The sequence below is a fragment of the Castor canadensis genome, chromosome 4, assembly GCF_047511655.1.
Source record: "Castor canadensis chromosome 4, mCasCan1.hap1v2, whole genome shotgun sequence".
Classification (NCBI taxonomy): Eukaryota; Metazoa; Chordata; class Mammalia; order Rodentia; family Castoridae; genus Castor; species Castor canadensis.
Window position 1 is genome coordinate 100,593,939 of NC_133389.1, and position 72,089 is coordinate 100,666,027.

Sequence of the window (72,089 nt, forward strand, 5' to 3'; positions counted from 1 at the left end):
CCTTCACAACACTTGTCACTGGTGGTAATTGTAATCATGTTTCTGTGGTTATAGACTTAATATCTCTTTCTCTACTAGAAATACTTATGTTACTTGAAGGCAAGGGACAGTGACATTTTAAAATTCCCAGCCCATAGCAGTTACTTTGAAAAATTTACTGAATGAATGAAGAGTCAATTTAATATGTAGTATCTTCTGTTGAGAGAGCAATCACCTTAAAGAAGGACACAGATTACGTCAAAATAGATTAAAACTCCCAAATGTCCAAACCTCTGAGCAATTAAGAGGATAAAAGATGATATTATGCAGTTAAGTGATAAAATGAGTCTTACAGAGTAAGACTGGCGGAGGAACACAGAAGGGATAATCTGGAGCTTCTATAACCAAGTAAGTCTACATTGAGTGGTAAGGCTTCCACACACATAGATTTAGTCATTTCAAAGAACAGGTATACATTTTCTATTACTGCATAGGGAAAGCCTTAATTATAATAATTATTTATTTTTCTACAGCGGGATTTTTTTTTTTTGCTGTTGTAAAAGGCCTTGTAAATATGTTATTATTTAAAATTCCTTTTTTTCATCTTGACATAGTCATATGTTTCTCTGCTTTTTGTACCACTGGTTTGAGTGACATCAAGAAATGCTGCTTTTGCTCTAGAGAGACTGTCCCAAATCGGAGGCTTCAGAAGGAATGGTGTTCATGGCACCAAAGTGACACTCCCCCAACCCCCAGCAGCAGACGAAATATTTCAAAGGGGACATCTGCCACCACCACTGAGATTTTATGGAGTACCCACACATGTAGACTCAGTAAAGTGGGCATGACAGCTGAAAAATATTAAAAGCGTGTGTGTTTTAAAAAACAACTTATGGTTAGGAATTAAGAAATGACTTTTAAATAAGAACAGAATTTTTTTTTTGCAACTGTGTATTTTTTTCTTTTTTTTCCTTAAGACCCCACACTTGCAAAATCTTTTAGGTCATGTGTTTGCTTTAGGAAACATTTGGCAAGTAATAGGTGCCATGGGAATATATCCACTCCATCTGGAATCAGCAGATCTTCCTGGTTTCGCTGTACCTGAATTACCACCAGTCCCTATGGCTCACAAATGTTTTTGTTTTCTTTCCTCAATAAATTTTGGATGCAACAATTAAGTGGAAAGAGCTATACTAAAGTAAGTTCCTCCTTAAATTTTGTAAGGCAAATCTTGAGTAAGAAAGTAAATGCATATTTGCCAATTTGATGTTTACAAAAATGAAGCCTATATACATTATAATTACTTCTTTTCTTGATACAGCATTTCTTTTCATAAAATGAGGTCCAGTGAATACATGTTATTGCTGACCTACTTCCCCCTGATCCATGCTCCAGAAGAAAACTTTTTAAAGGCATTTAATTTTATTTAGATGATCATAAGTTGTGGGTCATGTTGTCCTAACTTTTGTGTTTCTCTTAAAAATTGAACAGATATTGAAAATGGAAAAATAATTTGGTTATCTGATTCATTTGCTGTCAGAGAAAGCTTGCTGTCTTGCTATCTTCTTTGTGATTTTCTAGTTTTGTCATCAGTTGAGGACAGTTATTTCACTTCACGAAGAGCTTTCTGGATTTCTGTTAATTATTTTGTTTTGCTTGGTTTTACTTTTTATTTTATTTTATTAAGGGGAGATGATGTAGAAAATCAGGCTTATAATCTCACAAATACTGCATCACTTGTTTGATATTTGGATCTTTTTCTTTTTTGTTTTGGCAAGAAATACTGTGGGAATAAGTGTTTCTGCCAAGTATCAGCTATTTAAATATTTAATTACCTCACAAAATAAAAAATGAAGACAGAAAGAAAATAGCTTCTCTAAGACAATTGGACAAAGACAAATTCCTGATCTATCTTGAAGACTGAGTTCTTGCTCTTTCCTCAGAAAAATATTAGAATTTCTAAAAAAATCCCATTTTAAAGACTCTGGAGATATTCATACTATTCAATTAATTCATATGATGACCATGGAAGGAAGTTATTGAAGCAAATAAAATTTTGGTGTCAATAAAGGATTTTTTCCTATGAAAACAAAAAGTCAAATAAAATAACATGAAGTACTAATCAACATTAACAGGAGAAAGAAAACATAGGCACATACAGATAAATGTTTTTCTTTGATACACCACCATTTTCTGTTGCACATATATTTCCAATTAAAAAGATTCGAGGGGCCAATAGCCACAAGAGTTTGGTGTGTGACCAAAAGTCAAGAACCTTGATAGAATATACTAATATTTTTGTATAATTGCTACAAAATGCATCTTTCTTTGTGGCAGAGAGCTTGTAAAATGGAAGATTTTGACAATTAAACTTAGTAGAAATGTATGCACAGCCAAGTAGGTCAAATTTTACTTCTGAAAATATAGTGTCTGATTTATTGGATATGAAACAGTCGGCCACCTTTAATAAAACACATTCTAGTTTCACATTTATTTAGCCCATCACTACCTATAACACAGCAGCCTCTATATATTTACCAACAGACTTATCAAAACGTGACTTAAAAAAGAAAAGACAAAATGAATATATTTTACAAAACGAATCCTATTAGAAAAGTGTCTAAGATAGTGGGGCATTTGATTACTTTGCTTATTTTGGATTCATTTCAAGCTTCCTAATTATTTATAGTTTTAGAATATGCTGTTTTTTAACCCATATCAGCCATCTGACATATCCTTGACATGAGTTTAATAGGAAGCATATTGTAAAGATCCAATATATTATTATTTAATTGTATTTTGATTTCTCAATGACAGATGGACTCTCCTTTTTACGCCAGCCTATTGCTCTATGCCTGATCTTAAATTTTTGTGTTAAAATGAAGTGAATTTCTTCATTTCAGTACAGAACAATTAGGTTTCTGAAAGACATAAGACTCCCAGAAGCTGGAGGTATTCAAAACTCTTAAGAATAGAGTTCTGTGTGTCCTTGGATGGAGCTTGAATGTTAGTAGCTTATATGCTGTACATACATCAAATGTAAGGTTCTAATTCTAGTGAGTGGAAAGATCATAATTTTAGACATTATTACTTATAACTGCTCTCAATGCATCATCATTTATACTTTTGTATAAAATTAGTCTAAAGAAGAAACAATAAATGATTATATTAAAGAACTTGCTATCCTGTGACTTTAGTTGATACTTGCAGAAGATAACTTTCTTAATGATTATTTTTAGAACGATCCTCTAAGACCTAGCTATTATCTAATTCTATTTTAAACTTGTCCATATACCAAGAATCAGGGGAAACCTCCAATAAGTTTATGTCTCTAAAGACTTAAATGACACAGAATTTTGTTATAGAAATTATATATATACATACCAGTGCTTCCAATTATATTCATAAGACACATTTTAATGACATACTAATTTATTTATATATCTTTCAAAACTGCTTATTCTCTGGTATAATGAATCAGAAGTTCCACAAAATAATCAATTTCCAAGAGATTTTCTTTCTACAAGATAAGATTTTAGTAACTCCTACATTCTCTTTGTCTGGAATGTTTTGTCCTAGTCACACATACCTACACATACTTGGCATCCTAATAAATTCCTATATTTTAAATTTATATTTCATTTTTTCCTTTGACTAATAAATTTGGTCAAGACATTCAAATTGTGGGCTAAGAATATGGGGCTGTTAGTTGACTTGTGCTGCTTAAGTCTATCTGTAGCTTAGGGAAAAGAGATCTTCTGCTGGTCCAGCTTAGCTTCATGATTTTGGTTGACTGCATCAGAGGAATAAAGAACATATATTTGCTTATTCCTATCTGAATGCACATATATATTTCCTCAGAGAGCCCAGGTGGAGATTGGAACTAAGAAATTGTGACTAGAGGCAGGGCAATATTCAGATATTCATGACCCTAGATTTCTAATAAGTTAGCATTTTGATTTTACTTTACACATTACTAACTTCATGCAAGTTCATTTCAGGAGATTTATGTAACTTCATGTTGGGCTTTAATCTATTGAAATTTTTCTTTAACTCTAGCTGTGGCATTTTGTGGTTGCAAAGCCATCTAGGACTGTTGTACTGGTGAGGATTTTCACTTTCCTATATTAAATGTGGAGAGGAACCTGGTTATATGAAATATATTTCTTGTCACTTGGACTTTGACATTTCTAGTATGTTATTTAGTTAAGCCTAAAAGGTTTTATTTATTTATTTTTAAAATATTTTGTATGTAGTTTAAATCACTTGCAAAAGAAAAAAAAAGTAAGTCTGGAATCTCATTTCTTTTTTCTCCGGGGAATATCCATGTTCTAAATTGACATCAACACATGATAGAAATTGGTCACTCCCTGATATAGTCTTTCAGGAATTTTTGCTATTTTAAGGTCTATTATTATTTCCAGCAGTTGCTACTTCATCATTCAGCAAAATACAGTCATCCAGAACTGCCTGACATATCAGAAGTTCTGTTGTTGGCCTTAACTCCCCAGTAGCCAGCCCTGCCAGTTAACACAGATGTGATAGGGGCAAGAGCTTGTGGGCTTTGAGTCTAAGAGAAAATGAAGTTCAATCTGTTTCCGTCCCTGTCTACTATTCCTGGAAATCTAGGTTTGTTTGGTAACCCTGAACAGCCTTATCCGAGTGAAGTCAAACAGGTTAGAGACTATATCCTGCCTCTGACAGACCAACTGCATCTTAAATGATCATTTGCGCAAAATTGGAGGAGGATAATGAAGAAAATGAAGGAAAACACAGAAAAGGGATGCACATTGGCATCAAACACACAGGAAATAGGTTTTATTTTTTAAAAAAATCAGACAATACAGAAAGAGTAAAATATGAGACTTCAGGAATGAATAAATAGGGAGGAGTTAGGAAAAAAGTGTGATCTATTGTAAGCTTCTTTTCAAACTTCTAATGATTGAGTGCTTAACAGAATTGCTTCAGTTTTACATGAGAGTAATCAGTGTGGGATGATTACTCCTAATTTGGTTCATAATAAATTTTATATACATCTAGTTGCTAAATTAATGATATTCCTAGGACACAATACAGATAGCTTGATGTTATAGTCTTCCTACAAATTCCTTTGTTTTATTTTTAAGGTTTTTGAATTTTCAAGGGTTCAAAGCATGGCTAACTGAAGATTCATTAACTTAACCACTAATGAGTTTCTAAATAAAGGTTTGTATGAATGTAGCCTTACATACATAAAAGTTTAGCCAATTTCAGAGAATAAATCAGTGGAGCATGGCAGGAAGGAGCATGTGAGGACTCTGCAGCTGCAAGGGGTTTTAAAAACACATTTGAAAAGAAGACATTTTAAACCAGAATTTATTGTATTATCAGTTTACAGTAGGTAGTAGGGATGGATTCTGAGCAAACAAGCATCTTGTTTGCTTAGATGACTAAGTTGTCATTTTTAATTAGCTTTATGCTTTTCTTAAAGGCTAATTGCTTTTTTCTGAAAAATCAAGATTACTTGATTGCTAGTGACAATTGGGCTATGGTTACATATTTATTTTAAAAATTCTCCAAGCTACTTAATTGGATGCAACTATATTTTCTTTGGATTTTTTAAAACAATATAAAGTACATAGTTTTAAAAATAGGAAAACATATTTACTAATAATGCCAGTAAAATAAAATGTCTTGTTTTTGGCAAGAGGATCACTGTTAACATGTTTAGCAAAACATAAACCAACATTTGTAGTCCTCTTGGTTTTAAAGTATATTCTACCTCCATTTTATTGTAACTATCAGAACTTTGAGGAGAAATGCACTATCATAGCCAAATACCTATGCTGTGTGTAAGAATATTTTTACTTATATTCTTATTTGTAGGTATGTCAGGGTTTGTCCTTTCGCTCACATTTTTAATCATGCTGTGTTCACATTTTCTTCTTGTGACTTACTGTATACAGTGCTTAGGTGGAGGGATAACATTGGGGTGAAGTCCTTGGCTGTGGAACAGAAATTTTCTTTCTGAAGAGAGAACAGGTCCATTGATTAAACAGTGAAGAGAAAGATCAATTAAGCACTTTTCATCAAAAATATTCTTAATTGAATTCTGTGGGACTACTTTCAGGGTGCAAATGTTTTAATTATTTATTACGTGTTAGACATTGTTCACTATAATGAACAAAGCTCCTATCTATAAGGGGCTTATAATTCTAAAAGGAGAAGACATAAATAAGATGAGTAAGTAAATAAAGTGGAATATTAGAAGGCAGTGATTTTTATGGGGAAAATTTCAAACAGGGAGAGTAGGCTGGAGGTGGAAGTTTGAGAACTGTAATTTTAAATATGGAGGCTAGAGATGGTTACAATGCATAGGTGATCGTTGAACAGAATTAAAGGAAATGACCCATAGTGATGCAAAAGGATAATAGTGCAGATAAAGATAATTGTATGTGCAAAAGCCCAGGGCTGGTGTGCATTGTGTATTTATGAAAAGGTAGGACACTGTAGTTTGAGAGCAGTGAACAAAGGAACAAACACCAGAAAATGGGAATAGTGATAAAGTTAGGTGAATCATAGACAGCTTTATAGATTTATAGATGGATTTTGAGTTTCTTTTCAGGAGATGGGTGGGAAGGAGAGTGCTGAAAAGGGTTGCCAGGATCTTACATAGGACTTGAGAAAAGCAACCTACTAAATAGTGAATAGATGGGCTAGGACACAGCCATAGACTGGGGGATCATTTATGAGGCTAGTGCAATAGTACAGGCACAACAAAAGAGTTTCATTGTGTCTTCAATGTTCTCCAGTCATCAGCTCAGAACTTTAGTTCACTACCATCACAGAGGATGATATCATCAAACATTCAGAAGTTCCCAGAAGCTCTAACAGGGCTCCATTCTTATAGTCCTATCATAGCTATGGCCACAGGGAGAGCCTCCCACCCAAACCTGTAATACTCTGGTAAATTTGTAATTATGTAGCATCTTCACAGGTTCTTTCCAGCAAGCAATTAGTAGAAGCCAGATGTGTGATGAGCCAGAATGCTGTCTGGAGGTTGTCCTGAGAAATTAAAGACACAGATTTAGAGTCCACGCCTGCAGGTCTTCCTACTGTTCACTTCTTCTGCTTGGAAGTCGACTGCTTAAGAAAAGCTTCAGCTTCCAAAATCCTCTTTTGTTGATGAAGTAGAGGAACACTGTGTCCAGAAAATGGTTTAATAACCTCATCCCAGTGCACAGAGCACTGGGGAATGGCATCTTCTTATTAAAGGTCACCAAACCCCACCTGGTATTTAACACAATGTATTTGCAGTATAGCAGTCTTGAAGAAATCACTTCAAGTTATTTACAAAAATAAAGACTCAGAAAATAATACAACAGGTAGGAGCATTTGAAGCATGTGCAACAAATATGTAACCTTGCTCTGTTCTCCTGATAAGTCAAGAACTATGAGCTTTCACTGTAAGTAGGATTGGATATATCAGGCATTAAAAGAAAGATGAAAAAAAAAGAATAGTTTGATTAAGCTGACAAGTACTCAAGGAAAGGATGCAAAAGTTGGGATTTAAATTATTTATGAGAATAATTCAAAACAATAGTCCTGCAGAGCTCTAAATACAGCTTAGACTTAAAAGCATTTTGTTTTGCTGTTGTGCTTTGTCTTAGTTTTTTTTTCCCCTTTGGCTGCTTATGGGTTGAGTGAAATTTTACAATTAGTGAAATATGTGTAATTAAAACATCCTTTTTTAAGATTAAAAATCCAATAATTATTAAGGATATTGGTAAAACCTGTCCCATTTTAGGCCTTGGTTTTCTTCAGATTTTAGTTATGTCCATCCAAATCATGATAACTAGATCTTTACTTATAATAATATCTTATTAACAAAAAATTTAAACTAGTACTCATTTACATCATCATTGGGTCTTCCTAATGATATATTTTCTTTTAGAAAATCTACAATGTTCAAAATGGAGTGACTTATGCATCTAGTAGCACAAACAATATGGGCTGGTTTTCTCTTGGTCAGGATCATCTTGCACTGCTTTCTTTTAGTCAGAAGATCAAGAATATTTTGGAAATGAGAGTAATAGATCTAAGAAAGAGCTTGGTCTTTTAGATCAGGAGAGTAAGCATACCTATATAGAGTAGAGTCCTAAGTTGGAATTATACAATAAGCACAGTGTTAGTTCTATGATTCAAATGTCACTGTCCCCACACTAACCAAATTCATATATTAAAATTCTACCTTCCAAGGTGATGCTATTAGGAGGTGATATCTCTGACATGTAATTAAATCATGAAGATTGTACCCTCATGATTGGATTAGTGACCTTATAGAGAAGGCCCTGGAGAACCAGCTGGCCTCTTTCACCTTGTGAGGACTAAGTAAAAATAATACCAGCAATAGGCAGAGAACAGGCCCTCATCAGATGCTGAATTTAGCAATGCTTTGATTTTGAAATTCTAGCCTTTAGAACCATGGGAAACCCCAAATATGTAAAATGCAAAAACATTGTTGGAACTGAGTAGTGGGCAGAGTGGAGGAATTTGGAGGGGCATGCTTGAAAAACCTTTAATGCCATGAACAAACTATTTTTTTAATTGTTGTGCTGGGTGGGGGTACATTGCGGCATTTATAAAAGTTCTTACAATAATATAAAATATATCATATTTGGATTCACCCCCTCCACCATTCTCCTTTATCTCTCCTCCCTCAATTCCTGAAATAGTTTCAACAGGTATCATTTTTCCATTTACGTACATGTGCACACAGAATTTGCACTACATTCACCTTCCCATGACCTTTCCCTACCTCCTGTTCCCCTCCCATTGGTGTCAGCACTCCCCCAGGCAGTATAAAGGTGATTCTGGTGAGGACTCCAAAGTAGAAGAGAGGAATAGCGAAGGCCTCAGTAATACCCAGGCAGTTGTAATCAGATGTTGATAGAAATACGGATGGTAAAGATAATTATGGTGAGGTCTCAGAGAGAAAAAAGGAACATGCTATAAGAATCTGGAGGGAAGGCTATCCTTGCTATAAAGTGACAACTGATTGAAATGTGTTTGTGTCCTAGTGTTTTGTGGAAAGTACAACTTGTGAGCAATCAAAATGGACACTTAGCTAAAGCTATTTTTAAGTGATGTGCTGAAGATGAGGTTTGGTTTCTTTTGATTGCCTATAGTAAAATGTGAGACGAATGACTTAAAGACAAAACTACCAATCAAAAGGGAAGCAAAACTTAGATTTGAAAAAAAATCTCAACCTGTGTATATTGGGAAAAAAATGAGAAAATCAGTTGGGAGAGAGAAAGGTTTGGGGAAGCAATAATTTGATAAGGACATTAGTATAGACCAGCCATCTAAATGGAAGTTGTCACCTATTGTCTTAAGGATTGAAATACGAGAGTTCTCTTTGGTGCTATTCACTATTTCTGGTTCTATCTATCTGTGGATTCTGAGAAATATATTCAGTGCTGACCTTAGAAGATAAAACTTGGATCTAGTGTTCCTCTATTTCCTCTTCTAATAAAATATAATAATAGCTTCTTATTCCATGAATATGAATTGTGATATAAATGATAATGTTTTATTTTTAATCTTTGGACAAAATAAATGACTCAAGAGCAAGAAAGTGTCTATTTTCCTCTTTTTTTTAAAAATAAAATGGATAAATTAATTTCACTTGAAGAAACCCAGATGTCTTCAAAAATAGGTTCTGTCTGCCAAAAGAGTTCTTTAGAAATTCTCCAATGAGTCAAAATTCCAAGGTTCTTTCCCATGTTGGCTTGTGCAGTTCCCTAATATTGCTTTGGGTTAGGTCAGACTGATAAGGCATCTCCCACTAAAATCTTCCTATAATCCTCTCAGCTGTCAGTTGGCTTCCTGCATTCAAGATTTCTTTAAAATCTTATCCTACTAAGTCGTTTTTTCATTTCTTACTGATGTGTGAAGAGACACACATTTGACAATGATGGGAACAATATTTGTATGAATGTTGATTGATTCACATACTAATTGATAATGTCTGTGTGTGGTTGTTTCCTCCAATATGTGGTAAATTAGAGTTAACTAGTCTCCTGTACAGGATATCAGCTATTATACATTTGGGCAATATTTGTTATATTTTGTTTAATTATCTTTTATAGATTTTCAATGGAGCATTTAAAAAATGAATAAAAAGTATGTTCAGTGTGCTGCTTCATAACTGAATGGATGTGTGTAATTTTCTCCTTGGTAAAATTTCCCAGAGACCTTTCTCTAAGTAGTCATTTAAATGATAGTGATCTTTGGATGATGCTGTTAGGATTAGATAATAAGGGTATGACTCATAAACATGTCATTTAAATCTGGGAACAAGTAACTAGAACCCACTCTTTCTAGCCAAAAACCTCTCATTTTTATGGGTTTCCCATCCCCACATGAATGGCATACACCTCCAGTCTTTAAACTGGCAGGTTTTCTTAGAAAAATGACCCATTCTATGATGAAGAGTACCTACATCCCACAAGTAAACTGAGTAGCCTGTTATTACTCTTCCTGTTCAGTACATGAAAAAAAGAAGTATGTGAGAACCAGACACAACCTGTAATTTGGTAGCCAAACAACGGATCTGTGCTGTAGCAGGAAAAATAAAAATATAACTCTACTTTGGTATTCTCAGATGGTCTCCCCAGGAGGAGTGAAATCTTGCTTGATTTTTTCACTTCCAGAACAATTTCTTGTCTGCCACAAGATTCCCACTACAGAAGATTGCACACATGGGGAATTCTGCTTGTTCTCATTCTAAGGACTGAGTTAGGAATGGAAGGTTGTGTTTCTTTGGCCACACATAAAGCCTTTCTCTACTGATACACATATATTTTCTTAAATGAATTTTAGAGCTTAAGTCTTTTAGGCTATATTTTTTCTCTTTAAACAGTCACAATTACCTCTGTATTGGAGAACTCAGAGTTCCTCAAATCCATGATTGACTCCAACTTATTAGCAACAGAAAGAAGAGTTCTTCCTGCTTTAATCTAAAAAAAGATAAAACAATTGATGATGCCCTTTGTTTTATCAATAACACTGACACATGTTGACACTTTTGAATAAGCAAATTACATTTAGAGATGTAATTCACACACACAATACACATATATGCCTACATCTATCTATATATGTATATAAATACATAAATATGTATGAATGTATATGTACATACACACATACATACTTTAGGAATACTTGTTTCCTTTGATCACTACAACAATAGCAACAAAAATTGTGAAGACACTGTTATTATTCTTTAACCGTCACTAGAGATAAGATTTTTGACATAGTTGCAAGAGAAATAGTTTTTAATCCATGGGAGTCCCTAAAGCACAGATCATCCCACGAAAATGCTGGAATCTGAAGCTCAAAGGAGAAACTTGATGTCTTTCCAATGGTCCTGTGTCTACTAAGTGATCCACAGTCTAAGCCGGGACTTGGCTATTAAACCAGTGAGTCCCATTGCTCCAGATTGCTTTGTGTCTAAAGTGTTTAGATTACAAGTATTAGTGGTTCATTACTTCCTTAGTGTTCAATTTTATTGACCTTTTTATTGAGTAGTGTGTGTATAATAAGAGGACCAAATCATTCTAAAAGTGTGCAAATTTATTTGCAACTTTAAATAGAATTGTTCAGTATCATAACAAAATTTTATGTGTGATATACATTCATTAGATAGTATCACATGAAAGATATTAAAATTTTTTCTTGGTGGATGGGAAATCTAAAGAATCATACATTATGGGAAGAAATAAAATATAATTGTGGCAAACCTTTATATTTAAACTACATGTAATAAGATGAGACAAAAGCTAACTTTGTCTGTGCTTTCACTGACCTTAGTATAAACTGCTGGAAAAAACCCTCTGTTTCTAAAGAGCTAAGTTGCCATTGCTTCCCTTCTCACTTCTGGCTAGGAAGGGAGAACACTGAATACAAAGTAAAGACTTCTGTGTTTTAAGACCATGAGGAAGATGAAAGAAGGTGGCAGAGCTGAGCCAATACTTTGAGTTGATTTTATGGTGTGTTTGGAAGAGAGAAGCATTTTTAGGGTCTTAGAGATCTTCCTCAGGCTAGGGAGTAGACCAAGTCCCTTCATTCCCTCCTGTTGCCAATATTCTGGGGCCTGGGAGATGTCCACATAGTTTTTGAGGTGGTTCAGGGTTTCTGGACATTAGTAACTATGGCCATGAGGGTCATAGTGAAAAATACCTGTGTCCAGAAGAGAAAGTCCCTGGTGATCATGACTGAGGTCAACATTTCCCTCCTCCAAATGTTCTGAATAACCCAAGAAGAAATCATAGATAAATCATGAATCCCTTCAAGGAATACAGGAGAAAATGTTGAGATCATCTTTTAATAATTAAGAGAAATTTAAAAAAAAAATCAAGGACTAAATTTCATTTCTATGATGAAAAGCCTAGTTCACTCAGATGGGTTTCCTTTCCCTGTGTTTGTCTATGTTCATATCCTTCAACCAACTTTGTTTGAGGTGAGAAAGATGAGTTGACAAAAAAAACCATGAAAGTTATTTCCTGGCATTTCACCCAGGAATGAGTGATGAATAGAGCCTGGAAACAACTTTAAAAGCCATTTTCTTTGCTCATGTGAGGTCATGGGGTTGCTCCGTGTAACTCTCTGGGCACTAGAATGAATGAAAGTGGCACAAAACACACCCAAGGTCTATCATTGATTTAAGGTGATTGATGGCTGGTCTTGTCTGATTGTGCTATATTGTCAAACCATCCATCATTCCAAACAAACCCTGTACTCCATAGTCTAATATACAGTTACACATGGCCAAAGGGTTTAGGATTTTTCTTTTCTTTTCTTTCCCAGAAAGCAGTTGGTGGTGGGGTGGGGGGGAAAAAGAGAACATGTTGTTTCCTTTTACAAAACTAGAAAATAGTTGTCAGGAAGCAAGTACTCTGATGACACATGCTAAATTCTTGTTAAATTTATGTAGGAGTACATTCATTTCTATTAAATGAACCACATTTTCCACATTTCCACACTTTTTTCAGGATATATCATCCATAAGATTTTTCATATGGTCTAATATATGTCCTACTTAGAAAATCAACCATTCTCAATTCCTAGACTAATCCTTATTTGAAAGAGCATGTCCACTTTTGAAGAATATCTAAAAAGTGATTATTAAAATATTCCCCACCCAAAACATTAAAGACAAGTACAAAGAAAGAAATAAATGTCTTATGGTTTCCTCTTACCTTTTAATCTTTTAAGTTGCAAACTGGTTCTTGAACTCAGAGCCTTGTACTTGCTAGGCGAGTGCTCTAGCAATTGATTTGTGCTCCCAGTCCATTTATTTTTAATGTTTTTTGATAGAGTCTCACCTGTTTTTCTAGGCTGTACTACCAACAGTGATCCTTCTACATTTGCTCCCCCAGTAACTACGATTAACAGCATGCGCTGCCACACCCAGTTTTTTTTTATTTTCTTTTGAGACAGGGTCTTGCTTTTTCCCCTGGTTGGCCTTGAACTGCAATCCTCCTATCTCCACTCTATGAGTAGCTGGAATTATGGTCATGAACCACTGTGTCCTACTCTAGGTCCAATCTTCACTTGTTAAAGGGTACCTCCTCTTTTTTCTTTCATGATGTTTCCTAGGTGTTGATATTTATAACTAGTGGCTGTAATTATATATTTTGCACATTTAATGTGCACTTTTCTGCCTTTTATTCCTCACATAACATTATACCTTGAGTATTTCAATCAAGTTATTGCAAAATCTTCAAATGCAATTCCTAAAGAATTAACCTAGAAGGTAACACACACGCACAGGAAATCAATGTGAGTCAATGCCCTGTATAGCTATCCTTATCTCAACCAGCAAAACCCCTTGTTCCTTCCTATTATTGCTTATACTCTCTCTACAACAAAATTAGAGATAAGGGCAAAATAGTTTCTGCTGGGTATTGGGGGGGGAGAGGGAGGGGGCGGAGTGGGTGGTAAGGGAGGGGGTGGGGGCAGGGGGGAGAAATGAACCAAGCCTTATATGCACATATGAATAATAAAAGAAAAATGAAAAAAAAATGCAATTCCTATGGCATACTGGGAACCTATTAATACTATTAACGTACTCTTTTGCGTTAAGCAGGTTGCTTAGAGGTGTGCCACCGTAGTATTCAGGGTCTTTCTGCACATTCTGAATCACCGTTGCTGCTTATCTTGCCCTAACATGTTGTCTCCTGCTTGCCTTTGAGCTCCAGGGTTGAGTTCAGAATCTGGTTTGCCCTTCTTCCTTGTGGTAACTCCAGTCACAAAAATCTCAGATTCAAATCTGCAACACGTGCCACAGTTTCTGGAACTTGGTCTTTTCATCAGTCATCATTCAGAACCCAGTTTTTAAATCTTATAATAAAGACCAGGTTTTGCTCTTGCCAGATATGGTATCTTTCTATACCCTTTTCTGTATAATTGTCCTTTTAGAGTCTTGGAGAGGTGTTTTATACTCGTTTGACATCAAAGTGTCATTCCCTTAGTTCCTACCTCATTCCTCCCTTCTCTCTGACACTGCACTTTGACCATCTCTTAGCAAGTACCATTATGTTCTGTACCCTTGAAACTAAGCCTGTATTACGAATGCTATGCTGAGTGAGCACACTCTTTTTTCCTAGTTGTTAACTTCAGGTATGCCTTCTACTATCATCAGCTCCTAATGCCTACAGAAATAGATGTATTATGGCTTCAGAAGCTGTAAGCAAATTGAAGAACTGCTCTAGATTTTACTACTTAACATTCTCTTCAAAGCTTTACTCTCAGCTGATTTCTTTGATACCCATATTCTCCCTCTTAGGTGGCTCCTTCAAAGTGACATTTGAACTGGTGCTTTGCATGATTTCTGGGGTTAATATCTTCCAGGAGGTTTCCTCTTGGCTCATTGGCTTAGGCCAGTGGTTTCCAACCAGAAATGAATATGCCTCACTGGGGCATTTGGCAGTGTTCAGAGACATTTTTGATTGTCATGATGGGAGTGCTATTGGCATCTAGTAAGTAGAGACCAGTGATGCTGTTGCATGTTATATAAGTCACAGGTCTGGCATATGTAACAAAGAATTAACTAGTGCAGAAGATAAATACAGCAAGCCTGCCTTATTCATAGATTTCTTGCTCACATTTTTGATAAGCATGGCAAAAAAAATTTAAAAAAATCAAAAGGACCTTCAAAAACAATAGATTTAAATTCCTACACTTGTGCCATGTAGCTCAGTCAATGCAGAGAAGTTCTCACTCAGTTCCATGCTATTGTCAGTCATGTTTAAATCATTGTGTGATCTACTGAGTATTTTCCTGCTTATTAGTTTGTGAAAATAAGCCTCCCCAAGAGCAAATGGTGTCTAAAAAGCAAGGTAGAAGTTATGGTAATCCTCCAAAGCCAAAAAGGGCACATAAAAACCAAACTCTATGCATCTTGAGCATTTTTTTTCTCAATGTTGGTCTCTTTCAAATAATATACCTATAATTACCAAGGATCTAATCCACTGCTGAAGTTGAGAAAAACCGTGCCTTAATTTGTAAACACCACAGTCCATAAACATATGATGAACACCCAACTCTGGCTCCAGGATACTGCATCTCCCCTTTCTCTGTAATTATTTAAGTGACATTCTAAACTTCTCTCTCTACCTTCTAACTCACCCATTAGTGGATAGAAGTACTGCCAAGCATTGAATAATTTATATGGAACATAAACTGCCAGGTCTCACCAAAGATTTTTGAACTATGCATCACTATAAGAAATGCTAAATGAGGCTCTGTGAATAACACACAGCCTCCATGCTCTGGTACTTTCAGGCTAACATGAAAAAATGTGTTCACATATGACTACTTAACATCCATATCAATGCACTTTGACATGAATTTGTCCAAGTAATTAATTTCATGGAATATGGCTATTCCTGGCTTCTTCTCACCTTCCTAATTCCCAGGAATATCTTCGATTTTGGATAGGCATTCTCTTACACACAAAAAAAATTCTGAATTAACATCCAGAAATAATATATAAGATATGCCAAGTCAGTAATTTCATATGAAAGCCAAATACCTGTTGCTGCCAAAATTCTTATCTCTTGATATCCTTCACTTCACCTAATAATTTATATGTTCTAATGAATGGGAAAATGAAACAAGTTGATTCTTTTCTCAGTGCAGTGTACTTTTACTTTCCATAACTATGTTCCTCCCTTTTGCTTTTGGTTTTTCCTTAACTTGTATATGAAGCTGAAATGAGAGGCTTATTTTCTCACTTAGTTCTCAGCTTTCCCTTCAAACTCTTTCCCCTGAAATCCTTTTAATCTGGCCTCCCTCTGGTATTTTTTCAGTAGGAAGTAAAAGGCTAGAAGTTATAAGCTGGTAATACATGAGCTACTGTGGAAGTGAAAAGGAGGGGATTTTGCATCCATTTGAGATTTAAAGCACTTATGATAGAGGTGGCTCTGGGTGGAAGAACTCTGGAAGAAGGTACAGGCATGGGGAAAGGCATCTTTGGGAAAAAGTACAAGACATACTTGAAAATGGAAAGTTATATGTTTTGATTGGAGTGGAGTGGGAGTGAGAAGGATCACTGAGTAGAGAGGCTGGAAATACAGATTTGAGCTAGATTATCATAGGCTTTGAGTTCTAAGGCTAAGAGTTTAGGCTTTATTTTATAGGCAATATGGACCCATTGAGCTGAGTGTGTTGAAATCAAACCTGTATTATACCAAAATTACTTTGGCACCAACTTGAAGGATAAGAGGCAGCATGATTTCATACTCAGAATAAAAAAATCGATGTGCTAGGACTACTATTTATTAGATGAATAAACTAGGATAAGTCACAAACTCTTTCTTCATGAGATTCTTCATCTATAAAATGGGTATGGCAATCCATTTCCTGCAGGGCTTTGACATGGACTGAAGTAGAAAGACTGAAGAGTGTTGCTCAATGAGTAAAAGCTCTGAGGGCTTGGAGAAAAAAAAAGGAAGAGTCTGAATAGGAAAGATAGTGTAAAAATAGTGTCTTTAGATCTTGAAAATAGTGGAAAGGAAGGAATAAAAAATGAATGCTATATTGACAATCGGTGACAAGAGGATGAAGATGTCATTTCAGAGCTAGAAATAGCAGGTAGAGAAGATATTTGTTATGTAACAAAGAATTTTGCCTCTTGGCTAGTTGTTTCTGGAAGCAATATCAATTATAGTGATAACTATGGGTGAAATAATACCTAATTCTCAGATAAACATTCATGCTAGATACTACATTAGGTGTATATATTATCTCTATTTTTAAAACTGAAGAAATTGAGCTTCAGAGAAGTTAAAGAAAATTGCCTAACATCAAAAACTACTAAGTATCTGAATCAGGCATTAATCCCAGTGGCTCTGAGTCCAGAATCAGAAGTTTAATCTCCATGTTATACTAAAAGGGATTAACATTCTAGAAGAATTTTTAGATGGTTCAGCTCTTCTGAAATACTGGTCAGTCCTGACCAATAGAAAATGTAGAAAATGACAAAGGATATAGCATGCTAATGACTTTCTAATGAAACAGATAAATATTTTAGCCAATAAACTAAGGTGGTTAAAAATATTATCTATTTTTATTTTCCTTAAGTCAACTCAAATCTAGTCAAGATTTCATTCTACCAGAATGGAAGGTAATTTTCAAACAGTAAAGATATAATAAATCATATGTCCTAGGTAGAGCCATAATGTTGTGGGGAATCCTCTAGTCATTTCTCATAAATCCCTATTACACATTGCTGATACTCCTTTTGTATCAGTTTACACAGGCACCTTCAGATCTGGCTTCTTGAAGTCTTATTGGTATGAAAAAGGTAGTGATCGTGAGAGTCAAAACTTCATTTCCACTGATATTACTTGCATCCTACCCCTCAAATAATATTCTTGTGCCCGCCCCCACCAGACTATGCTATAGTGCCTGATATATCTAATATCTCCACAGTTCAGAGGAGTTTCTCCCTCTTCTTCCTGGCTGTTGCATTTGAATAAATGTTCTTCCTTCCCCTCCCTCACTAAGACATCATAGATAATCTTCTAATGAATTTTGGCTTTTTCAGTAAGAGAAAAATGCTTCCACTTTTAGAATCTGACTATATTTCTGAACTATAGTTTGAGAATACAATTCAGAGCAGCATATAACAGTCAAAGAGAATGTGTTAGTAATTTAAAGACTTCTCCAAAATATAATCCTAACCCCAGATTGCTTCACCAATGAATTCTACCTAGTATGTAAGGAAGAATTAGTATCAATTCTTCATGAAAAACATCACAAGTAAAGAAAGATACAGAGCAATATTTCTTATATATACAGATGCAAAAATCTTCAAAAAAAACTTAGAAAATCATATCCAGCGACATATAAAAAGAATTATATACATGACAAAGTAAGATCTAAAGAAGGAATATAAGGATAGTTTAACATCTGAAAATCAATTGATGGAGAGCACAGTGTCAATAAAAGACAAAGACTACATGATTGTCTTTAATAAATGCACAAAATGCATTGACATCTAACACTTTTCCATGGCAAAAACAAATGATCATCTAGGAAGAAAAGAGGAATTCGTCAATTTGATAAAGGGCATCTACATAAACCTTAGAACTAGTGTCATAATTAGTGGTAAAAGACTAAATTTTTTCCTTCTAAAATTAGGAACAAGACAAGGATGTTACTCTAGCCACTTATGTGTAACACTTTACAGGCAGATAAGGGCAATTTGTCAGGAGAAAGAAATAAAGGAAATCCTGATTGAGGAAAAAAATAAAAGTATTTATACTTGCACAGCCATCATCTTGTATGCAGAAATCCCAAAAATAAACTAAAAAACTTGAGAGAAAATAAATGAGTGCAGCAAGGGTAAAAAGCATGCAATATACAAAATTAATAGTGTATATTTGTATACACTAGCAAAGGTAATGGTATTATGAAAACAATGCCTTGCAAAAGAATAAAACACTTAGGAATCAATTTAGCAAAAGAAGTACAAGACATATGCCATTAAAACTGTAAAGTCTTGTTGACAATAATGCAAGACTTTAAATTAATGGAAGATATTTGACATGGATTAGGATACTATTCAAAGTGACTTAATGATTCAACACAATCTTACCAAAATCGAAGTTGGTTTTTCTTTGGAATTACACCAGCTGATCCCAAAATTCATATTTGAACTCAAGAGACTCAGCAGTCAAACTAATCTTACAGTTGGGAGCAGCAGTGCACACCAGCATCCCCAGGTACTCAGGAGGTTGAAGCAGGATCACTTGAGCCCTACAGTTGGAGATCATAGTTAATGGTGGAAGACTGAGCAGCATAGCAAGAACACATTTCAAAAAGAAACAAACAAAAATCCTGAAAAAGAGCAAAGTTGAAGGATTCACAACTCTCCATTTACAAACTTGTATAAAACGACCAGAATAAATTTGGTGCTGGCATAAGAACAGGCATAGATAAACGGACTACAACAGTGATTCCAGAAATAAACTTTCAAATTTATAACCGCTTTATAAATAAGGGTGCCAATACAATTCAATGAGAAAAGAACAGTCTTTCCAACAAATGATTCTGGGAGAACTGAAAACCCACATACAAAAGAAATGAGCTGAAATCTGTCTCATATCTTATATAAAATTAACTCAAAATGGTTCAGAGACTTAAATGTAAGTGCTAAAACTATAAAACTCCTAGAAGAAGATATAGGGGTAAATCATCTTTGAATTGGAAAAGTCTTCTTAATGATGACACTGAAAGCACACATGACAACAGAAAAATAAAATTGGACTTAATCAAAATTAACAACTTTGAGCTTCAAAGTATGTCATTAAGAAAGTGAAGTCAATCCAGAGAACAGAATAAAAATGTGTAGATAACATATATGATAAGGGACAGAAATCTGCACTCTATAAAGAGTTTTTCCGACTAAGTAGTAAAAAAAGCAAATTATTCCAAAAAGTCTGGAAAAAATATAAATAGCCCCTACAAAGGAAAATACTATATGTCAATAAGCACAAGAAAAGGTAAATAATTAGCTATCAGGAAAATTGAAATCAAATATTAGATAGCACTTTATTTCTATGAGGATTGTGATAATAAGAAATACAAATAATGACAAGTGTGAACAAGGAAGTGAAAAAAAAACCTCTCACATGCTACTGGTGGGATGGTAAAAAAATGCAGACATTTTGGGAAACAGTTGACATAAGGTTAAGTTGTCATAAGGTTACACATAGAGTTTGTATTTGACCAGCAATTCTATCTCTAGGCATATAACCAAGAGAAATGAAAAGACACATGCGCACAAAAACTTATATATATATATATATATATATATACACACATACACATCTTCATAGAAGACAACAGCATTTGTAAAAATAGCCAAAAAAGTGGAAACAGTTGAAATATATATTAACTACTGAATGCATAACTCAAATGGGGTTTAGTCATGTAATGAAATATTATGTAACCAAAAAAGGAATGAGCTACTTGAAACATGTTGCAGGGGGTATGAATCTCGAAAACATTATGCTAATTAAAAGAAGCTATAAGGAAAGGCCACATATTGCATGATTTCAGAATAGGCATATATAGAGACAGTCAGTAAATTAGTGATTAGGGCAGAGTTGTTTGTGGTTGATGAAAAATTTCTAAAACTGATTATTGTTTTGAGTGCAAAACTCTGTGGATATACTAAAATAATTGAATTGTATACTTTGCAGAGGTGCAGTATATCAAATATATGTCAATACAGTTGTTATGTAAAATAATACTTGAGACAACAAAAATGTCAGCAACATGAGGAAGAATGAGAAAGAAAAAACAAGATAAAGCCAGAATTTGTCTTAAGAGAAATAATACAATATATTATCTGTCTTGTAATAATACTTTTTCCTTACTTTCCTATGGAATCATTGTGGAATGAATGGAATCAAGTGAAATGATTTTATACCAGTTGAACTTTGGAAAGAATATTTTTGCCACTGAAGAGAAAATAACTAACATTTTTCTCTGCACTCGACTACAGTTTCCCATATACATCCCCCACCCTGGCCTCATAGTCAACCACCTGGTCTACTCTCTGAAAAGGACAGACATTAGCTGATTTAAGTCCACATTGAGGTATAAACTATTTTTATCCCAAACTTTTCCTGAAGCTCAAAGGTCCTTGAAAGGTTATTGAGCCAAAGCATTCCAAATAAATTTCTGCAGCTCTGGAGATGGATCCAGCCAAGTTACCAAGTTACCTGAGATTGGAATTTAGAGTCAGGGGGGCAATTTGGTCAGAGAAACTGCCTAAGCCCCAGTGTACGGTTAAGTCATTGTTACTATAAAGTAACAACTGTTTTAAAAAGTGTCTCCTGAACCAGAACCAAAGATAACTATTTTAGGGTATTTAAGAGGATAAATCCTTTTAAGATTTGGGAAGATGTGAAGGATATTGAGAAGTATCAACCTTGGAAGAATATTAAGAAGGAAAAGCTTTTTTCATTAAGAAATTATAAGTAGGAAAATGAAGTGGATTGCTGCAGTTTCAGAGGAGGAAAGAAGAGGACAAAACAAAACCTACAATTAATCTTATAATATATGAGACTGAAGGAAATTAAAGTAAAATGAGTAAGAGTGACTTGAGTTTGTTTTGGAATAGAAAACTTATTTAATGAAGAGGCAATTGCCCAGACTGAAAAGAAATGATTGGGGAGAGCTGAAGAAAAGTTTATAAAGATCAAATTTATTGAGCTCTTAAAATATGATCATGTTGGAGTGAATTTCAGAAGTTGGGATTGTTAAAACTACTACCATATACTTGTCTTCATTTTTATTTTGCCAAACCTCATTCATTTAACAGCACATGGCTTAAACTGTTGCAATAGAATTTGGAGAATCCACAAAACTTCATTAAATGTCATAAAAAAAAAAAACACTGAGTTTAACAAAAATCAGTTTTTCCTGTCTTTCAAATGTTGCTTTCATCTCAAAGAGTACATAAGCCATACATAAACGTTTTAATAAAAGAAAAGCTGATAAATTGAAAACATTCTGGAAATATTGTGATAGCTATCTATAATAAGGATATATTTCCCACTATACACATCCTCCCCAGTGGGCTAGTAAATATAGATAATATGGCTATGTGACTAGAAAATCCCAATAAAATCACGGTTTAAATATCTAATCATAACCCTCAAAAAATGTGAAGCAGCTCTGTTTCTACTTTAACAAAGAAAACACAAGAAGATGAATTTTAGATTTTAGATATTAGTGTTAGAGAAAATATCCAAGTTGGGTGGTAAGAGATGAGAGAGATGGAAAGGCAAGATGAGGAGGCACTAATAAATGAACAATTAAAAGCTTAACCAGAAGCAAACTCCCTACAAATTTTTCCCAGAGAAGGTTAATGGAAAGTGACAGCAGACCTGAAAATGTTAGCTGTCACATTCAAGAGCAGGGGAACACAGTGGTCATAGGCTGCCTAAGAGAATTTGGCAAATGATGTTCTCCAGTCCACATACTTTCTGGAAAGATCAGCTCTTCAGTGTCTTTGGCTGACCTGCATTAGGAAGTCTTGCTGTTCTGTGCAAGGTTTTGTTAACCTAGTTCAGCAGCAGGTCCTGATTGGTCATGGGAGAATCTGGGCTAAATGGTATACATTTCCGATGATGTAAAAGTAAATTAGAGAACAGGGCAAGTTATTACACCAGAGAACGTGGGGCAATGGGGAATAATAAAAATCAGGCTACTCTAATTTCCTTTGAACAACTAAATATATACAGGTCATTATTTTTTGTAATCCGCAGGCCTCCCAGCATAAGTCCTGGTCTTGCATTAAAGCCTCTGAGACAAAAGCAACAAAATGCAGTGTGAAGAGAAATGAAAAAGGCTGTAATGCTATTTAAAGAATGGATTAAGTACAGTTTACAGATGCCGGATTTCTTACTATGTTGAAATGTTAAATTAGAAGACTGAGGTGGAAAACTCACACTGTCTGAAAATGTCAGATGTTTTCCTAGCAAATTTCATTCATATTCTCTGTAGTTTGTTCCTGTGCATCCCTGAGGTGAATGAACCACATTTTAACTTTTCTTTGCCAAAACTGGACCATAATGAGAATCATGGTTTCTTCTTAGGCTATACTTACCATATAAGGAGACTAGTCTTAGCCCTTAATTTCAAGTCTATGACAAAATTGGTCTGTTTTGCTGAGATATACATCATGCCACTTTTACAGTACTGAAGAAGTCTGTTTCTTCATCTTAGGCCAAGTCTTCAATCCCTCCTGATGACTCCTGGGCAACCAGAAAAGTCTGTGTGTAATGCCCTTGATGTCCTCCTCAGTGAACAACTGAGAAGGATGAAGCCTTTGCCTGTGTTTTTGACTGAATTGACTGTTTAGATTCAAATCATCAAATACACTAATAAAACAGAATGAACCTAGGCATCTAGTCAAACTTGCAGAGGGGTAGGAGCCAAGATCTACTTTAAATCAGGGCTCTGGGAGATTGAGAGATTATTATATACCCCGAAACTTAAAAACCTAGCTAAAAGAATTGCTAGGAATACTCTGTCTCATTTTGTGTCTAGACATTTATACCTAAACTAATCATAGCTCAAACAGGTTTTTGCACTATGTACTGTAATATAGTGGTAGGATTTTCTTCCACTGATGTAGGAATTTATTACTGTATTACTAAGTCAGCATATCAGAGTCCTATTGCACATTCATTTGTCCTTATTGTTTCACCCATGGAATGATGTATAATCCACAAAGCCATCCTCATCTAGGAACTCCTGGCTCCCTTGGACCTAGATAAGGACACAGGTTCTGAGGAGTGAGAGCCCTCACTCTTAAAAAAGGCTGGATAGGAGTCACCAAAGTCTCATCTCGTGCTAGCAAATCTGCCTAGAAAGGCTAGATTAAAAATATGGTGATGACAAAGGTTGTGACAAGACCCTAGGATGCTGGAAGTGTGGGTCCAGAAAGTCAGGCTGAAGGGATGGGGAGTTAGCGGAAGACAGAGCGGATAGTGTGTCTAGAAAAATGATAAACTCCAGCAATCGAATATTTGGTTAAACATGAGTGTCTTTTACTATCAAGTATTTAGACCAATATATTAGTGGCCCCATTTTAACTGGGATAGTTCTGACATAGACTATGTGTCTCGATGCAGTCATTAATTGCTGCTCTTTCACTTCTAAAGATACTCTAATGTGTAAAGATACACATATGCAGTAATATCTACTCATTTCATTTTCTTTGCTTGTCTTAAAAAGATGCCACATTAACATAATAATTTTTAAGATTGTCAATTCCCTTGAAACCTTTATTATTTGAATAAGTTTCAACAAAATGATTTGAGATTGTGACGACAGTGACACCGAGTTAGAGAAATAATGGTCCTATTAGTACTAGGTGTGAGACTGAACAAGAAGGAGATGGTATCAAACAGAAAGATGGGACAAGAAAGACAAATTGTGTTATTCACAAGTTTGCTTCAGGCTATCTCTGGAACTACCAAAAGCTGGAACTTCTCATACTTATTTTTTCCTTAAAATTTTGTTTATAATTTAGACTACCTAAAATATTAGGAAATTACATCTTTACCAAATCATCTAATGCATTTATTTTAATGACTTTGATGATCATTAAAAAACTTGGTTTTTGAAAATCACACTTTTATTTTGGTTTACCTAGTATTGACATTTCTAGCAAACTTTTCCAGGTTCTCCTTCTTACCATCTTTGATAATAGTCTGCATATTGTTAATGTCATTTTAGGAAATAAAATTCTTCCTTTTTAGATAATATTTGTATTAAAAAATGATAGAAAAATAGAACATTTCCATTTTATAAAAGTAATTGCCATAGGTTTTATTGTGGGAGGCAGAGAAGATGGTCAACTAAGGCAGGAGACTAATAATTAGTATTTTTAAATTGAGGAGATACCTTTAACAGAACTGCCAGAAACTGTCTCTGAGAAAATAAACATATACACCCCATCCAAAAGGAAAAAAAAAAAGTGAGAACAAGATTTGTTTTCACTTAATTTGCTGTTTGTTTCTAAAATAAATCCACCCCCACATAGGTCACTTGGAATTCATTTTGTCTACATCCTGGACTGCACGTAGGGAAGGAAGAAAAAAAAATCCTGGGATCTGAAAACAGGAATGTGGTAGGGCATGGGAACTGCGATGTCGTGGTGGTCACCAGAGCATATTTTGGCTTTTCTTAAAACAAGCAAGCACCATTGGACCTTTGTAATACTAGCAAATTAGTCCTGCTATCAGGCTACCTATCAGAGGCTGCATGCCTGAGAAAAAGTGTGTGGGTTTGTAGCTGAAGCCTGAGGCATTGGCAGGCTCCTCCATCAGCCCCTGCCTGCTCTCTGACTTCCAGAACTGCTCAGCGACCTCTGCCCCTATCCGGTGTACTGTTACAGTTCATTTCAATAATTAAACAGTTTGGAGATGGCAGGACTTTTGTGTTGTCAAGAGAAAATCAGGGCAGTGGCTTTTTTCTTAATACTGAAATCAGGAGTGTTTGGGTTTAATTATATTAGCTAGTGCCTGTTCATTAATTTTCCCAATCATAGGGAGACATGTTTCCCAGAAAGATTGGCAATGGGTTAAAGTGGTTATTAAGGCAGGGCATTTCAAAGGAAAGGTATCCGCACTCTGACAAAATCAGATGTCTGAAATTTCAATCAAGTGCCCTGGATTCCAGTGGCAGCTTCACTTCACAAAGTAAGACAGCTTCTCTTCCATCTGGAATCCCAGCTCGCTCAGGGAACCGAGCTAAGTCACTGGATGCCAGCTTCAAATATGCTGATTTCCCAGTGTCGGAAAAATAAACTGCTCCCTCTGAACTCCAAGTGATGGCCGACATACCACTTTTGAAATGTCTCTTATATCCTCACTACTGCTCACTGAAGCTTTACCACCTCCCCACTTCAAGGGCGGTGGGGGGGGAGACAATATAATGTACTTAGTGAAACCAGCAAATTTGCCATTTTTGCTTCTTTAGCAAAAATGTTAATACTTCAATTTTTTGTTAGAGATGTCTTGGAAATTTTGCTTATTTTTCCCCTTTGGAGAGCTTAATGTCTACCTTAATGCCCCCTTTCATTATCGGCCTGGCCTTCTTCCTAGCTCTTCCCTGATGACTCTGGCCCTACCCTGGTGAATTTTGTGGTTGTGGCTGGCTCTTGATCATTCAGACATGTTCATGGTTTATAACTATATCAAACTAGATGCTACCATCTCCTAGGTTTCCTCTCTATGCTTTGGCAAAATTTGTCTTAGTCACTAATAGTCATTATCCTGCCTATAATCTATTATCACTTATCTGTTTTGTGAGTCTGAGAAAGACACAAGGCCTGTCTCTACTCACAACGAAAATAGATAAATCATATTATTTCAATGGCATAATATTATTTTTAATATGCATTTCAAATTTCATTATAATTGTACTTATCTATTGGGTAGAGTATGACATTTCAATAATATATGTGCAATGATCCCACTACTTTTTCAGTCCCTTTGCTAATGAATTACCTTGACGTTTTTGTTCTCAACTGGTTATGTTGCTTATACCAAGGTCCTAGGAATGATATGAGTATGATAACCTGATTTTAGATGAAGAGATATATTTCTCTACTGACTGGCTGAACAATCAAATCAATATGACTCTTAAAGTTAGCTATAATTCCTGTGAGTTTGAGAAAGCTACACTACAGAGAATGAAGAAAATGTGTTTTGGAGCTAAGTAAATTAAGGTTATATTCAAATACTACCTAATTTTACCTGTAAGACTTTGGGAATCTTACATATGGTCTTTCACTATTTCCTCATCTGTAGATTTATACATTTTATTTACTTGCTTCTGCTCCTTTGCAAGCTGTTTTTAGATAAAGATTAGAACTCTCTGTGCCCTTAGTATGTTGTTGCAATAATTGTACAAAAAATGTTCCATAAACACTTGAATTAGTGAATGGATGGATGGATAGGTGGATGGGTGAAAGGGTAGAAGAATGGATGAATATATGGTATATGGCACTGGAGATTTTCTTGAACAATCATTTTAAGATCATAAATGGGGTCCCTAACTATGCCTCTCCTTTTTATCAATTCCTTCAGCTTTTTAGATTGTGTTTCCATTCCAAGCTTGGACATGCTCCATGCCTTGTTTTTCTCCCTTTTCCTATCACAGTTTTTTCCTCTGTAAGCCTTCTAAATGACTGTTTATCTAATTTGATCAGTAAGTAAAAGGGGCTTTATGTACTATGACTTTTTAGATAGCTTGTATGTTTTTATCAGAGATTTTTTTTTCTCATTGCTTCATTCCAAGGAAGTGACTAATATGGGAATTTTAGTAAAGCTATTAGGAAAAGTATTTTCTGTAGGAGGCTTTTGAACTTTCTTTAAATCATATCCCATGAACATCTGTCTTCTCTACCTGGGGCTAAAGCTGACCCTGAATAGTACTTTGTTCCAATAAATGGACAGCTAAATAAACTCATTTTGGGTGAAAAGAAAGGGAGTAAATATTGAAAGAGTGAGATGCCACCAGAAGCCCCCTCTACCACATGCTGTGTTACTGTTTAAGGATAGATTTAGCACATGAAGTTTAGCATCCCTCCCCCACCCTCAAGGGAAGTGAAGTCAGAGTGTCAACATGAAATATTCAAGTCTCACATTTTCCAGGTGTACATAAGCCAAATCTCGCAATATTGTTGGCAACTTAACAGAATTGCAAAATAATGGAGAAATTTTCAAGTGAATGATTCTCTGGCTGTCTTAAATATATCTTTTATTCCTACTTGTTCTTTCAAACTTGGTATTTCAACACTGGTGGAAGGTCAAAGAGAAACTCAGACAAGTGTCACATCTTGCTGAGGCAACAGGTATATAATAAAGAGAGCTAAAAATGAAATGGATGAAGCAAGAATTGAATAAAACTCTGAATCTGAGTATTTACACTACTGGAACATTTCTTAACTAGGTTGGGAATATGTCATTATCAGTTTTCCAAATGCCTAGTTAGTGGATATTTATTTCTGCAAGCATTCATAGAGTAGTTTTAAAGGGTCCTCAAACGACAGAGCAGGAAATGTAGAGAGAAGAGGATTCCATTGGAATCCCTTTCTCATTATGAAGAACCCCTACTCACTGTGGATGCTCTGAAAGAAGATTGTAAAGAAGATGTAAAATATACACAGAAAGAGACCCAAGGGTCACATATTATGAAAGAGAAAGAAAGGAAGGGTAAAAGAAAAATACCATAGGAGGTTAAAAAAGAAAAGACAAAAAACCAAATAGTCACAGGAGAGAAATTTAAAAATTCAATTTTATTCTATAATTAAAGAAGAAAGGACAGAAAGAGAAAGTATAACTTGGAGAAAGATGGAACAGTGTGAGAAGTGAGGAACAGAGGGATTTATTTATTATACACCTCTATATTATAGGGAGAGTTCGCCATATTTTATCACACAAACAATCCTCTTATGTAGGTATTTTTGCTCCCCATTTCATTAAAGAAGAAATAGGTCAGTGTGGAGTATAAACAGTTCTGGTCCCATCTAAATATTTTCTGTGCTTTCTGCACTATTTTTTTCTGTACTGTTTGCCTCCCAATAAGGGCCTTTAATTTAGCTTTAACATGCTGCTTAGTTTCCTTGGAAAAAACTCCAGAGGGAGTTTGGTGTGGTGGAGAGGAAGCTGTCCCAAGAGTGATGGATGCCTTAGCTCCAGTATTAACCTTGTCACTAACTAGCTATGTGCTTTTAGCTACTAGTTTAGTTTTCTTTCTTCCTCATATGTGAAACAAGAGGCTGGGGACTTAATGTTATCTTAAGGTAGCTTTTGGCTTCACTGTTCTGTGGCTCAACTGAGTTAAATGAAAGTGAACATAATGGAGAGGGCTGGGTTCTAGAAATAGTATAGAAATACACTCCTGAGCAAGTAAGAGATTTAAGGCCATTAGGAGAAATGCTTAAAATTTACCTTGTGCTAAGTAAATGGAAAAAAATTACATGAGAATATGAACAAATATGAAATCCAGAAGACAGATATTTCAAAACTTTTTGGAAAGCATTTGAAGAGAAAAAAAGAAGGGAGGTTGGTAGGAGAAAGGTTGAGTCAAAGTTCTTCCCCCTTTGGGGAAACAGCTGCATACTGTTGTTCCTTTCCTTGTAACACAATTGTGTGCTAATTTCAGAATATTGAGCTGAATGTAGTATTTTTCTCTTCACTCTGTTTCAAAAAGTACATTATATCCCTGGATAGGTAATATCGTGTTCTTTGTTTTCTAACTTGCTGTAAGTAGTTTAAATATTAATAATCTAGTCTATCTTTTTATTCAATTCTGAGTAGCAAAATTAACACAAGTCATAACCACACTCTGCCTATTCATCAGACCTTAAATCTTTAACACTCTATAAAAATTTCTAAGCATTTTCCTGTATACCCAAACCTGTCCTGATGGTTTATGCAAGCTTATCATGAATTAATAGATTAAATTGCAAATATATTTTATTTGCAAAAATTTTCTGAAGAAGATAATGCACATTTCATTATTCTTCTTCGTGTATGAGGAATCAGAGGCACAGTGAGATTAACAACCTTGTCACATTTCACCAAGTCCATTAGTGAAAACATGAGCCCAGAACCCAGGTGCTCAGGTTCTGGCTTACATTCTCCCTCATCGGCCTGCTTGATATTCTGCCTTCTGCTTTGAGTAGTCCTGGGGACAAAAAATGCAAGCATCAGACATAAGAGAGAGTATGGCATAAAAGACAGAGAGTAGGATTTGAACAGCTCTGGGGACTAATTGAACTTCTCTAGTCATTCCAGCTTTCTGAAATGTCTTTATCACTTGTAAAATGTGTACAATTATCCATAACTTGAAAGGTTGCTGCTCAAAATAAAGAGGGTTATCTTTTAAAAATAATTTTGAAATTAGATAGTATAGGTAAACTATATTATTATAAATATAGAGCCATGTATTCTATTACCTATATTTTTGTCATACAGTAGTAACATAAGTAAATAATATAAAACTTATTCACTAGTTATTTTAATTTTAATATAGCTGGCTTTCAGCAATTATAAATATAACACGGTCACATTGCCATAAGAAAATGAACATTTTAAAATTAGTGTTGACTATTGCTAGATCTTGCTTTCTTTTGCATGTTTGCAAAGAACACAGAGCACATGCCTTTGAGTAGTGGTCTTAAAATGTGATACTAGCATCATCAGCAACCTGGAAACTTGAAGAAACATAGCTGGAGAGTCTCTCCCCAGACCTATTGAATCAGAAACTCTGGGGTTAGGTCCAACAACCTGTTACGGCAAACTCTCCAGGTCATTGTGACTCACACTAAGGACAGAGTGAGTATAAAGCACTCTCTTATGGTAAATCTTGCCAAATTTGCAAATATTCACTGAATGGGTACCAAATGCAATATTCTACGAATAGTGTATATATGTGTTTGTGTGTATGAATAATATATATGTGTGTAATTTACATAATGAATAGAAAAAATTTAAAAGCAGATCTTGTGATTCTTGCCTTTGACCTTCCACAGTACTTAAAAGAGAAATAAGGAAGGAGAAATGACTATGTCAAGTAAAACAAAACTTAAGCAGCCCATCTGGATTATGAATGGCAAGAACTTTGTATTTTTTTAGGAAGATACAAAAACATTTTAATTTATCAGGGAGAGTGAGAGAGAGAGAGGGAGAAAAAGAGAGAATTTAAGAAATATAACAGAGAGGATGAAAGAGAAAAAAATGAGAAACAAAAAATAATGAGAGAGAGAGAAAGAAATACTAAAGACAGAGAGATGATTCAGTCACAAGATTTCTCTCAGAAGGAAAAGATATCCTTATGTTTGCTCAGAATCTTGAACAAAAATAAGTTGGAAGGGAAGATGGCAGAAGAAAAGAAGAGGCCAAAAAGAGGAGGCAAACTTTGGTACTACCTGCAAAGTACATAGTGAAAAAGCAAAGCCAAAGCTAAAACTCTCTCAGTAGCCCCCAGACCAGCAGTATTGTGGGGGGCAAAAGTTCCATAGGTAGAGGGAGAGGCAGCTGATCTCCTGAGCACATTCTCCAAATGTGTGTTATCAGAAGGTTCTTCCGTTACATAGACTGCCCACTGTGTTGAAGTCATAAAATAACCGAGAAAACGCAGTTAATAATGTATATTAATACTTATACAATAAAATTGAAAAGATACCAGCAAGCAAATATAATTACTATTTTCTTCACACATACCACATTGTTCTGCTTTGCTTATTGGCTGTAGACATCAGTAGGTGACTAAGATGAAAATGCATTAGAGGTCATGGTGGGAAAGGAAATAGATCTGCTTGTTGGGACTTTGAGTCTTACTGGTTCAGACAGACATTTAAAAGCTGTATTTTATGATGATTATTATGTATTTTGATCTGCTGGACCCTCTACCAATGAATTACATAAGACCAATTCTTCCATTCTATCCATAGTATCCATCCTGATACTTCTCACCTGCCTCCTTTAGGTAATTCTTCTACAGATAGGGGCAGTTGTCATGGCATATAAGGAGAGGAATGTCCAAAGAGCAATTTTAATTTATTTTGCTACACACAGCATCTCTTTCTCTATGACTCATAAACCCACAGTTCTTAAAACAAAACAAAGCTAACAATATGATTTTGGGGTGGAAAGGTGGAAAGTTAAGAACAGGTTTAAAAGGTACAGCTTAAAACAATAATTCAGTGAGCAAGAATTCAGGGGATTCCAGAAATTGGAGACAAGAATGACTAACAACAATTTAAAGGCGCTTTGACTAGGATTTTGGATTAGTTTTTGTTTCTGTTAAATTATGTTTTCATTCAAGAAATGGGCCAGAAATATTGAAGAGGTGGTTTTGCTGGAGAGAAAACAATAGGGGAAATATTAAATCAGCTTGATCTTGGAAAAAGCACAGGGCAGCCTCAACTGAGCTCTTTGGTTCCTTAAGCTAAGGAACTGAGGAGGAGATTGTAGCACAACAATACTGTATTTGTAGTCATGAAACACAAACACATGGGAGCCAGGCAAGGGCCTTCCTCTACTATAGTTGGGATGAGTGTTCTTCAAAGGTTCGTGTGTTAAAGACTCGGTCCTCAAGTCTATTAAGCATTACTGGGTGGTGCTGAGGCTCTTTAGAAGGAGGGGCTTATGGGCGGTCCTTGAGTCATCGGAAGTGTGTCCTTGGAGGGTATTATGGAACCCTGACCTCTCCTCTTCAGCTTTTACTGTTTTGCCTCTTGGCCACGACACAAGCAGTTCATTCTATAACACATTCCCTGTCATGACATCTGGCAAGCCCACTAAAGGTCCAAAGTAAGGGTTCACCCAATCTTGGGCTGGTACCTTTAAAGTTGAGAGCCAAAATAAACCTTTTCTCTTTATAAGTTAATTATCTGAAAGATTTTGTTATAGTAACAGAAAGCTGACCAACACACCTAAGTATCTATTTTCAAGCTAAATGAACTCTGACTAATTAATTTGTGGCTAGAATCAAGACATTCTACTCTTCCTACTCCATGCTTTCCTGTACATACCTTGCATATATTTACCTTAATTTAACAAACATTGTCATATTTGTTGTGAATATGTGGCCAAGCTGAGGATCACTAAATCCTTGAATTCAGCCATCCATACTTCTTTTATATGTAGAAGAGTGAATATACTAGATAAATATACCCTTAGTAACTTCAGAAGGAAACCAATGCCCTATGTAATCTATGAATAATTTGTCCATATATGAATTTAGAGAATTACTTTTGACTGTTATGAAGATCCCAACTCCAGCAAGGATTATGGGAGGGAAAAGAGAGATGAGATGTGATACAAATAGGCCACCGAAAGGAAACCCTTCTAGAAAAAAGTCTCACTTCTGAAAAAGTTAAAACCAATCCCTCCAGGGAACAGTTGTGCAGGAATTGAGGAAGGGATGTGAATAGGGACAGGAAGGAGCAAGGGAGGGACTCTAGGGACTCTAGGCCTTTCTGTAGTTTACAATAAAGTATAGTACATTTTTTATCTCTCTGAAAATTGTGACTTTCAAAAATCAGTAGGAATCCTTGAATAATAAATCCATATTTATTTGATGAGTAAAAGATGAGCCAGACTGAAGATAAGACACTGCCTTCCACAGCATTGTGTTGAGAATCAATTTTACTACCATGACTGGTCCAAACATAGGATGTGTTCTACCTAAAATTCACCTTAGGGAAGTATTTGGAGAGACATATAAATCACTAAGTTTTCACATTCTTGATACAGAATATGAAAATACGTTTTATTTTGCTTTTCAATTCTGCCCTCTTGGTGGAGACTTTTTGGAAGACATATTGAAAATTATTCATGTAACACAATGTTTTCAGCATTAATTTTCAATGTCTGTCATTGTCATAGAAAAAGAGAGTGGTGGCCTGGCAAGGTGGTTCACACTTTTAATCCCAGGTACTCAAGAAATGAGGAGGATTGTGGTTTGAGGGCAAAAAGTTAGTGTGATTCGTCTCACTCAGTAAGCCAGGCGTGGTGGTGCTCATCTGGATTCCAGCTAAGAAAGAGGGCGTGAGTAGGAGGATCACAGTCTGAGGTGGCCCTGGGCAAAAATGTAAGACCCTAACTGAAAAATAACTAAGGTAAAAAAGGACCATGACATGGCTCAAGTCCTAGAGTATCTGCCTACTAAGCTCAAGGCCTTGAGTTTAAAACCCAATAGCGCACACACACACACACACACACACACACACACATACGTATTCAAGTTTTGAGATTCAGGAAGAATAAGGTAGTACTGAAAAGGACAAATAAGAAAGGGTGGTGGATATTTGTGCTGTGTACAGAAAATGTGATGAGGCAAGAATAAGATATGAAGAAACTAAAGATTCCCGAGGAGAGGGCAAGGTTTATGCTTCCAGATAACATGAAAAAAAGATTCAGATATTGATCTAAAACAATTTTAATATTATGGCCCAAAAAAAACCCCCAAACTTATACACATTTAAAAGCCAGTAAACACAAGCTTGAGCAAGAACAAATTTGTGGTTCTTTGATGCAAGATAAATTCAGGAAAGAGCTGTTGGAGCCCTACAAGTGAGTTTTCCCAAAGGATTATAAAAGGCCGCAGTGCTGGGCCAGCACACATTCCTTCTCACGGTCCCCTCTACCTTTTCCCTGCTTTCTTTCTCATGTCTCTTGTTGTTTATGCTGAACATTTAGGGCTTCTTCTTTTTAACAAATTCTTTAGCCTTTGACTTGCCTGTCACCACAGAGTTTTATGCTTTTGTTATAAGGCAGTGAGCTTGCTCCACACACAGTCCAAATTGAGCAAAAACCCCTTCAAAAGCCCCCCAAATGATGGCATTGTCCTTTTTAATGTACGCTTAGAGAATGAAACAATCTGTTTCTTTCCTTGTGTTAGAACAGCTGGAATGAAATGAATAGAGGGGGCTGAGCAGTTCTGCAAAATCTTTGATAATAAAGAAGTACAAGTGTTCCCCGTCAGCAGTAGGATGATAATTTCTCTGGTATGAATGATGTAACCAAGTGGTTGTATATTACTGCCCCATTCTTTCTTGTCCCAAGGCACCCTTGGAAACGCGGTGCTACATCTCAATGAGATTTTCCAGTACAAAGATTCTTTTCAAATAACATAATTGTGGATACACACCACTCCTACAGAGGTAAGTATACTGAAGATGTGCCAAAACATTAGGACAGAAATTCAGTTCCCATGGCACACAAGCAGGAATCCAACCATTTACAGCCATAAATAAATTTTTTTGTAGACTCCAAGATTATAAAGTATGTATTCTCTATAAGACTTAAATTGCTTGTTTGTTTTCAAGTAAAACAACCTGATACATGAAAGAACAGAGAAGATACACAGGAATTTGGAATATTTTTGTTCCTCAGCTGAAGCTGGTATATTTCTATTGTTCTCCAATGTAAAAACCAAATAGGTGATGAGTAAAGAGAAATGTAAAGAGATAACAATTCTTTGCTAAATATTAGTTGAACTTTTACTTCCTTGACATTCTGAGACTATATAAACAAAATGAACATATAAAGAAGCAAAACAGAAATAACAACAACCCAAAGTCCAGAAAAAAAAATAGCATAACAGTTGGAGAAAAATCAGGCATAAATAAAAAATAATACTTGAGTGTCTGTCTACTTCCTGCAAAAATATGTGAAGATCTACTTTGTGGAATTTGTAATAGACATAATTTGAATGACTTCATGGGAAGAATTGGAACTGATAAGTAAAACAGCATGAGAGGCAGATGCCAGCTAAAGATATGAAAGAAAATGTTAAGGACATTCACCCTATGGTAATGAAGACCTTCATTGCTGGCCATGCTCCTGCAGATGTTGTGTTGAGTCCCAAAGGACTCTGTGCCATCATTCTTGAATTTCTCAGACAGTGGACTTGAAGCTATGACAGGTATAGTGTGTACTTTAGGAAGTTTACCTAGAAGCCCTTTGAAGAAGGAAATATAAGACTCTTCTGTTAGGGGGTGAGAAGTAAGGAAGTGTCTGGACTGTGGGTTACTGTTAGGCTTTAGGATAGGCTTTGATTTGATTTAGTATTCATTCTTTTATTCTGCTAGCCTTTCTTTGACTTTCCTAGTAAAACAAACTCTCACTCCTAATTCATTCAGTTTAGGGTCACATCATCAACTTCCAGGGTAAATCTAGTAATGTGAATCTGCTTGATGACTTTACTAAATCCCATGACCACAGTGATTGTTGACACTCACTCAGGTGGACACAGAAACCTCACAGAAAGAGCATCTATAGTAGTGTTGTTAAGAGGTCACAACAAATGGCAAGACCTTCTGGAAGTCATCTTCTCAACAGATGATTCAAGAAGCCCATGTGAAAATAAAGTCAACCCAAAGTAAAGGGGACCAAGTAAACAGGGGCCAAGTAAAAAAGGAGTACAAATTCCTACAAGCCCTTGAAAACAGTCATGTTCAAATCTAACTCTAAGCCTATACTTTTTGTTCTTCAATTCCCCTCTCCCCTGTTGGAATTGGTTTTCTGTCACATGCAACAAAAATGTTCTGATTCATACGTGGATACCAAATGAGAACTGGAGTGTGAAGTCCCTAGAATGCAGCTATTCACCAAGGGTTAGAAGAAAGACTTGGCCTCCTTGCCTTCAATACTGCCCTAACCAGATTCATACCTTTGAATGAGTCTCAATTTTTTTTCTTTCAAACTTTGCTAAAATAATTTTGTTTCTTTATAGCTTTTCCAAAGCAATCACATCTGATTTCATGTATTCTAAACTTATGACCACTGTATTTTTTACAAGCCTGAATATATAAGTGCAATTGGGTACAGCAGAACAAGTTGATAGCTAACAATTAAATTGATTAAAAGTGCTTATTTCTTATTGCTTTACTGGACTCTACCCCTCTCCATTTCTTTCATCTTCTTGTATTGATTATTATTTATTGAGTGATATTATCTGTTTCATTTAAATACTCTAGAGAAGGAATTAAGTCATGAATGCTTAGATGGCTATTTAGATAACCATTATATTTCTGTTTGAAATTGTATTTATATTTTAATAGTTCTCCTTAAAATACTTTGATCAAGTACTTAGTATATATGACTTAATTCTCTGGTTATAGGCTACCTAGTTTGGAATGACTGTTGGAACAATTGGTAGACTTTCTTAAAAATAAAGATTCCTGGGCCAGGCATGGTGGTTGCATGTCTGTAATCTTAGCTATGTGTGAAGTGGAGGTAGGAGGAACACAGTTGGAGCCCAGCTGGGAAGAAGTAGAGACCCGACCTGAAAACAGATGAAAGCAAATAAGTCTGTGTTTGTAGCTCAAGCATGAAGCCCTGAGTTGAAAGCCCAGTAGTGCCAAAAATAAAACAAAACAAAGTATAAAACAGGTTCCTGCGTGGATCCCACTCCAAGAGATTCTGATTCAGCAAGTCTGGGTGGAGCTCATGCATTTGTATTTCAAGTGTGTTGCTCTATGAAAAATCACTGGTCTAGACCTGTTATTTACACCTTTATAATATAGAACAACAATTAGGCCTTTCAATTACTGCCTTAAAAACGAAAAGTTGACAATGGTTTTTACTACTTAAAGGGGATTAGATTCTATTTAGGAGTTCCAATTTTAAAACATTAATAAAAGATAAATTGACTCATAACACATTGTGAGACATGTAAAATGAATATTGGCAGCATTTTTCAGATGTGGAAATACAAGTGCCACATATTTGTATGTTTAAAATAATCCAGCTAAATAACAGAAGAGTTGGGACTGATCTTGTCTCTCAACTCAGTCTTATTTTCTTGGTTTATACTTTTTGCACACTGTTATGTGAGCAATAGCCCTTCTTTAGTCTGTAATCATTCGTGATATTTAGAAGAATGGTTCTAGTAAGTCTCTCTTCCTTGGGTCACATAGGTCCTTTAAATAAAGCTTTGTAACAGAAGCATGAATAGTTGAAAAATGTATTAGCAGCAAAACACAAAAGAAATAGTATATTCTGGATCAAGCCACTTGTCATCTTTGAAGGCATCAACAATGCTAACAAGGTAGTCACAGTTTAGATTCTTCTGTAAGACCCTCAACCCTTATAGATTCTAGTGGCATAACATTTTTTACCATTAATTGAGATGAGACACCAGCTATGAGCAGATTTAGCTGACATTGCAGTTCTGTTCCTTCTGTCTGAACCTAATTACTGTCCCACACCACCAAATGTTTGCTCTTACCTCACCTCCAGTATCTCAGCTGCTAGAAAGCAAATCCCCAAACATTCCCTGATTAAGTTCTCATTTCATGCTTGTAAGTTAATATTGAGATGCTAAGCCAGGAGGTGGAGGCATTGTTAGTGACAACTAAAATTAAAAACAAAGTGAGAATTAATTTGTTTCTATAGCTGTCAATGGGGACTCCTCTGAGGGAATGCTGGTGTGTAACTCCAGTTGTTGCATTGGGTTAACAGTGATTATGTTCAGTTTCTCACTTTCCACAAATATAAGCCATTTAGTATATGGAATTGTAGGCCATTCAGTAGTTTGGGCCTCATGATCCTTTTGTTTTATTTTTTGTTTCAGATATATTTTTATAGACACTTTTACACCGCAGCTTTGCTATTTCTAATTTTTTTTTTTTTTTTAGTGGTGCTGGGGCTTGAACTTAGGGCCTCACATTTGCAAGTGTCTCTTGAACTATTTGCCCTGGCTGTCTTCGAACCATGATTCTCCTGATCACAAGTAGCTAGGATTATAAGCATGAACTATTAGCACCTTGTGCTAATCCTAAATATTAAAGCAACCTGCAAATGGTATTATTTGACTTTTTTAAATGTTTGGATATTTTAGTTCCTTCTTTTTAAACTCAAGTTTGGCAAATGAAATATACTTTATTGGTTATACAAGGTTAAATAAATGACAATACACATTTTGCAAAGTGCTTGCCTGATTTACATTAGACTTGTAGTTTTTCAAAATTATGTTTTAACTATCACATAAAAACATAAAATTGTACATACCTATAGGGTGCCATGTGATTTTTTGATACATATATATAAATTATTTTAAAATCATATAACATATTTATTTACCCAAATTCTTATCATGTCTTGATGGTGAAAATATTCAAAATACTTTCTTCTAGCTTTTTAAACTATACAGTACATTATAATTTTCTATAGTCACCCTACTATGCAATAATATAGCAGAACATTTTAATCCTACCTAACTATATCTCAGTGCCCATTAATCATTCTACTTTCAACTCCCAAGTGAAATCATGCAGTACTTGACCTTCTGTGCCTGGCTTATTTTGCTTAGCATATGCTCTCCAGTTCATCTAAGTTGCCGTAAACAACAGGTTTTCACTCATTTTTAAAGGCTGAATAATATTCTATCATTTATATGTACTACTTTTTTTATCTGTTCATCAAAATTGGTGGACACTTTAGTTGTTTCCTTTTCTTAGCTATTGTAAATAGAGTTGCAATGAACCTGAGTGTGCAGGTGTCTCTTCTTGATATATCCAGAATTGCTGAATCTATGGTAGTTCGACTTTCAGTATTTGGGAAACATCTGTACCATTTTCCACAGTGATTTTACTAATTTACAGTCTCACCCAAAGTGGGCAAGATTTCCCTTTTCTCCGTAGTCTTGCCAGTACCTCTTACTTCTTCTAGTCCTTTTGGTAACAGTCATTCTTGTTTGGATTTGCATTTCTCTGATGATCAGTGATATTGAGCATTTTTCATATAGCTGTTGGACATTTGTATCTCTTCTTTTGAGAAATATTTATTTAGTTCTATTACACATTTTCAAGTTGGGTTTTTTTTTTTCTGTTTAGTTTTCTCTTTGTATAATCTGGGAATTAACCCACTTGTCAGATATATAGTCAGCAAATACTTTCTCCTATTCTGTAGATTATCTTGTCATTCTGCCAATTATTTCCTCTACTGTGAAGAAGCTTTTTGATCTGATGAAGTCTCATTTGCCTAATTTTGTTTTGGCTTTTTGTGCTTTCAGGATCTTGACCCCCAAATCCTTGTCGATTCTGATGTCTTTAAGGATTTCACCTATTTTTTTCCTCGTACTTAGATAACTTCAGGTCTCACATTGAAAGCTTTAATCCATTGCGAGTTGATTTTTCTAACTGGTGAGAGACGGGGCCTACTTTCTTTCTTCTGCGTGTGGTTATTCTTTTATTCCAGCATTCCATTTATTGAAAAAATTGTTCTTTCTCCATTATGTGTTCTCAGTACCTCTGTCAAAAGTAAGTTGGCTACAAACGTATGGATTCATTCTAAGTTCTTTATTCTCTTCTCTTGAGCCATGGGTCTGTTTTTATATCAATGTCATGCTGTTTTGATAGTAACAAAACAACTTTGTAGTATGTTTTGAAGTCAAGTAGTATAATGCCTCCTGCTTCATTCTTGCAATTTTTAATTGTTTTTTGTTTGTTTGTTTTGAGATACGAACTCATTATGTAGTCCAGACTGGTCTCAACCGGCCATCCCCCTGCCTCAGTCTACCCATTGCCAGGACTACAGACACATGCCACCACACACAGGTCCTGCTTCTTTCTTTGTGCTCAGTGTTGCTTTTGGCTATTGGCTTTATTTTGAGGAGGATTATTACCACACATTTTATTATTGCTTTTTTTTATTTTGTAAACAATGCCATTGGAATCTTTTTAGAAATTTCTTTGACAATTTTGGGTAGTAAAGACATTTTAATAATATTTATTATTCCAATCCATGAACATGGTGTGTCTTTCCAATTTTTTGTATCCTCTTCATTTGCTTTTATTAATGTATTATAGTTTTCATTGTAGATATCTTTCACTTCTTTGGTTGATTTATTCCTGAATATTTAGTGTTTTGTGATCATTGTATATGGGATTATATTCTCGATTTCTATTTCAGAAAAATTTCTTGCAGTGTAAAACAATGCTATTTAGTTTTCCAAAGCTGATTTTTTTATAAAATAACTTGCCTAAATTCATTTCATGGTTAGAATAATCTTGGTAGAATCTATAGATAAGATCCTGCCATCTGCAGACCATGACTATGTGATTTCCTGTTTTCCAATTTGGTTGCTTCTTATTTTTTGTCTGATTGCTCTGAATAGGACTTCTACTACAATTTTGACAATAAATATCACTCAATCTCAGAGAGAAAAGAGACTAAAAAAATTATGAGATGTCAGGCTCTCTGAAACTATCTACTGTTCATGTCACTGGAGTCCTGAAAATTAAGGGGGAATAGGTCAGAGCAGAAAGGTTGGAACATAAAGCCAACACCGACAAAGTTGAAAGAATGAAAACCATAAAAAAAAGTATTTTGTTATCAAATTGAAATCAACCTTGATATGAAGAAGAGAAAAATAACAGGAAAAATCTCCAGATACTTGGGAATTGAACTGTGGACTTCAAAACAATGTATCAGTAAAGGAGAAAGTCTCAAAGAAAATAAAGACTATAAAACAAAATGAAAATGAAAACACACCACAACAAAGTTCACTGTGATACAGCTAAAGCAGTGTTAAGAGGGAAAATTTTACCACTATTTCATTAGCAAAGAGGAAGGAAAATCTCAAATCAATAATTTCAGCTCCTACCTTAAGAATCTAGAAAAAGAAGAGCACAAGAAACCTAAAGCAAGCAGACAGGATTAAAAAACAAGGAAAGAGCAGAAATCAATGAAATGGAAAGGAGGAAAAACAACAAAACAACAAAAACCTGGTTCTTTGTAAAGATTAATAAAACTTACCAACTTGACAAGAAAGAATGGACTGATTTTCAATATCAAGAGCAAACAGGGAACATCACTGTAGTATACATAAAAAGGAAAATTAGAAAATCTTATGAACAACTCAGATAATATGACAACTTAGCTGCAATGGACAAATTTCTTAAAAAGTACAAACTAGCATAATTTACCCAATATGAAACAGAAAAGTAGTCCAATGATTATTAAGAAAATTCACTTCATAATCTTAAAAATCCTGATCAAAAGTCCAAATCATCTCACCAGGAAATTGCATTGAATTTTAGAAAATGAATTAATGAAAATCATACACACTCTCTTCTTAAAAAACAGAAAAATGGCAGTACATTCCAATTCATTTTAAAAAAACATACCAAAACTTGCTAGAGAACAGAAACACCCCCCCACACCACACACACACACACAATCCAAAATCCCTCATCAATATAAGCACAAAATCTTTGATACAATATTACCTAATTTAATTCAGCAATATATAAAAATCGGATGCCGTTACCAAGTGGGGTTTATTGCATTATACATGATTGGTTCAATATTCAAAACCTCTTAAAATAATCTACTATATCAACAGGCTAAAAAATAAAGAGATCACAAAATGACTGCCAGCGTTTCCTAGAGTATTCTAAAGCACTTGAAAACTATCCCTGGATTATTGCTTTATTTAGATTATTGCTGAAATTTTAATAAATTGACTGCTTTTCTATTGTTTGATCTTTTAAATGTAATAGCATTGTTAAGACTTCAACACACCCATAGTTTTCTCACAATATCTACTGGTATACATTCTCTTATATATGCTTCCATTCAAGGATCCTGACTTAAATTAATTTCTGAGGCTTAGTGGTAATGCAATTGAAGTTATTTCTACAAAGATTCACATGATCAAATAATGAGAAGAAAAGATAAGGAGGGGGGAGGTGAAGAGAGACATTATTTGTTTTGGCTTTCTCCTACATCCCCCTGACATTTTTCTTTTGTACATTTGCTTATTCTTATTTCTTCCCTCCTTCCCTTTCTTCCTTCCCTTTCTGCTTTTTCTTTCTTTTCTTTTATTTTTTTTCCTTAGGGATTCCCTTGCTATTAGTTGCCTAGGGTGACTATCTTTTGCACCTGATGAAAAAAAAGCAACAACAACAACAACAAAACATTTTAAAGTATGGTACATAATCTTGCTAAGTTGTCATATAAATCCAGAAAACTTATTCTTGTTCAAACTCAGGAGGTTAGAAAAAAGCATGAAAATTAAGTGTGAAACATAAATTGTTCTGAAAACAAATAAGAACAGCAACGTTAAAAGAACAGGGTCATCGAGCAAAATTCAAGTCTAGGACACAGCTGTGCGAATCCTTAGAAAGTAAGGAGTAGTGACACATGTGTAAAGAAGAAAAATATTGTATTAATAGACTATTCTCAGTTGAAAAGAAATGGAATAATCTCTCTTTACCTAGAAGAGCCCATCTTGAAATATTTTAATTACTGTTTAAAAATACCCTAAGGAACAACTTTCATTTACATTAATAAAGAAACTGAATTTTGCTTCAGTTTTGTTTAGTTGTCTTTATAGATGTGGAATATATAAAATGAATATGCTGTCACCTAATGTAGTCAAAGAAGAGATTAGTCATCTAATTCAATAAATTTTATTGCTACCCTAGTAGTTGATATATATTTGTGGCTCACAATTAAGAACAACTAAGAGCATAGTCTGTGTAGTTAAAATCCATGCAGGTGACACTAGATGCCAAATATAAAAAACAATTTCAGTGAAACACATCAATGGGAGTATAACTAGAGCCCAACAGGGCACAAAATGACTCCTAAGTCATACCAGGAACATAAAGATTAAGTTTTGAAGGACAATAAGAGTTACTGTAATGTGGAAAGAAAATACCTATGGTTATGGTTATGGTTGGGGTGGGTAACAAGGGGTAGTGGCATTTTCAGCAGAGGGACCCATGTAAAATTCAGAAGTTTATAAAAATGTGAAGCATTCTAAAACTATCAGTGATTAGTTGCAGGTAAGCCAGAGGATATGTCTTAGTGGCCAGAAGGAAGTGCTAGAGATGGTGTTATGTGATAAACTAAATTTTATATCATAAATCCTGAGAGTGAATTGAAGGACGTGAAGATGGGCAAGGTGACATGAGCTGACCTGCATTACAGAATGGCATCCCAGAATCATGCAAAATGATATCCCGGAATTACACAGAATGATGGATGAGATTTAATGTTCCCAATAGGTGGTGAGAAAATCACTAGGGATGTTATTCAAACAATGTTCTGTTTTATCTTAACTTGGTGGTTACCACAAAGTTGTCATTTATGAAATTGTGCCAGTCATCTTTATATCCACCTTGCATCTTTCTCCTTTTCTTCTATATAGTGTTGACCCCTGTGAACTACATTTCTCAGACTCCTTTCCACTGAACTTCCAGTAAGGTTTGACCAATTGGAATTGCTGGTGGAAGACTGGCAAAGAGGAAGAGTGGAGAAGCCATGATAGTTCTTCAAACCCTTAATTTGTTCAGACTCACCATCCTTATCTTTAAAAAAAAAAAACAGTATTATAAGTAGGGCCTTCAAGTTGAGAAGTGTGGTAAACACCTCAAAAATAGTAATATATACAAACTATATACAAATATAGCAATATATACAAAATAGTTTCAAAATAAAATTATAAACCTTCCTAGGGCTCAGGTAAGGAGTGAGAGCTTCTAGGTAATCAGAAAAAAGTAATAGGTTTCATACACTGGCTTACCGTCTTTTCAAGCTGTAATCACATCTAGTCTAGAGGGGTCAGTGAAAGAAGCAGAGCTAATTCTCTATTGCATCAATGACAGTAAAAAGATCGTAGTCTTTTGGTATTTCTTTCTGTATGTGTGATATGATCCTGATTTCTAGCTTCGTGTTTTGGATCTTAACATTTAGAAAAAGAGCAAATAGTGTAGCTGTTTGAACAGGGCACACAGGTATTAGGTGGTAAGAGATAAGCCAGGGAAACTGAACCTGTAGGAACACAACTGTTGATATAGAAGGAAGGCAGCTTAACAAATTTGGGATTGGGAGCTACTGGCTAATTTCTAGATCTGAAAAAAAAATCATTTAGAAAGCATATTATCAACATATATGAATTAGAAAACCACAGATTTCCTATATGGGTAAGAAAAGGACATTTAGGGAGATTTATTGGGGGAGGGATGTGCCGATAGGGAGAAATTCTTTGTTAAAGCCTAATTTTTGTTTGCTGTTTATGTGCTGGTATTAAATCTAGGGCCTCAGTCATGATAGGTAAGCAAGCAGCACCCTACCACTGAGATAAATCCCACGCCCCCGTTAAATGTCAAGTTAAAAACTATGGGCTGGTGGAGTTGTTCAAGTGTGTAGAGCAACTGCCTAGCAAGCATGAGTCCCTGAGCTCAATGCCCTAGTATCACCAAAAATACAAATTAAAAAATTTAAAGAATAGAAGTCTTCTGTTGGGTAGTTATGCAACTGTATTTTGTTTAGGTTTGTTTTGGGGGTTATGTTTAATTATGTCAGTCAGAAAAATGCTATGACAGTAAGATATAACAGAGGAAGAAGAGCTGAATAGAGTGCTCATTTTTTCTATGTGTACAAAAAGAAAATCAACCATTTAACTTAAAACAAGCTTGCAAGCACAACAACACAACCCTCTTCTTTTTAATATTAGGAAATTCATAATGACTGGCACACTCCATAAATATTAATTCTCAATAGCTATTGGTTTATTGAATGGGTAAAAATGACAAGATACATTTCTTCTACAGTCCTTAGATGAAAACCTAACAATTAAGAATGCTGCTGGAAACTAAACAAAACATGCTTTTATTTTGCCTCAAATCTAAGTCATTCCCAATGTGTACAAGCAAACGAAAGTAATTAATAGTATTTTTGATGATTTTTTCTTCTTCAGTTTAAACAATAAGCAAATTTATAGACACCCAAAGCTATCCAAAAAAATATTTGTCCTTGATATGCTGAAGATCTGAACTGTGAGCACAACATAATTATATAATTTGAAATATTTATTCCCTTCCAAAACAATGAAATTAAACTTCTTTTATTTTAATGATGAAATATTGAATCTATACTACAGAAGGGTAAACCTTAATTTTTTAATAATAAAAAATACAAAGTATCATTGACAAAACCATTTTATCCTTTCCCAGAATGAAGCAGGATAGATAGGATATTCCAATGGGCTGATGTTAGCTCAAAGTGTGCATTGTTTGGAAAAGGAGTTAATTAACAAGTTATTAATTGGATAGAAAATCTGAAACTGTTGTACTTCTAGCAAATACATAATTTTCTTCAAGTATTATTAAAGCGTTTTTGTTGTACCTATTAAAGATTCTTGTCTCTAAGTTAATTTCATTATGCTAATAAGCTATCATCGTTACAGAACCTAAGCTTTGATCCATGTTAATTGTCGTGATCTTCAAAGACAAAGTCACCACTTACTTTAAATGAATTTTACATCTTTTTAAAGAATCACACGGAAATTAGGGGAAGTAATTAATTTTTTATTATGTGTCTCAATATTTTTAAGGAAGGAAGTAAATGGTATTGGCTAGAATTCATTTTAACATTTAACTAGGGAAAACAGCATGAAGCAAAAAAAATGTTCAGATGCAAAAGATTAAAGAAAATTTGAAACTGGGACCTAATTTGTCTTGATAAACTTTGGTGTTTAATATGCTTCTTTTGTTCTCAGTGTGAAACTGCAGGGTTTTGATTTGTAAAAACTTTTTGAAGAATTAATTCTTTCTAATTTTTATTCATTTCTTTGCCTTTCTTTTATAGTAAGACAGAGAAATTGACCTTCAAACCATAACACTTTTAAATATCTATGAATTTACAAGGTTAAATCTATTAGTAGTCTGATACTAGCTATTGTATAGAAAAGTGTCTTCTGAACCAGATAAGACCTAATTGTTTCTATGTAACTACTAGTTATTTGAACCTTGAGAATTATAAGTTATTAAATTATTTGCATATCTCTTTGTGATCAGAAAATGTTAAGTGTGGAGATATTGACTCAATTTTGTGAAAGTTTGTTTTTGGTATGGAGACAAAATACACTTTAAGAACATATCTGATTGTAATAGTGGACCTGTTGGAGGGGGCTATGAGGAGGGTGGGAGAGGAAAAGAGAATGATAAAGGGTGAAGAATATTGAAATGCACAGCATCTATGTATGAAGATAGTGGAACAAAATGCACTGAAGGCTGCTGAATAATAGGGGAGCAGAGTGACAGCGAAAGAGTAAGTAATGGAGGGGTTAATCTGATTAAAGAACAGTATATACACATGTCAAATACTGAAGGAACCCCACCCCCCTTTCTTGTGGTGCTGGAGCTTGAACTCAGGGCCTTCACCTTGAGCCACTCCACCAGCCCTATTTTTGTGAAGAATTTTTTGAGATAGGGTTTCACGGAACTACTTGCCCAAGCTGGCTCCAAACCATGATCCTTCTGATCTCTGCCTCCAGAGCAGCTAGGATAACAGGCTTGAACCATAGCACCCGGCTGGAAAAACCCTTCAATGATGATCAATATACATTTTAAAAAATGGAGGATGGGAAGGTAAATGTTTTCTGTTTGGGGATTGGTGCCAGTGGATGGGGAAGGTTAAATACAAAGGGCAAAAGAGAGTTAATATGGTGGACATACTTTGTATAGATGTATGAAAATAAAGCAATAAAACATGTTGAAATCATTTAAAGAAAGGGGAGGAGGGGGATGTGGGAGAATGAAAGAGGAGGATGTGGGAGAATGGAAGAGGGAGATGTGGGAGAATGGAAGAGGGAGATGTGGGAGAATGAAAGAGGGGGTGAATCTAATTAAGATATATTTTAAGCACATATGTAAATTTCATAATGAATCCCCCAGGACAGCTTATATATGCTAATAAACAAAAATATTAATATAATTAAATACCTGGGAAGATAATTACTGGTTGTATATTTGTTATAGGCAAAGTGACATGCAAGTTAGAGGTAATTTATAAAGCTTTTGCAAAGTTGATAAAAAACTGGAAGAAAAGTGAGAAAGGCATCAAATGTTATGTTTTTCCTTAAACAATCAGAGACAGGAATCAACTGGCAGGATTGCAATTTTATAATCATTTATATTATCAAACTACTGGGGTAGGGAAGAATATTATAGTTAAATATACATTAATAAAAATAGGAATTCACCAACTGATATAAAATAAAAGTTTCATAAACTATAGAAATGTTATCAAGTGGTTTTTGGAGAAGAGAAAACGTCTCTAATGTACTTCTCAGCATATAGGAATATCATGATACAACAGACAAGCTAATGGTGAAATTGCACTTTGCTGGAAAAAAATTGGAGAAGTGAAGAATTCATCCTAATGATTTCCTAATATGTACAAATGGTAGTTTTCAATTCTTTCTGTGCAAGATAATTACCTGATGATGGTAAAAATGTGAATTCCACATGGTATCCAAGAGTTTGTTTTTAACAAGTATTGCTTGGTGATTCTAATACAGATGGCTAATGAACCTCAAACTAATCTTTGATGTGTTATATTAGAATGACTAAAAACAATAAGACTAATTAATTGTATTACAGTATGCTGAAATATATACTTTCAAATTAGTATAGTATTTTCTGCTTCAAAAATCAACTGTCTATACCTTTCATGGTACACTTACCATTTTTAATCCTTTACCTTAATTGGCATTTGAGGAATGTTTGTTAAATGGAAAAAATGAAAATACCCTTTATATTGTAACTCAGTGAATGGCCCAATATCAACTTTATTCACCACATATGAATACTTTTGAATATAAAAATGCAACATATATATATTGGCGTACATTATATATGGTGATCAGTTCTTAACACTGAGATTATCCTAAAAACTGTGCTGGAGTTTCTCCAGTTACTTATATGAAGTTTTTAGAATTCTGTAACTTCTAAAATCATATATGAACATGTGCTGTTTCATTTTAATAGAGAAAGCCATACATTTGCCTGTGTACAATGGCACATTCCTTCCCTCCAGAACAGCCAGGTGGTATCTGTGGGTGAAAGAGTTTTACATTCTATTTTGAGATTGAATTTTAATAAATATAATCAAGGTAAAAAGACTTATAAGGGACAATTATTTATAGCAAACAATATCTGACTCTGAAATCCCCACTAAACATTTCTTCTATCTTTAACATCTGCCTCACACTCATTAAATCATACTTCAAATACATGATTGCAATAATAATAAAGTTGGCATAGTCATTCTTTTGTTAAAGATGTCAGTTTTGGCTTACATGAAAGGACTGAGGTACATAGCAAAGATGATAAAGGTCTCAAAAGGAATCCCTTAGTGAATGTGTTATCTGAAGTTAAAGAGGGAAGGGAAGTAGAATTCACCTCCAGCATTATCAGTTTCTAAATTTTCAGAGGGCCCTGATATCAACAGAAGAGAGAAGTAAATTTGTAGAAAGTGCATGGACAATGGCTAATTCTTTTTTCTACTTTTCTTACTGTTAGAAAAGAGTGGGGTGTAGATTGCTTTTCTTTACTGATCTTAGAATAGAAATTCACAGGTTCTGTCCTAACCAAAACTGATGGTCATTAATCCAAGATTTCACTGCTGAATGTGATAGTTTGGAGCAAAATGTGCCTTGTAAAATGGAAATCAAAAGAGAAATACATGCAGGATTCAAGCCTTCTATGTATAGACTTAGTAAATTAAAATTTTTAAGGATTGGAAGTGTAGCTCAGTGGCACAGCACTTGTCTAGCATGTACATAGATGAGACCCTCTGTTTGATCACCAGCAGCACAAATAAAGCTTCAGGTCAAGCTTCCATATGATAAAAATTCTGAATAAACAAATTTAAGTTAGAAGATGAGGATCATAAGAAGCTAAAACAGTTGTTTAATCAAAGATGTAATTTATTCCATGAAAACTTTAAGATTTTTTTTTTACTATCAGAACAACACTGAAATGGCTTCAAAGAGGTTTGTGATCAAAGGTAGCAGCAAAGTCTGTGATTAAGGACCATAACACAGACTTTGTCAAATGCTATAAGGATTGAAGAGCAGTAGTTCTGAATAAGATCTGATTTATTTCTAAATAATCATGGCCTTCCATCCAGAGGAAGATGATACTAGCTAAAGGAAATACTATATTTCCCAGCTTTTGCTGGAATTAAGCAAAAGCTTAATATTCTTCATTTATTGTACTTATAACATAGGCTGTAAATTGGAACCCTAGCTGTATTTTACTTGATCTACATAATATTTTAAACATTTCAAAGTCAGTTTTTAATATAGAAACTCACGTGATTTTATATAAGTATCTTGATTTCTATCTTTATTTTTAAAAAGTCTATTATCAAAAAATACCAGACATTTCCTCCTATGAGATGGAACCAAATAGAGGTTTCCTCATTAAAAGAATTTTGCCCTATGCTCTCCTATTCACCTTAGCACCTGTCGTGCTGCATTCACTTATGTTAGGAATTTGCTTAAGCACTAAAGAAACTTGGATTTGCCAACACTGATTTAAAAAAAAGTCTGATAGAAATAAATGTCAGTCTTACATCAATGACTAAAGAGTGCAGCTATGCAAAAATCACTGGAATATGTCAATATTCACAAAAATATATTAAGGATAACATTGTAAGTAATGAAAAGAAAGTAGAAAAATGAGAGTAGAGAGAACTATTATCTTAAGAGACACAGATAGATAGGCTCATATTACAAATTACCTTTCTCAGCACTTTAGAAAATCTTGAGCCTTCTGTGAGTATCTGGAAAGTCTAAGATTAAGAAATGAAATGTTAACGTTTGGTGAAAATAACCCTAGTTTCATGCACAGTAAGTAATATTCTAACTTAAAAATGTTAAAATACTTCTGACTGAAGATTGTTATAAGATGTCTGAGGTTAACTGAGTTAGTTGCTTTCCTCTTCTTAAGACCTTTGCCTCTAACTAAATGCTTGCTTATCTTTCTAATTTAACATAGTCCCACATTCTTCTTTGTAGTAATTTTGGGCTATCTGATAACATATAATGGAAAACATGTTTATGTCTTCTACCAGTTCTTGTTGCATATTTCAAATGCTTAGAACAACAATTTTCAGAAGCTTTCATTAAGGTTAATTTAAAAACTACATTAAATACAAACAGATTTTCTCACAAACAAAATGCAATGTGTACTTAACAGACTTCTGTATGTTATATTTGATAAACTACCTCATATAAATGCAAATTTTGACTTTCTGCCAGAACCAGGTGGTATGGAAAATATTTCTATTAAACAAATAATGCTAGAAGAGCAAACTTCAAGCACTGGTGTGTTGCATAGGGAGAGAGGATGTTTTCGTTAGGCTTGATGTATATTTTCAGGTTGACCTTTTTGTTTACAAAATGAAAGAAACATACTGATAAATAATGTGAGGTGAACAGTTGTCTTTAATATGAAAGAAGATTAAGGAAAATATACTTGGAGAGAGATTTTTACCTATTCAGAGAAATAGATTAAAATATTTTCTTCTTTTGTACATGGTTACTTGTAAGTATCATCTCATCTTTTCTAGTAATTATCTGAATAAATTTCTTCTTAATCATTAGGAAGAAAACTGAATAATTCAGCATTCTTCCATGTGTTGACTTACATGGGAAAGCCTTTTTGAACTTTCAGTAGACAAAATACAATCAGAACATAAAAGTAAACAGAAGACATCCACCACACTGATAACGTCAATCTAACTATCAGAGAAAAAATAGGCAAACTCAAATTAAAGGACATCTTACAAAATCCTTGATCAGTATTCCCTAAATTGTCATGGTTGCCAAACACAAGGACACACAGGCCTGACAGGAACCTGGAGACATGGCAACTAAATTAAATGTAGTCCCCTGAAACAGATTTTAAAGTGAAAAAGGATGGAGAAAAACTAGCAGATCCCATGTAAAGTGTTGAGTTTAGCTAATAGACATATGCCATAGTTGATTCCTTCTTTCTGAAAAACGCATCATAATGAGGAAAGATGCTAACAATAGGAGTTACTGGTGTAGGGCACATAAAACTCTCTGTGTATGATCTTTGCAACTTTTCTGTAACTCTAAAGCCATTTTTCCCAAAAGGTATAATTAAAGTTAAAAAATAGAAGATAAATGTAGGAAATATTATTTGGTCTTAAGATAGATTATGGCGCTCATAAGGATGGGTTGTAGTCACTCTTAATCAAATAAATCTTTAGAAATACTGTATCAGAGATTGTGATGGATGTGTACAAACTTTATGTGCTTTCTCTCTTAGTCACCTCCATGAAACATGAATGGTTTCCACCTGAATATGTGTTCCATCCCAAGGACAGTGTGCCTACATGAAGTGCAATGGATGCTGTAAATCATTTAAAAACACTATATTGTTAACAATATTCACATGGTAATAATGTCCATTATGAAACTATACAAAATTAGGAAAATAAACAGTAATTTTTAGGATTGATATAATTTACATTTATCTAAAAGTAAAACCCTAATTCTAAAGAAAAATTATATCTCTATATATGTACTCACATCTTGTAAATGAAAGAGTTACTTTCCTGTTGTCAGTTACCACTGACAACACCTATCACCATCCCTGTTAAATTTCCTCTCAAGCCTTTATATTCTTGGCATTGTTTCCTGAGTGTTTCTTTAGATTGATAACTCATCTTCATGTCTCAGATATAATATGCGATAAATCAGAGATTCTAACCCAAGTTGGGTGAAAGTTGAAGTTGAAGTGACTAAACCAGTGAGCATTTTCCATATGACACCCTTGATTTCAGATAATTGTAGACCAGTTGGTGGACTTGATTAATCAATTATTATAATTATTATATTTGCCTTTGAGTTAATTATAAATGAACACACATTATACATATATTTGAAACTGTTAAAGAATATTCTTTTTAATATATTTCTTAAATTTATTTGGCACATAATTATGCATATTTATAGGGCAGAGTGATATTTCAATACATATATGCAGTGTTTAATGATCAGATAAGGGTAAATGGTATATATAGCACCTAAAACATTTATCATTTCTTTTTGGTGGAAACATTTCAAATCGCTTCTATTAGGTATTTTTGAAATATACAATTAATAGTTATCAACCATAGTTAGCTTACTGTGTACAACAGGAGTTACTACTTTTATCCAGCTTACCCAAACTCTCTCCAACCTCCATTCCACTGCCCACCCTTCCCAACTTTTACTTTTTAATCTTTGTGACTGAAATTTTTAGCTTCCACATATAAATAAAAACATGGGGTATTTGTAATTCTGTACTTGACTTGGTAAAGGACTTTCTAGCCAAACTATCAATTACAAAATATATTTTTAAAAAGGAATATAGAATTTAATTTTTCCTTTAGTAAAGCATCTATTAACTTCAGAATGTGAGTGCATATATATATTAACCTCATGGTGTAATATTTTGTAGAAATTTAACAAGTGAATTGAGAACAAGGAAAAAAATGGCGGTAGAACATTGAGACATTTCGTATGATTTTAATGAAAAGCTACCATAGAGTGAGCAGTAGATTTTATTGATGTTACCATTGTTGTTTAAAATATAATATTAGCTTTTCACCCCTCTAAAAATAGGCACTGTTATGGTGAGAAACATAGAATATTCCACCTATTAGGGAAGACAGACTAAGTTAGATGAGGTTTGTGGTGGTCTCCTAAAACCTCTGATCAAATATGTTATTTTTGCTAACCTGAGACTAACATTACTGACTCATAGAATATAATTATCTCTAATAAATTATCTAGAGACAATTTAATAATTATTTCTAATGGCAAGATCTGACTGAGCATACAGCCTTTACGAGCCAACCAGTTTTAATAAAATAATTCTCATTAATATCATAACATACTTTATTTCCTTTTGGAATCAAAAGGGTGCCAAGGTTTCAGAGTTCATGAACTTTCAGAAAGAGATCTTTGCTCTCTGACTGAAATGGGTACAGCCTTCAGTGTGCTCGCAAGAAATGCTTGTCTTAAGAGAACTAATACATTACAATATACATATCGGTGTTAAAATATTCTATTTTAAGGGGAAGCTAAAACACAGAATTGTACATGATTTTTATTAATTCTTTGTAATCAGCATTTTTCTGAATCCTTGAGAGAATTTAAAAGTGGGAAAAGAATATGATTTTATAAAGTATGATTTTAATGACGGCTTAATAAAGTTGTGTATTCTAAAGTATTTAAAGTGAGGAAGTCTCATAAATGGCATTGACTTTGTAACAAAATCACTATTTGCCTTGCTAAGTTGGGTAAATTCAATTCTCAAAGTTTATTTAGTATCAAAAGAACAAAATTCGAAGAATATGCAAAGCCAGAGACTTGCAAAATTGAATATGAAGTGAAACATTGTCAAAAATTGTATTAAGCTGGTCCAGATTAGTTATTATTTGAAGCAGATAGTCAAAAGTATTCAGCTTTTAAGGTAAAGTTCTCATATATTTTAATATGAATGACTTCAAATTTAATATTATTATTTCTTCATATGTTTTTTCCAGGGAAAATTTCAGATTTTGAGCCAACTTTGGAATTGTATGGTTGGAAGTTACATAATGCAGATGTACAGAGTGTTTTATATTATGTCTAGGAGACAGAGCATTAAATTTCCCAGAGAAAGTCACAGAGATGCCACACTGTAGAAATTTCTGATCTAGTTGCAATAGTTAGGTTTGAATGAGAAACCCAAGGGCCAAATTCACAACACAATTACATTTGCTTTTTGCAGCCTTGATGCCCCCAAACACTGGAATTTGTACTTTTAAATAGACAAAATAAATTCTCTTTTCTCTCCTTACAAAAGTTTAAACTTACAAATGTTTCTTACCTAACTTTAATATTCTCCTTAGGAGCTTTGAAGTCCTGAAAAATGCAGGGTAGCCAAGAAAGGTGCTCCCAACTCAGCCATCCTGTTTATCTATCTGCTCAGTTCTATCTAGTTCTTTCCTAAGCCCAGACACATAAAGAATTCTACCAGAGGCATTTGTAAAATATGTAGCATTTCTTTTAAAAAAGTAGCTCATGTTATTACTTTTTAACACATTACATTTTTTCCAAAATAAAGGATTAAATAATGTCACCAAACTCTATTTCTCTTTACTATTAAATATCTGATTGTATTCCATTAAAGCTCACTTTTAGCATCATTATCAGAAAGAAGTTTATGTATGAAAATTGTGTACATATATATATGTATATATATATATATTTCCAATTTTCTTAATATTCTAAGATTTTTTCCAATATTCTGACTTTTTTATGTTGGAAATCTAGTCATAATCTAAATAAAAGCAACAATTTCCTTCACAATATGAAAAAACAAATTTTCTTGCTAATCAAGAATAAATGTAAAATACATTTAGAATTGAAAAAATCATGACATTTGTGCAGATAGATATTTAAATCTCTCTCTCAGGTTCTGGCATACCTTATAAGTACTGCAATAAAATTCCTCCCATCAATTGCTTTTGATGAAACACATCCTTGCCAAACTTCCTCTCTTGTCCAGTCTCCCAGATTTCGTAGTCTTGACATTGCTTCCTAACTCTTCCTTTACATGAGTCCTAGACTTCATGGATATTTACTTGTACACATCTCAAGACAATTCTCCAGACTGACTACAGTGCTGCAATACACTTATAACTAGATGTAGGAGTTTTTCTTCCCTTCCTTAACTTTGTATCAAGTATAGCCAATAGTCCCACTGGTGAAATTATGAGTACTTATAGTACCCCCACACATCCTGCTCTGCCAAGTTCTCTTTTATGCTTGTTATCTTCAGAAAATTATCAACAGTTCCTACTCACAATCTTAAAGAGCCCCTACTTGATCACTATTTTAAGAGTCATTTTAAAAGAGAAGTTGAATGAAAATAAACTCTTGGTAGTGGAATGATAGAATTGCTACTTGGACAGAAGCACTAAATTACATGTAATGAATATCCCTGTACTTCGAATTAGGATAAATGCACAAAATCTAAGCCATATCGAAAAGGTTCAAATCTAAAGTCTTAGAGAAGGCTACATGTAACCTCTCTATCCAAAACCTTTGTGGCCATGTAATAGAAGTTGGCATTTTATGTTTAAACATGTCAGGTTGATCTTAGTAGTAAGATTCTCATGAATAATGAAAAATAAAAATAAAATTACATTTATACATAATATAAATATATATATAACGGTAATATTCTAAGTTATCTCAAATAGCAGCTTGGCTTGAAAAAGGAAAATAACACCTCTAGAAACCCCCAGGGTAAAAGAACAATGCATTTAACACTAATATGTATTTTCGATGTTATGCTTCCTTTTCTATATATTTCATGAAAATAGTTAAAATGTGCTGTTGCAGTGTACTACAAACTTAATACCTTAGAAAGTCCATGAACGATTGTATGAATGGAAGGCTGCATGTACTTCATAAACACTATTTCATCTTTTCCTAACAAAACCTTTGGGAAATATATATACTATTATCCCTATGTAATAAATGAGGATACTAAGTATAGACAGGTTGAATAACATCCAAGGTTATACAAACAATCAGTGTCAGGGCAACTCCAAAGTCCATTTATTATGAAGTATATCAATGTGATTTCAAAATGAAATGTGATCTCCTGTGTTTTTTTATAAATGCAAACTCTGAAGTAGGAGGGATAGGGTGGGCATAAGTTGTAATGTTTCCAACAGATTTCCAAATTGGTGGTAGCACTGCTGTGGCTCATGACCACACATTGAATAGCAGGGTTGTAGTGCATTTGCTCTTGAGTTTTCAGGAATATTGGTGCCCCATTTTCATTATTTTCAGATATACTTATTTGAAGCAATATCTTTTGTTTTTGGTGGTACTGGGGTTCATCAAAGGACCACCAGGATACTTCACACTTAACCAGGCAAGTGCTCTACCACTTGAACCACTCCATCAGTCCTTGAAACAATACATTTTTTCCTTTACTTATTGTATAGGGAACTCTAAATCACAATGTATAAAATTGACCCCATCACAATTTGTTCTTTCAAATCAAGTTGCAATATTGTGTAGAATGGATAATTATGGTTAGAGCATTTCATGCATTAATGACATATTTTCAAAAGGAAACAAGATCACAAGGCTAGGCTCTACAGTGTATAGTGTGCTTCTAGTTACTGTCTAATCACCCACTAGTAATATTCTTGTTGCTTGGCAGGTATCATTCAAAAATTATCTCCTGCCTGTGGAAATTTAAAATTTAATATAACTGTTTTATGTCTGTTATAAAGAAAAATTTGGGAGAGGTGGCCCAAACAATCTATACACATATGAATAAATGTACAAACAATAAAAAACAAATAAATGCAAAGCAATAAAGCAAAATTAATCCCCCCAAACTAAAGTTTTAGAATTCAACATGCTATCATCAATATGTTTTAATGAGACTTTTAATGATACAGAGACTAAGTTGAAAGGATTTCCTCCTCAATTACTCCAAAACATCGAATGTAATTTCACTTATATTATTTTTTTCTCATGTGAGACCTTTTAGACCCTTCTTTTTAAAGAGGAAGGGCTGGCTTTCACTATCAGATATTACAGACATAGGGCAGTAGGCTAATGGTGGAGTGCCTTTAAAAAAATAGTAGGACCTGGTTCTTAAATAACCAAAAATGTCACTTTTTTCCTACTTCTTTTATATACAAAATCAGAGAACTGGAGGGTGAAATGCAACCTGCCTTGGTGGGAGGTGGTAACAAGTGGGAAGGGGGAAGAGGTGGGGAAATTGTGAAGGAGGGTGAATATGGTGTAAATACTGTTTACACATGTATGTAAATGGAAAAGTGACACCTGTTGAAACCAGTCCAGGAATGTGGAGAGAGAGTGGAGGAAGGAGAATGGTGGAGGGGTGAATTCAAGTTTGATATATTTGATACATTGTAAGAACTTTTGTTAATGCCACAATGTAACCCCATTCAGCACAACAAAAAAAAATAAAATGATAGTAATTTTAAATGTTTTAATGTCTGCTTAAACATTTTTCCTTTAGCATATATAATATTTTATAGAACAGGGACCAGGTATTTTACCCAAATATTAATATTATATAAATTACAGCTATAATCTCTTTTCAAATAATTTAAATCCATCAACAGCAAACATTTTATTATGGCAAAACCTAATAATGACTCTGGCCAACAGATCAAGTTGTAGTCATTCTATCTCTCTAGTACTTACAAAGGTTTTCTCTAAAGAAGAGTTCTAGAAATTTTACATATAAACTCAGTTTTTAGCCAATAGAAAAAGAGATGTGTGTAAAAAAGTAAAAGAAAAGTGATCCAACAAAGTGATTTAAGTTTATATGGTGAGGCAAAAGACCCAGAATAGTCAACACAATACCGAAGCAAAAAGAGGTTGTATTCACAGTACTTGACTTGAAGACTTACTATAAAGCTATAGTAATCAAGAAAATAGATTAAATGAATAGATCTTACGAAAAGACCCACACAAATAGTTACTTGCTTTTTTTGGCAAAGTAGCAAATGCAATTCAATGGAGAACAGATAATCGTTAAACACATGTTATGTTTTTAATATGTGGACATCCACATGTAAGAAGAAATTAATTTGAACATTGGCTTCACAACCTTCACAAAGTTAGCTCAAAACAGATCATAAGCGTAAGAGTAAGAAGCAGAACCATAAAGCTCTTAGTAGATAACATAGGAGGAAAATAAATGAAACCTTGGGTTTGGTGCTGACATTTTGGATGAAGAATCAAAAGTACAATCCACAAAAAGAAGGGCTAATTAATTGGACTTAATTAAAATTAAAAACAGCTGCTCTGTGAAAACAACAAGAAGACAAGTCACAGATTAGAAGAAAATGTTTTCAAAAGATAGATTTGATAAAGAATTATCATTCAAAATATACAAAGGACTCTTAATCTACACAAGAAAATGAGCAACCTAATTTAAAACGCAAAAGATCTGAGCAGACACTTTGCCAGAGCTGGTGTACAGATGGCAAATAAGCATATGAAAAGATGTGTGACATCATAGTCATCAGGGAAATGCAAATTAAAGTACCAAAGAGATACCATTACATAGACATCAAAATGGGTAAAATCCAAAACACTGACAACATCAAATGCTGACAAGGATGTGGAGCAATAGGAACTCTCATTCATTGCTGGTGGGAATTAGTATCATCTTTTAATGACACTAATTATACTGTTACCACCAATCCATCTGTTCTGCTCTTGGTTATTTACCTCACAGAGCTGAAAACACATCCAGGAAATACCTGAATACTAATGTTTATGCCAATTCTATAATTGCCAAAACTTGGAAGCAATGAAAACTCCATTCGGTAGGTGAATAGATAAACTGTGTCTGGTCAATTTTGACAGTGAAAGGTGAAACAAAGGCAATGTTTAGGGCAGAATAACTACTCAGTATGATACTGTAATCGTGGATACATTTGTCAATATGCATAGACTGTACAATACCAATTGTGAAATCAAATATAAACTAAGTTGTGGTTGATAATGACATGTCAATGTTAGTCCATCAATTGTAACAAGTGTACCATACTGATTAGGGATTTTTTGGTGAGGATATCAGAGTGTATGTGTGCTAGGGAGGGGGAACTTTCTGTACTCTGTGCTTAATTTTGTTGGGAAGATAAAAGCACTCTAAGAAACAAAGCCTGTTAATTAAAATAGATACATAAAAATCAAACAGAAAGAATGGGGTCAATTTAACATTATATATTATGTAAAGGATCATATAGTAGTTTTTTTACTGTATTGTTCTTTCTATCATTAGGAATTTAAAAATATTAGCACATAATAGTTGTACAGCGGGCATATAATGTGCCATTTACATATGTGCTTATAATATATCTCAATTAGATTCACCCCTTCCATCATTTTCCTTCATCTGCCCTCCCTTCTTCTTAGAACTATTTCAGCAGGTTTCATTGTTCTATTTTCATACACATATACAAAGTACATCCACCATGTTCACTTTTTCTGTTTACTCTCTTCTCCCTCCCACTGGCATCTACCCCTGAACAGGACCTGTTTTACTTTCCTGTCCTTCATTTTTTTAAGGGTACATTGATTTTATACATAACAGTTCATACAACCCTCATTCCCAACACACACACATGCACACACACACACACACACACACACACACACACACCTGTCTTATCTTTCTTCTGAATATTTTATGCTTATCTCACAAGATTATTTTTATTTAATTAGCTAAGGAAAAATGCCTTCCACAAAACTGTTTTAAATTTCAGGTCTATGTAATTGATTTCCATGTGTCAGGCTAATAGGTATGATGATAAAAGTAAAGTTTGGCTATTTTAATACCTGAATCAATGATGGGATCAAACACATTTTAGATAGCATCATGAACTCATACTCTATTAAGATTTTAGTAGCAAAATTTCTTAGTTTTAAAAGCTAAGTTGTTGTGACAACTGCTTAATAGCAAATAATAGGCATGGCCACTGACAATATTTGGCCAAATATTTTCTAACTAAAAAAGATGAGGAGATCTATAGTAAAGGATAATCTTAAGCTACTGGAATTCATGCATACTTGTGAGGGCAGGGATGGATTTCTGGTGACCAATGTTTCAGATTTATTTTAGAGTCTTAGTCTTAAATCAACATTTTCTCATTTTAATATAAGGAAATGGAAGCCTTCACTGTTGTGACTGCATTAAAGAAACTATAACAGCAATAATGCTATTTATTATATTATTTTCTTCAAACTAAAATTTGACGTTTGTGGGGGCTCATTGATATAAGATTATGAGCATGTATTTCAGACATACTTAAAAATCACAGTCATATATGCAATATGTACAAAGTCGTCCCTGATGCTTTGCACTTTAACCAATTCATTCACCATTTAAAAACAATTAAAAAATTCATTAAGCTAGATTCTGCCCTTGGATACACACAACAAAACCCTATTGAAGTCAATGGAAATTGTGCATGCATATCCAGGGGCAGCATTTAGCCCGCTGTGTTTAATTCACTCTGATCATTCCCATTAATTCAATATTAATATTTCTGTGCATTTATTCAATTAGTTCTGTGGTATTCAAAATTCATTGTATGTAATACATTGTGATCAGTCAATCATTACAGTGCCAGTCCATTTTGTAACAATCAATATTTGAAGTTAGTCAAGGCAAAATGCACTTAAAAACCAAACAGAAATAGAAATAGTGCTTCTGCAGACATATCTCTGACTTTTAGCCTGATTTTGGGGGGCTTAAACTCTCCCTGTGGGCTTAGTGTGACAGACAGGGCAAATTGTGGGATAGAGTTGGCCCTTAGATGAAATGCTGCTTCGTGAGGTGAGCAAGTGGGGCTATCTAATAACAGACGGATGTGAAAGACTAAGCTCACAAAATATCCAGCATGAATTAGGTCACTCAATAACAATTGGCTTCAGATTAAATTTGCAATATCTCTGCTCTGAATAGAGGGATAGTCTCTTTCTTCAAGGAACAGATTTTTTTTTAAAAAAGAAAACACTATGTTAACATCCCAGTATAAATATCATATACATGAACAAGTGGAGTTAGACCTCAAGAAGAGTAATTTTCTGAATTAATTTATGTACAATATCATTAGGCAGGAATACTTAACCTTCTTTTTGTGCAATTTTTATATCCATTGTGGATATGGGTACCCATATTATATGCAAGATTGTCAGCAAATCTGTAGCAGCCAAATCTATGGAAATTGATGACTCATATTTGAGTATTCCTTAAGCAGTCTAAAAAGAATCATACTCCCATTTTTATGTCTTAATATCTTTATTGAGGTATCAAAATGCAATAGACCACAATTTGATGAGTTTTGATATTTGGATAAACCAGTGAAACTATCCTTACACTCATTACTGAACATATCCATATCCATCATTCCAAAAATTTTCCTTGCGTTTCTTTCTAATCCTTCCTTTTTGTTGGGCAACCACTGATCTTCTTTCTATAGTCATAGATTGGTTTGAATTTTTTAGATTTTAAAATAATAAAAAAGTACTCTCTTGTGTTGGGCTTTTTGAGATTCAACAAAAGTATCTCTAGATTCAACTGTGTGGCTGTGTGTATTCTTTATGGCTTAGTTGTATTTTATTCTATGACTATAGCGGAATCTGTGCATTCTTTTGCTGATGGTAATTTATGTTCTTTCTAGTTTGAGGTTATTATAGGTGAAGCTGTTGCAAACATTAATATAACAATGTTTATATGGACATCTCCCTTCTTTTCCCTTCAGTAAATAAGTAGAAATAGAACAGATGGATTAAATAGTATGCGTATTTTTAACTTATTAAAAAACTGTCATATTGTTTTCAAAGGTATCATTTCATATTTACATTTTTATCAGTACTGTATAAGAGTTCTAGTTCCTCCAAACTCTTATCAACACTTTACATGGTCAGTGATTTTTACTTTAGTCATTGTCAGAGGTGTGTAGTAATAATTATTGTGGTGTTATTTTGCACTTCTCAGATGACTATGCTGAAAATATTTTAATAAGCTTTTTTGCCATTTATTTGTTTTATGAAGTGTCTGCTCAAACTTTGTCCAGTTTAATTGGGTAATTTGTTTTCTTATTGCTGAGCTTTCTAATTTATTTACATATGATGAACAGAAGTTCTTTCTTAGAGATATGCTGAACACATATTCAATAGATTCCTTCACAGCATTTTAACATGACCTATTAAAGAACAAAAATTTTTATTTTTTATGAAAACCATTTTAAAATTTTGTGTTCAGGGTCATTAGATTTATATTATATTTTTAAAGTATTCTCCTAATAAAATTTCACAAAAATTTCTTCAAGTTTTATAGCTTTATATTTTACATTCAGGTTTATGATCCAGTTGAGCTGATTTTCAGGATAAAGATTAAAGTTCTTTTTTCATATTCATATTAAATTGTTCTAGTACGATTTTGTAATATAATAAATTTTCTCCTACAAATTGTCCTTGCATATTTGTTAAAAATAACTTATCCATGTGTGGGAGTTTATTTCTGGCCTAATTGTTCAAATGATCTATATGCCACCTTTATGCAAATACCATCCTGCCTTAACTCCTGCTGTATTTTCCTAGTTTTGAGATTAGTTTCAGTTCTCAAATTTGTTGCCCTATAATGTTTTGGCTATTCTAGTCCGTTTACACTTAAATTTGATTTTTGGACTCAACTTGTTGATTTTTCCAGAAATCCTGCTGGGATTTTGCTTGAGAATTCCTTAAATTAATAGATAAATCTGGAAAAAAATTGAAATCCAAAAATATTGACCTTTCCAATGAATGAACATGTTATATTTCTCCATTTGTTAGGCCTTTTTCAATTACTTTCAGCAGCATTTTATAGTTTCCAGTGTAAAAATGTTGGACATCTTTTGTCAGATTTATTTCTAGGCATTTTATATTTTTATGATATTAGAAAGAGTATTTTTAAAACTTCAATTCAGATTGTTTCTTGATTAAGAGTGTTTTATTTGGAATTGTAATATTCAGTCTTGCTCAACTGACTTACTGGTTTTAGAAGCTCTTTTGTAGATTCCATGGAATTTTCTGCATCTGAGACTAAACTTGGTTTTAAAGCTTTTTGTTTCTAATTTGAATTGTTTTTCCCTTACCATGTTAGTTTAATAAATGTTTTTTTACAAGGTTTGATTTTTGAAAATTGAGTCAGCAATGCATCATTCAGATAAACCCTAGTTGGTCATGAGGTAGTATCATCTTGCTTGCATATCATTGCATCTGACTTATATTTCACTGAGAATGTCTGCATGCGTGCTGTGAGGGAACTGTGCCTGTCATTTTCGTTCCTTGCAATGACATTGTTTGGTTTACGTATCAGGTTAACGCTGGCCTCACAGAATAAGTGGGAAAGTGCTTCCTCTTCTTTGAATTTCTGAATGAATTTATATAGAATTGGAACTATTTTTTTCCTTCAGTATTTGGTAGATGTACTGGGGAAGTTATGTGAAATGGAAGACTTTTTTGAAAAGTTTTAAATAGAAAACATAGTGCTGTTCACATGATATCTTGTGATCTCTGGAGTGAGTTTTGGTGGTTTGTGGCATTCAAAGAGTTTCGCCCTTTCTTTTAACTAGTTGAGTTTATTGGCACTAAGTTGGTCATAATACTCTCTTGTCGTCTTTTAATATCTGTGCGCCCCGTAGTGAACTTCTCTCATTCCTCATATTGGTAATATGGCTATTTTCTCTTTTTACCTGAGGAATGTAGATGTTTATCAATTTCATTGATGTTCTTAAAGAACTAGTTTTTAGCTTGACTGATTTTTCTCATTGTTTTTATGCTATTTCATTAATTTCTGCTATAGTCTTTATGTCCCTTTTCTGATTACTTTGGATTTAGTTAGTTCTCCATTTATTACTTTAACCTTCACACTATCTTTTTTGTCTTTAAAAAAATCTTGATAGATTTTGCATTGTCTTACCTTGTGATGAGCAGAAAGACACAGGGAGAGATTATGGACCAACAAGGCAAACTTCCCTGAAAAAGTGAGACTAGAAAACCAATTTAGTTTTTAAAATGGTCATAAAGTACAATGTATTTCCCTACTAAGAGTGGTTTGTATTGATATTGCAGCACCCCTCCATTTTTATATGGCATACTGTTGTTTTAATTAATTTCAAATGACTTTATAATTTCTCTTTTGATTTCTCTTTCTGATCAATGGATTACTTAGGAACACGTTATGCAATTTGCATTTGCATTTGTAGATTTTTTTCAGAGTCCTTAGTGTTATTTATTTCTAATTTAATTTCATTATAATCAGAGAACATTCTTATTTTTCATTTTAAATATTTTGAGTCTTACTTATGGACCCCAAATAGGATATCTTGGTAAAAGTTTCATGGACACATGAAAAGAATGATTCTATTGTTGCTGAGAGGAATGTTCAATGTATACAAATTCATCAAACGGATTGATGGTATTTTTCAGTTCTTCTGTTTCCTTATGGATTTTATATTTGTTCTATTAATTATTGAAAGATGGTTATTGAAATCTGTGACTATAGTTCAATCTACATCACCACAAAAACTAAACAAAATCCCAGAGATCTCTCACTATATTGAATTAATTTATTTTAATTTGTGGTGCTATCCATTTTGCTTCATATATTTTGAAGTTTGTTATTAATAGCATCAAAAATTTAGGATTATCATATTATTACTGAATTGACTTATTAAATTATCATTGTGATGGCTAAATGGCCAACCTTTCCTTGGTTATATTCTTTGCCATATCTGTATCCTTGTTTCTCTGCATGTAACATTATTCTTTTTTAAAATAAAAAAGGATGCTTTTAGCAGTTTCTCTTTATCTCTGATTTTGAGAAATGGAGTTTCAATGAGATCTGAGGTTTGCTTTCATGTTTCTTATGCTTAGGGTTTGTCTAATTCTTGGATCTATAATTTTTTTACAATTTTCATTATATTTGAAGACTTTTTAGTCACTGTTTCTCTAAATTATTTTTCCATTCATCCTCTCAACTCCTTCAGAGATGCCACTCAAAGTGGTCCCACTGTTCCATCATTCTCTGTTCATTTTCTAAAAGTATATTTCTCTATATATTTCATTCTTGTTTTCCTATTATTATATCTTCAATTTCTCTATTTTTTTCTTTTACAACACTTCATCTGCCATTTACCTCATCCAAAGGGATTTCCTCTCAAACATTAGAGATTTTATACTTACAAGTTTGATTCAGGTATTTTTTTAAAAATACTTATCTCATCACTTTACATAGCTTTTACAGAACAATTATAAAACCTGTAGTAATGTCTTTATATGCTAATTCTAACATGTGGTGATTCTGTGTTGATCTGTTTGATTTTATTCCTTATCATGGGTTGGTCCTATTTCCCTACTTTTTGACATGTCTGGTAATATTTGCTTAGATGTCAAGCACTACAAATTTCATTTTATTGTGTGTCCAATATTTCTATGTTTCTATAAATATTCTAGAGCTTCATTCTGGAACATAGTTAAAACATATGAATGGTTTGATTCTTTTGGATTTCCCTTTTTTAGATTTGTCAGTTATAACTGGAGCAGTACTGTATCTAGGACTAATTATTTCTCAGTAAACAAGCAAGTTCCTGAGCTGAGTACTCTACCCAATACCCCACAAATCAAGAGGTTTTCTACTCTGACTGGTAGTGATAGCCATTGTTCCCAACTCTCCACGATCATTTGTGTCCTTTTCTGACCTGAAAGGTAAGAGTAATTTCTTCAGTGATTAAAACTCAGGTGAATTTTAGAGGAGACCCATCTGCAGATTTCTGGAGTTCTCTCTCTGTGTAGCTCATTCCTTTTTGACACACTATTAACCACCTTAATCTCTCTAGGTTTTCATTTTCATCCTCTCAAGGAGTTTTTGGGGTTGGTCAGGGTTACACTCCCTGGACTACGCCCTAGAAATACTCTCAAGGCACTCTAATCTTGGGCAACTGTAGAGTTTACCTTCATTTATCTCTACATTTTAGAGATCACTGTCCATTGCCTGATGTTCACTGTCTTGAAACTTTTGTTTCGTATATTTGGCCCATTTTTTGTTTGTTTTGATCACAAGTCACATAATTTAGTTATAAGAATAAGGTTGGTCTTTGTTACTTCTTGGTTGCAAGTGGAGTCTTAAATTCCCCACTTAATCATTATTTTCTGTGCCATGGCCTCATCATTTGAATCTTACACAGGGCATAGAAAAGAGCAGGTCATAGTCCTCTTCCACAACAAGCCAACTGAATTTTCACAACATGAAGAACTAGGAGAAATGGCAATTATCTGGTTGACTTAATTGTGGATCAAAGACATCATTTGTTGTAAAAATCATTTGGAGTTTAGAATAATTTAGTTTGATGAAAGAAATTCTAGTTTGAATTCATGTGACTCTTTTCTTTGTGTAACTAAGTTTGTATGATTCCAATTATCCCACAGTAGCTTAGAACATGGAGCCCTGTAATTAGCGCAGTCACTTTAGCCTTCTATTTGGCGATGCTACAGTGTACCATCTATTGTATGAGTGAATGACTCAGGTGACTAGAAAGGCCCCTGAAGATTTGCAGTAATCCTTTTGTTATTTGCCTTTAAGGAAGAATAAAACACAGCTACAGTTTATTTTCCTCATACCAGGAGCATACAATTAATTTTCTTTATTATTTTATCTTTAAAGATATAACTGAATAAGATGATTGTCTGGCTCATTTAAAATATTTCTATCCTTTTTCCATATCCCAAAATTACATAAAGTTTTCCATTCTTAATCCAATGACTTAAACAACTGTTGTTATTTCATAAATGGAAGCTTTTGACTACAGGTGGGGATTAATTCACAAGGGCAGGAAAACTGTTGAAAACAAAGAGCTAGTGTCCAAGAAAACATCTCCTGAGAAATTAGGAGGTACAAGCTACATTGCACTAGAAGAACTGTTATTGAGTATAATGGCTTAAAGAATTCCAGGTGGTCTGCGTGGGTCATAATGCTAGCATTTTATCTTGGAACCATCTTTATTCTTTTCATTTTTAAACAAGACCTATTGCTATGCCTACAAAGTGCCAGAAAGTTTGTTCACATAGGCTCAGTAAGTTCGTAGCTACATAATTCAAAACAAAACGTGAGCGATCTGTATGAAAAGCATTCCTTTTGTACAAAGTATAGAGATAAAGAAGGCAAGATAGTTTTTAAGGTGGTGATGAGAAAAGAATGCTTGAATTATCTGGATCTAGGCCTAATTCACCACTTCATTTTCCCCATGTTGAGATATAATGCTGTTATCTACAGGTTCAACTTCAGTTTAATTCAAGGCTTTTCTAACTTTTTTGTTGGAGGAGGAATGAACAATTAATGTCCTTTTCTTTCTTTTGTTGAGAGAGAAATCTATGCTGGTGAATCATGAGCAGGAGAGAAGATGCTGATAGGTGGTTGAAAATCATGAACAGAATAAAATAGGCTTGGCCTCTGTGAGTTGCCATTTTTCCTTCTTCTGTCAAGATGGATTTATAATTCACTTTACAAAAGTATGCTGTGAGTTTCATTAGAAACGTGAGACTTTTTCTTTGAGATCAATGAGAAAATTTTACTCACATCTTTTTGCTTAGTTCTCTCATGTCTTATATAAATCTTTCATTTCTCCCAATGCCTTAAGAATAACCTCCCTGACATGGCTTAGTTTACAATCTAGTACCAATCTCTCACTCAGGTCTCTCAATTTGCATCTCATGCCACATTCCTCCTGTACTTTATTCTCTAGTCATAGCAAACACTGCCACTTCCCCTCAGATTTCATGTAGTTCTCATGATATCTCATGTAGCCTTTTCTCTTTACCCAGAGCCCTTTTCTATTCTTTCTCAGCAAATATACTCTGTCCCCTTTCAAGACCCACAGCAAATGGCCCATCATTATGAATGTGTTCTCAACTTCCTTAGAAAAAGTCAGGGACATCCCTATTCTCATAACACACATATCATTGACTATCACCCCCAGAAAAAATATACCTGCACTCTGATATCTGACATAATTAGACCTTAAATAAATAACTATATGATGGGATACTTGAAGTGCATGGGCAAATTGATAGTTGCCTTCATGGACAGAAACACTCCTTAGAGCTGACTGTGTTCTTTATTCTCTTCTCACATCCATAAACAGTACACTGACCTCATCAGCAGAAATTTTTGTGGTTCATTTCCAAAGATTTACTGCATTGTGCAGTCAGTGTCAGTGAAGAAGCCTTAGTGTACTTCTTCCTTTTCATGGGTAGATTGTGAAAGAGAAACAAAGCACAGGTACGGAAGCCAAGACCACTGATGCTGGATAATGGCCACTAATTTGACACTAAAACATAAAAAAAAAACAGTGGCAAAGCAATGTAAACTTCATGTCAGGGAACAAGGTAGCCATGAACCTACTTAACGACTTGACCCTTACTCAAAAGTTTATAAAGTTGTTTCAGCAGTAATCTTCCAGTTACTAGTACAATGACTAAAACTGAAGCAACTTCATTTAATAGCAGTTAGATATTATAGCTACAGTCACCTGGGACTGTAATTCCCTTACTATACCCCTTAATTGTTTCCACTTTATATGGAAGTAATAAATCCTTTCATTGCAAAATTATTAAAATTTATCAATCAGGTAGCAACCATAATCATGGTATTTTTTTAAAAAAACATTTTTATTCTGAACTGACATCTCCCTTGATATTATGGGTATCAGCACACCAGCACAGTTCAGCCTAGTAAATAAGTGATATAATTGTGTTTCATATTTTGTTTGTTTCCCAGGCTAAAAGAAAGAAATACAGTTTCTCTGAAACATGAGACCCACAGAAAATGCTTATGGTGTGGATGAATAAATCAGTTTGCTTTCATCTTTTTCTCATCTCTGTATTCCAGCCGAAACAAAGGATGAATTTAAGAAATCAAATGATCTACTAAAGCCCACCTAGCACTTTAAAGTCAGATCTTGGAACTCAATCCCCTACCTTCTGACTTGTCCTGTAAGACTATTGTCACTTCTCACATGCCCCTTTTATGTAGAGGAAAGGGGAAAGTATGCTTGAGATAATGTGAAATATTTTGCAAAATTTTAATATTGCTAATGCAAACTTTCATTGGCTTTGTTTTGTGGCCAGCTGGAGCTGACACAAATGTATGGCTGCTAGCTGTGAGCCTACTCTGAGCATATGATTTTATATGAGGATTTATTTATGGCTAATTTCTTTATCTGTATATTGAATATAATACTTGTTAGTATCTTTCATCTTGTAATAATTTTACTTCACATCAAAGAACAACATTAGAATTTAAAGTCCATTCACTGTTGTGTGTGACTCAGGACTATGTTGAAGATCTTATAAAAGCTGTTCATTTTTCTTTCCTTCCCAGAATTCCCCCCCTCCTTCTGTTCACTGCATCCTTCTGCCTTACTTTGCATTGTTCAGTTCTTTCAGTATTAGTAATATGACTAATATTTAGCAGTTATGTATACATTTCAAAGAGAGAAAACTTTTCCTGCCTACTAGTCTCCTCCATAATCCAATGGAACTTCAGTGTCTGGCTCTCGGCATTAACTTGCAGTGTTGGATTGTTTATGTGGACTTCCTCAAGCCTTTGCTGAGTATGAATGTCATGCTTGGTACCAACATGTTTCACTTTCTTCTCTTTACTGTGGAATCCTATAGTGCTGTGGAACTTATAAATAATTGAGTTATTTTTAAACTGCTGGATGTTTTCCAGTCACTCTATTTCACACTGGATTAATTATGTAAGAAAACCGAATTGTTCTTCACCAGTGTTACAACTTTTAAAAACAACATGCTGTTTAAATTCAGGTTTGGCAACTCAGGCCTGAACCCCCTCAAATTTATGGCACCACACCCATCACATAATAAAACCTTAGTGGTCCTTTGTCTTTTAGCTTGCCTTCTATTTTTTCTCAAGGGTGTTTTAGGCTGGAAGATGCAAACAAAAGTTGTCCAGATGTTATTTGTATCAGAGCAGGATTTCAGTCCAGCTATCTGTGGTTGCAAATGTTTATTTTAATGGCTTATTGTGCAATCCTCACTGTGTAGACCTTCGTGGCCTTATATGCATGTTCTCAGCAATGCCAGGACATTGTTTTTTAAAATATATCATTTTAGTCCAGTTGAGTGATTAGTAGTCACCAGGGGAGCAAAAGATGTAACACCTGTAGAAACAGAGTGGATATTTTCTGCCAATGCCCCCATGTTGACATTGTGTAAACCTTCTGATTATGAAACCATGACCGATGGGCTTTAGGTAAGCGGGAAGAAGGTGTGGTCGGGACCCTAGCAACAGCCCCAAGCCTCGGAGACAAAGTTACACGGCTGCAGTAAACATACCAAGGGTGTTGAAAAAAACAGGCCAGCTGCTGCCCCATGCAGTTTGGTGGAATGAAAGAAGAGCTTAGCTAAGTCACCATAGTGTGAGCAGCAAGTTTATTTTAGCTATTACAACAAGCATGGGCTGGGCTTATTATTCATTTTTAGAATTCTAATAAAATCTTAACTGATGTTTCCTTGATACTAAAGTAAATTGTTTACCCCGTATCTAAAAACACATATTATACCCAATGTACCAATTAGCAGTGGGGACTTTCTATTCCTTAAAATTAAATTTGAAACTAAATTACATCATGTGGAAATTGATTTGGTTTTTCAGATAGTGATAAATTTAGAGTTACTAGTTTTCTTTGAAAATTTGTATAAAATTGCTGGGTGCTTAGATTACACTAGTTAAGGACACATTCTCTGTTGTAAAACCAAACAAACAAACAACCAACATATAAATTTAAACTGTATTACAAATGAAGTGCCACACCTCCTAAGAGGAAGATTATTTAAGACATTTAACATCAAGAAATCACATAGCTTCATAGTAATGTTTTTATTAAGAAATTTGGGTGGACTTTGAGAGTGAAAGAGTGAAAACTAAATATTTATTTGAAAATAAAAGTTGGAAATAACTTTTTATAAATCATTTTTGAGGAAAAATTAAGTTGTGGTATAAATTTCATAGATGTAAGTAGCCCTAAGAATTAGTGATCTAGAAATTAGTTTATTATAGGAAAGGTTTTGAAAACTTTGAAAATAATTAGATTTTATATTTCATGTGATAGTATGTATATGTCATTCATCATTTTGATAATAATGGTGTTATGTAGTTTTCTAATAGTTCATGGTATAAAACTACTTTGAAAATTAGCTTATGTTCATATAGCTTTAAGCTGTCATAATTTTGTCATTCCCAGTGTCTGGAATGTCCTTGTGTACCCAATTTGTTCTTCAGAGGTGTGTATATAGTGCCCCATGCATTCAAATAGTTTTTTGCTATTATGGATCAAGGCATAGAGTGAAAACAAAATAGTTATTTGTTGACCCAATTTCCCCAAATATAGGAATTGATGTATGATATTAAATAATTATATTAATTTCTCTAATAAGATCCTGTATAATAGCACCTTTGTGGCTAAACAGAAGACCACTAAGGGAGGAGAAATGCGTGCCATCTCTTTTCTTCTTGTCCAGAAGGATCCATCACTGCAGTGAGATGTGAAAACAAGCAGTATATCAGGAAGGTGTAGGAAACATTGCTTAAGGAGAGGCCCCAGGAAGTGAAATTGTCCATTAAAAAAGGACTTTATTAAGCCATTCAAAAGCATTTAAATGTGTGCTAGGCACATATTAACCACTAACACATTTCGTTTCTATAGCAACATTGATGAGAAAGTCATGATTGCTGCTACCAAAGTCTCTGCAATCTGCTAAAGGGGGAAGATAGATACACATATGTAATGTAGGAAAAAACATGACAAGTGTTCAGTGATCAGAGAGGTGAGCTTCCTTAGATAATTATTCTTTGAGGAAGTGGAGCAATCAAATGGTTCTTAGAAGACAGAGAGGTCTCTGTTAGATGATGATAGGGTTCCATATGAGGGGGGTATAAATGGAAGCATAGGATTCTAAATTGATCTGGTGGACTTGAAACACTGGAATAACAAGTGCATAAGATCGAACACATGAAGCTGATCTCTTGATAATGGAGGGTCTCATTACCTCAACCCTTGAACTCT

At 34.3% G+C, this 72,089-nt stretch overlaps 1 long non-coding RNA gene across 3 annotated transcripts; it reads right to left on the bottom strand.

Annotated features, from left to right (window-relative positions):
- Window positions 1–2,177: 2,177 nt before the first annotated feature.
- Window positions 2,178–55,117, bottom strand: LOC141422560 (uncharacterized). 3 transcript variants are annotated; one of them, XR_012447194.1, is made up of 6 exons: window positions 54,872–55,117; window positions 50,124–50,174; window positions 19,130–19,290; window positions 10,893–10,979; window positions 6,912–7,023; window positions 2,178–5,985 (listed from the first exon to the last, which is right to left on the bottom strand). It is a non-coding gene; the product is annotated as an uncharacterized lncRNA (long non-coding RNA). The 3 variants fall into 3 exon arrangements; XR_012447193.1 differs by adding an exon at window positions 41,340–41,397 and having other exon boundaries at window positions 2,187–7,023; XR_012447192.1 differs by having other exon boundaries at window positions 2,188–7,023.
- Between the last annotated feature and the right edge of the window lie 16,972 nt (window positions 55,118–72,089).